The sequence below is a fragment of the Colias croceus genome, chromosome 30, assembly GCF_905220415.1.
Source record: "Colias croceus chromosome 30, ilColCroc2.1".
Classification (NCBI taxonomy): domain Eukaryota; kingdom Metazoa; phylum Arthropoda; class Insecta; order Lepidoptera; family Pieridae; genus Colias; species Colias croceus.
In genome coordinates, this window is record NC_059566.1 from 1,227,238 (window position 1) to 1,293,606 (window position 66,369).

At 34.9% G+C, this 66,369-nt stretch overlaps 3 protein-coding genes across 4 annotated transcripts in view; all 3 read right to left on the bottom strand.

Annotated features, from left to right (window-relative positions):
- Positions 1–24,175: 24,175 nt before the first annotated feature.
- On the bottom strand, positions 24,176–36,377 carry LOC123704513 (hornerin-like). Its single transcript, XM_045652894.1, has 3 exons — positions 36,348–36,377; positions 34,655–34,688; positions 24,176–34,068 (listed from the first exon to the last, which is right to left on the bottom strand). The coding sequence occupies exons 1-3, from the start codon at positions 36,375–36,377 to the stop codon at positions 24,176–24,178; spliced, it is 9,957 nt and encodes a 3,318-aa protein (XP_045508850.1).
- A 4,854-nt stretch (positions 36,378–41,231) lies between these two features.
- LOC123704784 (heart- and neural crest derivatives-expressed protein 2) lies at positions 41,232–60,298 on the bottom strand. Of its 2 annotated transcripts, XM_045653284.1 has the most exons (8): positions 60,063–60,298; positions 55,763–55,847; positions 55,298–55,405; positions 53,952–54,035; positions 51,482–51,666; positions 50,262–50,354; positions 48,932–49,069; positions 41,232–41,642 (listed from the first exon to the last, which is right to left on the bottom strand). In XM_045653284.1, the coding sequence occupies exons 2-8, from the start codon at positions 55,845–55,847 to the stop codon at positions 41,550–41,552; spliced, it is 786 nt and encodes a 261-aa protein (XP_045509240.1). In that variant the 5' UTR covers positions 60,063–60,298; the 3' UTR covers positions 41,232–41,549. The 2 variants fall into 2 exon arrangements, with proteins under 2 accessions (XP_045509240.1, XP_045509241.1); XM_045653285.1 differs by lacking the exon at positions 50,262–50,354.
- Positions 60,299–65,450: 5,152 nt separating this feature from the next.
- The window catches only part of LOC123704760, a 7,099-nt gene continuing 6,180 nt past the window's right edge, over positions 65,451–66,369 (bottom strand). Inside the window, exon 3 of the mRNA XM_045653249.1 lies at positions 65,451–65,574. The gene's annotated coding sequence lies outside the window, so the exon portion shown is untranslated. The remainder of the gene's footprint in view (positions 65,575–66,369) is intronic.

A 66,369-nucleotide genomic window follows, 5' to 3' on the forward strand; every position in this document is an offset into this window, starting at 1 on the left:
ATACCAATAGTGGGACACCCTGTATATTCTCGTGCCGCGGTGTTTGAAGTTGAACTCCGCCGAAGCGGCCTGACCTATTCTCATATAATTTTGTGTGCATATCGGACCATAGGTCTGAGAATCGGACAAGGGAGCGTCCATAAATTACGTTAGTGGTTTTAGGGGCGGAGGGTTCGAGTCAAATCTCACGTTGGGGAGTGGGTCTCGGCAAATATCACGCATTTTTTTCTAATTGAAATAAAAAAAAAATATACTTCTTTGGTCCATTCAATCCCAACTGTACATGCTTAGGATTTAATCTTGCGGTTACGATTTAAGTTGAAAAAAACTTCACGTAATTTATGGACGCCCCCAGCATATATTTTTCATACTCACAATTAGTGATAAGAGTAGGGCAGAACAACGTTTGCCGGGACAGCTAACTTATACACAGCTTATGTATGTTAAATATTCAAATACTTACATGGTTGGGCCTGAACGGCGACAAGGCACTAAAAAAAAAACAAAACCATAAATCTATACTTAATAATTAATATTATAAAGTTGAAAAGTATGTTTGAACGCGCTAATATCAGAAACTACTGGTCCGATCTCTTTTGGTGTTAGATAGCCCATTTATCGTATGGATATATCATCACACTAAGACCAACTGCTTTTTTTCTGTAAAGTTTCATCCAAATCCGCCCAGTACTTTTTGAGTCAATTCGTTACAAACATATAAATATTTACTCTATAAAATATTACTAAAGATAATCTCTATCCTAATAAAAAATAATATCACGAAGATTAATTTAAAAACACTTAATTATAGAAATCAAGTCAACCCGGCAAGGGGCTAATTACAAAAAATCATAGAAAAAAGAAAAATATAAAAAAAAAACTTTCTTACCGCGAATAAACCGACGAATACCTTCATGATTACTTCCTTCCGCTTGGCGAGTGTGGCCGTCACAAAAAATCTGCCTAATTTATATCGATTTCGCAATGACGTAAACGGGCAACACCTGAGCTAATATTAGAATTAGAATTTATTTGTTAAATCTGTTTCATAATTGCTTTTATTGTATAGCACAGATAGTATAATACCTATATTCATAATAATGTAGTGCTAGCTTTCCGCCCGCGGCTTCGCCCGTGTTTTCAAAAGAAAACCCGCATAGTTCCCGTTCCCGTGGGATTTCCGGGATAAAACTTATCCTATGTGTTAATCGAAGTTACCTTCTATATGTGTGCTAAATTTCATTGTAATCGGTTCAGTAGTATTTGCGTGAAAGAGTAACAAGCACACACACACACACGCATCGTCACAAACTTTCGCATTTATAATATTAGTAGGAGTAGGATCAAGGGCGGATCCAGCTTTAGTGCCAGGGGGGGGTCACATAGTCGTAGTCGAGTTACAAAAGCTATATTTTGATAAATTTAATTGATACGTAGATAGTAGTTAGATTTAAAAAAAAACAGCCAAGTGCGAGTCGGATTCGCGCACCATGAGTTCCGTACAAACATTTTTTTTTATGTTTTAACTTTAAATTTATGCTTTTTGCAAATTTTTCCTTTTGTAAGTGCTATAAGACGTAACCTTCTAAATTATTTATAAAATTTCAAGATTCTGTGTTCACGGGAAGTACCCTGTAGGTTTTGATTCCTGGCGACACTTGCAAATGTCGAAATTTGCGATAATTTGTAGCATAAACGGCTGTATCTTTCGATTGCGTTGGGTAATAAGTTTGATTTTGTCACAGCTTGAAGGGACCCTAGATTTAAGTATCTACCTTTTTGATATAAATTTCAGTGTGGAGGTATCCACGCGTTCAAGTTCCTGAGAAAAAGGATCTTGACAGACTGACAAACTTTAAAATTATTAAAGATTTTTGTCATATATATTATGTTATTATTATTTTTTTTTTGTTATTATTCCTCTATCTGTGCTATAAGATGTTGCTTCGTACCGAATTTCAAGATTGTGAATTCACAGGAAGTACCCTGTACCTGTAGGTTTTGAATTTACCTTGCGAATGTCGAAATTTGCGAAAATTGTCAACATTTAACGGCTGTATCTTCTGTTTGCGTTGACGACCTTGCGAGAAATTTGATTTTAATACAGCTTAGCTATTATAGACTTGAGTATTTCATGTGAATATCAATTAAATACATGTAAGCGTTCATGAGTAAAGAGGTTGTAAGTTTAAAATTATTAAAAATATTTTTGTTCATAATGTTATTAAAAATTTATGTTTTTCGTAATTACTCCTATATCTGTGTTATAAGATGTTACTTTGTATCAAATTTCAAGAGTCTGTGTTCATGGGAAGCACCCTGTAGGTTTTGATTTCCTTGCGAATGTCGAAATTTGCGAAAATTTTCAGCATTTATGGCTGTATCTTTTGATTGCGTTGGCTTATAAGTTTTATTTTTTTTTACAACATCAAGGGACTGAAGATTTAAGTATACGATATAAATTTCAGCTTGATACGCGTTCGTGAGAAAAAGGAAAAATTCCTATAATAACTTTAAGGCCTGAATCGGGTAGAATTCCCTTTTAATACCGAAAATTAATTCTAGTTATAACCGTTTTTCTTCGTAGATTCTTAATGTACATATCTAAAAAAAATGTATATTAATGTTTCGAATATGATAAAAGGCATGGTTGTTTTAATTTGTTTATTTTACAATCAGGTTTTTTTGCAAAAAAATCATGAACTGAGGTCGATTTTCGGACTTTAAACCAAAACGCTAAGTCAATATAACGTCAATTATTGTAGTGGTTTTACAGTGTGTTTATGAAATTGAAACACAGGGCATGGTTGTTTTAAATTTTGATTCCATAGCAATTAAAACCGCATAGGTATTCTGAAACTCGCAACTAATTGCAAGGGAATCAAAACCTACAAGGTAAGTACTTCTCGTGAAAACAGAATCTTGAAATTTGGTTAAAGGCAACGTCTAATAGCACAGATAAAGAAAAAATTGCTAAAAGCAAAATTAAACGATACGACATAATAAAAAAATAGGTAAGTTTGTTCGGAGCCCTCTGTGCGCGAGTCCGACTCACACTTGGCCGTATTTTTTTCCTAATTTTTTGTATTTTTTATTGTTATTTACCATATAAATTGACCTGATTTAGAAACTTTAGCCTTGTTTCGTTTAAAAAAAAATTTGCTATTTTATATCTTATCTACGAACTGGGATAGGTAGGTATATGTTGATATTTGAGGTTTTGTGAGAAAAGTGTGCCTAACAGCAAAAGTTGTAAAAAATATTTGAATTACCTACAACTTTACCTGCATTTAACTTTATTCCGCAGTTGTAGTTTTTTTTGAAAATCGAGAAACCCTGTTTTTTGTCCTTAAATCCCAACCCCAGATCGACCGTAAATAACTTTTCGTCAAATTTTTGTTACATTCTCTTCCGTTTGTAATTGATTTCATTGTTCTAGACTTTTATGTTTCAAAAGTTAATAAAAACAATATGTTGAACAATATTACTTTGTTAAATTAAAAAGTTAATATTTAATTAGTGGTCCACTTAGGTCGTGGACCTAGCCCAGGGGGGGGGTCATGACCCCATGACCCCCCCCCTGGATCCGCGCTTGAGTAGGATTTGTGTTTGGTGTACAGATGGGACAGCAATGTCTTGAGACACTGGATTAAAATCCATGTCTCAAGCAGGTTGTGAATGAGAATAAGATTGTTTTTAATAGTAGATATAAGTATAATACTAATATAGTTTTTAAGTCCATTTTACTAACAACTAAGTATGGATATTAAATTTATCTAAAATAAATGAAATAAATATAAATAAATAAAATATGCCGCGTGGTTTTACCCGCATTGCTCTGCTTCTATTGGTCATACTGTGGGTCATACCTCCATGATATACAGTGTGGAAATATTCGATGGGCCCTGGAGGGAGAGTACCTACTTGAAATACTGAAGATAGCAAATTTTGTTGAAAGGAAACATTCCTTTATTTTTAAGGAAATAGTCGAGCAATTCGGGAGTTTTACGCTTAGCAACACATTTGGAGATTCATTTTTATTATCTATAGTTCTAGATACTAATATTATAAAGCTAAAGAATTTGTTTGTTTGTTTGAACGCGCTAATGTCAGGAACTACTGGTTCGATTTGTTATTTGTTGTATTCTATCGGTGTTAGATAGCCCATTTATCGAGGAAGGCTAGATTATAATATCATCACGCTAAGACCAACAGGAGCGGAGCCACGCGGGTAAAACCGCAGGGCACAGCTAGTATTATATGTTTGCTACTACCTTCTCTGTATGGAATTTTGATACGTTTCCAGTAAATAAAATAGATTGACTAACTTTTTGATTGTGATTGCGTGAACTACATTCATTTGAAATAAAAGAAAAATCCTGAAATATATCAATTAATTATTTTTTAATTAAATATTCTTTTCGATTAAGTGAAATAAATATCTTTGGCAAGATTCAAAAATACCAAAATCGTCGCCTTACCACATGACGTGACGGTATTGCCATGACGCGACCTTGAAATTCTACTCTCAATCAATGATATTATATATAGAAACAAGAGGCTCTCAATGGGTCTAAAAGAAGTTTTATTTAAAAAAACACGTTTCAAAAGTAACACGACAAGAACCGCGTGAAATTATATTTCTTAGTTTTCTAAAATTATATTTTAGAATTAAATATTTCTCTTACGAGACCAAGGGGACACGGGACTTCACCCATGATGAAGAAAAGCTGTTAAAAATAGAAAAAGCAAAAAAAAAATGAATTGATAAAATATAACACGATTATTTTTATATTTATGTGGAAAAGTCCACTTCAAAGTTGAAATACGCATTTTTCAACTAATTAGTATTTTAAATAAAATACCTACTAGCTTTCCTACCGCGGCTTCGCTCGCTTTGTCTAAAACCACAGAATAGTACCTACTGATAGAAAACCTAATAAATTATAATAGGTATACTATTAAAACCTTCCTCTTGAATCAATCTATCTATCTATTAAAAAGCACATCAAAATCCATTGTGTAGTTTTAGAGATTTAAGCATACGTAGGGATATTGTGATAAAGAAAGTGACCTTGTTTTATACAGTTAATATGATCAGCCTGTAACATAACATCTATTAATAATATAGAATAACGCAAAAAATACGTTCCTACATTTCACACTAAAGCCGATAAACTAACAACACAATTTTTTCTAAAATTCCGTTCGAAAATCAATGGCACGTGTTTGAAATTTAAAACAAATATATTATCTACTAAAATACGCGTTAAATGTTTCTAAACGATGCAAAAAATAGTGACAGCGCGCGTGTCAAATTGCCTACAAAATAAACCGAATGCTTCCAATTAAAGGTTATTCCCGCCCTTTTGCCTTTTTTTAAAACAATAAAGTGACACTTGTTTTTTTTTAATTGCTACTTCCTGATTGAATTAGGGATTAGGGTCATATAAGGGCGGTAAACGGCTGTTGTTCGTGTGTAATTTGATTTTATAATATATTAGCTGTTTATTTTTGGTAATTTAATGCAAGAAGTGTCGATCTGCATTGTACCGCGCGTTTGAAAGAGATACTTTTTCACGCAAAAACGAGCTGTAATTTGGATGAAATTTGTTACAGCGATTGATTATAGTTTAAATTATAAAAAAATATTTTTATTTATTATTATAATAAATCATATACTAAAACCTTCCTCTTGAATCGCTTTATCTATTAATAAATAATCTTAATATGGGTTCAGAACGTGCCGTGTGTGAAAATTGTCCTGAATATTTATTTATTATTATTATTTATTATAATAATTTATTATTAAAAAACCGCATCAAAATCCGTTGCGTAGTTTTAAAGCTTTAAGCCTTAAATACATACCTATAAATTATACCTACTTAATAATAAAATATATTCACATATTAGTACCAAACACTTCTTAATTCTATTACAATAGCAGACCACATTTTTCAAATTATCGCCCACCCCAAACATTAATTTTATTGTTATTCATTCTATATCAACCCTTATCGTATAATTGTTTTATTATCTGCGCAACATGAGATTGCAATCCCAAAATTATTTCGCGCCCTTTTGTTTGTCAAATATTTTGACAGCCCGCCATTTTGATTGTGGGTTTATGTCATTAGTGTGATTCGATTATGTTATCTATTCCCATAATTTGATATTGTATTTATCCCTCTTCACAAAGGGCAGCGTTGGCCCAACAAATGATTGTCGATGTTTGTCGCCATTACGGCGATTATGAATAAAATAAACATCTAGAATGACGGCTGATCATAGACATTAATTTAATTTAAGCCCTCTACACTATCGTGATTGCCTCTACTCGACCAACGCTGCCCATTGTGAAAAGGGCCCATCATATTTAGTTGGGGATAATTATAGCATTATTATTTTAGTGATATTTTCATGGGGTTGTTTATAAGATAATATATACGATGTTTAAATTCATACTTGGCTTCAATTTTCGTAGATTGATATTATTATATTGGTCTAAGTTAAAATTATAAAGAAAATAGATTGACTGTTGCTCTCATAGAGACTACGAAACTTAAAATTACTGAACACGTTACACGACTGACCGGTTGGCTTGGTTGGTAGTGGGCAGTGGCCCTGCCTTTCAAGCTAGAGCTCGTGGGTTCGATACCCACCCGGGGCAAATATTTGTGTGATGAACTGTGAACATAGTTGCTCTGTGTCTGGAGATTTATTTAAAATTATGAATGTATGTTTATCAGCTATCTGGTTTCCATAACACAAGCGAAAGCTTAGTATGGGATCAAATCGTGCCGTGTGTGAAAATTGTCCTGAAATATTTATTAATTAATTTGATTTTATTATCTATGGCTAAGATCTATGGTTTCACGGTAAGTAGTGACGTTAGTAACCGATTTATCGAGGAAGGCTATAGAGTATAGACTAGGTATCATCACGCTAAGACCAACAGGAGCGGAGCAATGCGGGTGAAACCGCGTGGCACAGCTAGTATTACATATACCTATTGAAAATTACGTCATCGGTTAGTTCGTACGGACTATACATACATACAGGTAAAGCTAATAAAAGTGTTTAATAATTAGGTTTGGTTTGGTTGTACTAGTATAACCAATAAATTTTTAATCCATACTAATATTATAAATGCGAAAGTAACTCTGTCTGTCTGTCTGTCTGTTACTCAATCACGCCTTAACTACTGAACCAATTTGCATGAAATTTGGTATAGAGATATTTTGATACCCGAGAAAGGACATAGGATAGGTTTTATCCCGGAAATCCCACGGGAACGGGAACTATGCGGGTTTTTCTTTGACTGCGCGGGCGATGCCGCGGGTGGAAAGCTAGTAATATATATTTAAACCCGTATATATAAATAAAATGTCATGGAAAATTTTCGTCAAAGTTGAAATATACACGTGTCCCTTGTTTTGAATAGAATATAATACGTATATATATAATACATATTTTCAATGTAGTTTGTAATAATAATCGTCATTATTGGTGTTCGTTACAGTGTTCTCACATTTTATATGTTTTTGATATACATATATACCAAGGGTGTTTTTAACTCGCTCTCATATGTATCTGAAACACATAGAGCTGTTTTTTTTGCGAAAGAGCAACAAACATGTATCCTAGTAAAATTTAATTTTCTAAATAATTGATAATTATGAAAGAAAAAAAAATGATTACTGCTTATATTGATAATTATTTATTTTTAATTAAACAGGCTATATTCGAAGGCTATATTATTAGATTCAAGCTGAAGGAGGATCCGTCGTGTCTATGTCAGCCTGGAGTTGAGGAGACAGTTCCTCACCTGTTACTCGAGTGCCCAATTTTTGCAAGCAATAGATATGCTGTTGAGCAAAAATTGGGAATGGCGATGACGGGTGAAAATCTACCTTCCGCCCTGGGGGATAAGTGTAGGGATGCGTTCCTACAATATTGTAGACATATTGTAGTCGTAGTCAACAAAAGAAATAGTGTGTGATATTAGTTTTAGCTCTTTTATTGTGATATAGGATTAAGTTGAGTGTTTTGTGCCGTCTTTTATTGAATTGGTTATAATAATTTTAATTTAAATTTTATAGTATTTTTAAGCAATTATTTAGTCATTTTATTGTAATTTATACCAGTATTTTTTATTTTATTTGTATTTTACCAGTAAGTATTTTATATTGTATTTTAAAATTATTTGTGCAAAAAAATAAAAATAAAAGCAAAAAATGTCTCTGGACTATAATCCAGAGGTGGCGCGAACACCCTGTGATGACGGGTGCCATAAAAAAAAAAAAAAAAAAAAAAAAAAAAAAAAAGGCTATATTATTATAATATTATGATTGATTGACAAGGATTGACGATTGGGTTGGTGGGTGTCAAATAGAAAGATGGCGGCTTATTATCTGAAGATGTCTTCAAGAAAAACCTCCTACATAATCATAGATTATCTGCTTACTTTATAATAATATCATCCCAATTTATTGTAGCGTAATTTTGAAAGTTATTTTTCTTACATCTCAAACGCAAATTAATTTTATTCGTTCATAAATACGTCCTGTATATTACTTATAAGGTTACAAAAATAGCTATTTATTAAACAATTCAAATAGCAAAAGGTGTTTTTCGAGAAACATTTGTATAAACAAAATATTTTAGTTTTAGGCTCTATACACACGAAGTAGGGAAACGTCACGATTTAATCGTAAATGTAGGAGATCTTTTATTGAATCACAATTCTTGATTAAAGAGAAAGAAATGAAATAAGAAGAGAAGGAAAGAAAATGAAAGACGTGAAAAGAACATTAATTTTATACAATACTAGCTTTCCGCCTGCGGCTTCGCCCGCGTTTTCAAAGAAAAACCCGCATAGTTCCCGTTCCCGTGGGATTTCCGGGATAAAACCTAGCCTATATTACTCGTGGATAATGTAGCTTTCGAATGGTGAAAGAATTTTTAAAATCGGTCGAGTAGTTTATGAGCCTATTCATTACAAACAAACAAACAAAGTTTTCCTCTTTATAATATTAGTGTAGATTAATTTTATATAATTGTATAAAATTGAACAATAAAAAAATAATTATGTTTTGCTTAATTTCCTACTAGTGTTATAAATTCGAAACTTAACGTGACTGTCTGTCTAACGCTTTCACCCACTGAACCGATTTTGATGAAATTATAATTATGAATAATGGAAAAAAGTACAAGAAAACAAAACTTGATAGAAGTAAATAGGGAATGGACGAGCGAAGCTGCGGGCGGAAAGTAAGTACATATAATATGTATTATTATAAACATTAAAATATATTATCATGTTTGTTTCTCTATAACGTAGAATATCATACACTGGCTGTGCACCTCGGGTTTATAGCCTATAGCCTTCCTCGATAAATGGGCTATCTAACACCGAAATAATTTTTCAAATCGGACCATTCCTGAGATTAGCGCGTTCAAACAAACAAACAAACAAACCTTCAGCTTTATAATATGTACTTCTAGTATAGATTTTAATTCCTTTTATTGTTAACCATAGGCGCTATGTCGATTATTTCATTATTATTTTTATTATATTGTTTCTTTATTTGTACTGAACACCAGCACTGTGTAATAACTCACATAACTGCAATACTGTTTTAACCGAGTTGAATAACCTTTTTCAAGGGTAAAATAAATTAAATTAAAAGAAAAAATATACCGGCCGAATTGATAACCTCCTCCTTTTTTTGAAGTCAGTTAAAAAAAAGAAGACGTGTGGCACTCGGGGACTGCCGCGCCGCGGCAAAGCTATTACATAGCATGCCTTCAAGCCACACCTCCGAGCCCGTCGGAGTGGGGAGCGTGAGGTTTTTTCGTTACGGAATTTCTCGATTCGGTCCCCGCGCTCAAGGCCCGCGATAGAAGCTAACTAGGGATAAAGTGCTATATCACAGACTAGCTGCGCTCCGCGGTTTCACCCGCGTGGCTCCGCTCCTGTTGGTCTTAGCGTGATGATAATATAGCCTATAGCCTTCCTCGATGAATGAGCTATCTAACACCGAAATAAATTTTCAAATCGGACTAGTAGGTAGTTCCTGAGATTACCGCGTTCAAACAAACAAACAAACAAACTAATATATCTATCTAATCTAATATCTTATATTCTAATATTAATATATTTAATATATATATATTATAAAGGCGAAAGTTTGTAAGTATGGATGTATGGATGTTTGTTACTCTTTCACGTAAAAACTACTGAACCGATTACAATGAAATCTATATCTAATCGGGCGGAAATCTAGTACCTATTAGTATAGATAATAATTATAATACTACACTAGGCTATATTTTTATCTTTACCACATTTTTTAAAACTACATGGTATTAAATATAGTATTAAACTACGTGACGGATTTTGATGCGGTTTTTTATAATAGATAGAGTTATTCAAGAGAAAGTTTACACGTCAATGTCATAATTATAATAATTATTGAATTTACTTTTTATTATTGTAATCCATACTAATATTATAAATGCGAAAGTAACTCTGTCTGTCTGTCTGTTACTCAATCACGCCTAAACTACTGAACCAATTTTCATGAAATTTGGTATGGAGATATTTTGATACCCGAGAAAGGACATAGGCTACTTTTTATTCCGGGAAAATGACGCAATCCCGGAAATCCCACGGGAACGGGAACTATGCGGGTTTTTCTTTGACTACGCGGGCGAAGCCGCGGAAACCTAGTAGGCTATATTTTTATCCTTATCAATTTTTCTAAAATCACTGCATAGTATAAAACAAAGTCGCTTTCTTCCCTTTAAAACTACGTAACGGATTTTGATGTGGTTTTTTATAATAGATAGAATTATTCAAGAGAAAGTTTACACGTCAATGTCATAAATAATATATAATTTATTAATTTACTTTTTATTATTGTAATTACTTATAAACAATTTTAAGTTCATTTCAAGGATACATGTACAATAGAATTTTATCATTTACATAAGGTGCATTGTTAAAATTAGTATAAATAGTAAGTAATTGCTTGCAATGTCACTACACATTCGTGAAAACTGCATCATGAAGGCTACAGTAGTTTGTTTTTTGGCTGTGAGTATTTTTTTTTACTAGATTTTTTGTGTTTTTTTTCTATGTTGGTAAGAAATAATCACATGTATCCTTACTTATATGTATTATAAATGCGAAAGTAACTCTGTCTGTCTGTCTGTTACTCAATCACGACTAAACTACTGAACCAATTTGCATGAAATTTGGTATGGAGATATTTTGATACCCGAGAAAGGAAATAGGCTACCTTTTATTGCGAAATATGTACCACGGGCGAAGCCGGGGCGGACCACTAGTAGAGTATAAGTATGAGGACAATTATTTTTTTATTTTAATAAAGTGCCATTTTTATTTATGTGTGATGCTTTTGACATTTTCTGTATTGGTTTATTGCATTATAGGTCTACGAAAAAAATGAATCTTTTTGAGTGTGATTTTTTTGTGCTCAAGTTCTTCGATTTTTTCTCTGTTGTTAATTTTTGTAAATATTTATTTTGTGAAATTAAATCTATTTAATAAATTGTAATTTTTAGGTCTGTGTGGCTGCAATGGCGGCGCCTACATTGGGTAAGATACTTGCATAATCCAATTATTATTAACTAGCTTTCCGCTCGCGGCTTTGCCCGCGTTTTCAAAGAAATACCCGCATAGTTCCCGTTCCCGTGGGATTTCCGGGATAAAATATATGTTAATCCAAGTTGTTATGTGTGCTAAATTTCATTGTAATCGGTTCAGAAATATTTGCGTGAAAGAGTAACAAACATACATACACTAACATGCACACTCACAAACTTTCGCTTTGTAATATTAGTTGGTAGGATGTATTGTAATCTATACTAATATTATAAAGCTGAAGAGTTTGTTTGTTTGAACGCGCTAATCTCGGGAACTACTGGTCCGATTTGAAGAATTCTTTCGGTGTTAGATAGCTCATTTGTCGAGGAAGGCTATAGGCTATATATCATACCCTAAGACCAACAGGAACGGAGCCACGCGAGTGAAACCGCGCGGCACAGCTAGTGTTATATAATAATAAGGATTTAAAGAGTCTTATTTTTTACTACGACTAAAAAAATTATACTTTTACTAATTAAGTAGTTAACTGTCAGCACAGAATACTAAATAGTAGCAAACACTACTTACTACCTATTAGCTATTAGTTTTCACTTTTCAGCATAACAGTATGTACTACTTAAGGAGTTGCTATTAATTATTCAAAACAATAAATTCAATTGACGTCTAAAATAATAAATTAATTTAATATTAAAATTAACAACTAATTTGGTCTAGATCTTAAATAAAAACGGTTTACCATGGTTTACGTTTTAAATAAATAACATAGAAGAAAATATTGTAGGTACATGAATTTTATTTAAACTCATATACTCAAACTCAAACAATTATTTATTCGATTAGACTTTTTATAAAAGCACTTTTGAATTGTCATAACATTTTTTAACATTTACCACGGATTAGAAAAAGTAATATAAATAAAAAGTCATATACCATTCTTACGAAAATAAATTAGATTATGTATTATTGGTAGAATTTTAATTTATTATTTTATTTTTACAGATTTTTTGGGCCACAAAAATCAAGGTAAGTTGTTTTCTTGTATTATTCACATATATACATTATACATATACATGGTGTCCCACTGTTGGTATACTAAGCTCAAAGGAGGTTATAGTTTTGCATACGCTGAGTTTATAAAAAATACTTATAAAATTCCAGACGCATTTTTTTTTCAAATAGATGAATTCTTAAAACTCTATGTGTACACCCATAACAAGTAACCCGCACAACTTTGCCACCAGCACGTGAACTATCGTTTAAGATTATTTTTTCATAGACAAAATGCTCACATTACCGAAAGCTGCGCGAAGCTAGAGAAGAAAGCATGGATTTTCAGGAAAAATTTAGCAAACATTTTTTGACGTAATTTTGTTGTTTAAGTATTTTTTACGTGATCAGTGTATGCAAAACTACAAGTCCCTTCGCGCATAGTATACCATTAGTGGGACACCCTGTAGATACTGAATCTCGTATTACATCTAAACTCGATTTAACTCGCTTTAAAAGTACCTATAATAAATCTATTTTTTATACTTTCAATTTGTATACTTATTAAGGCCCAGTTACAATACAATAATTAATTTGTATACTTATTAAGGCCCAGTTACAATACAATAATTAATTTGTATACTTATTAATCCCCACTCCCCAGTGACAATACAATAATTAATTAGAGATTCAACGTGATTTTAGATTCTTTTAACAAGATACATTTAAAAGTATTATTACTTTACTACCGAAATAAATAGATAGATATAATATAAAAATTGTCAAAAATAAGTAGTTACCTATAGTAATTATAAAGATTAAAGAAATGATAAAGTATTATATAAAAAACTAGCGGTCCGCCCCGGCTTCACCCGTGGTACATATTCACGTTTTCTCTACATAAGAACCATCCTCGTACTTCAAGGAATATAATAAAAAAAGAATTATCGAAATCGGTTCAGCCGTTCTTGAGTTATGCGCTTACCAACACATTTTGCGATTCATTTTTATATATAAGAAGATAAATATATCAGTTTAGCACTACATAGTATAAAACAAAGTCGCTTTCTCTGTCCCTATGTCCCTTTGTATGCTTAAATCCTTACCTACGCAACGGATTTTGAAGCGGTTTTTTTTAATAATAGAGTGATTCAAGAGGAAGGTTTAAGTATATATTTTAAAAAACCTTACCAAAACCATTAGATTTTAGTCAAAGCTGGTGAAGCCGCGGATGGTAGGCTAGTTTTATAAATACATTTTATTTCTAACTAAATATTTTTTCTTGCAGATAATTGTTGCAATACTCCTCAACCCGCTACGCAGGGTAATTATTTTTAATAATTATATAGTTAAAAATTAATCATAACTAAAAATTACAGCGCCTTCAATAAGTATAGTAAGTAATTTCTTTTGTATTTTGACTTGTATATTTTGACTTGAATTGTGTTAATAATGATTAAATTGTACTGTATAGCATAGTGGTGCTTTGGCGTGACTGTAAGCCACTATGTTCCTGAAATAAATAAATAAATAAATAAGTAAAAAACAAGTGATAACTGCGTTAAAAACAACCGACTTCAAACTTGCACTTGCAACATTTACAAATACCTACAGACAAAAATGCTCATAAAATAAAAACTACTGGGCCTATCCGAATAAAATTTTTATGGGACCAATTCGACACCATCCCGCATCGAACAAAAAAAAATCACGTAAATCGGTTCAGAAACCTCGGAGTAATCGGTGTACATACATAAAAAAAAATATATACCGGCCGAATTGATAACCTCCTCCTTTTTTTTGAAGTCGGTTAAAAAGATGTTAAATATTTAGGTAATATTCTGTATTATGTGTTATAGTCAAATCCCGAAACACAATCTCTCTGCGGAAGGGCTGGTTTATCTTAGGTTTAGCAAAAGTCATCAGGAAATCCTCGAAATACATTTGAATTTCACCGTTTGACTGATGTCAACAGCAGTCTCGGGCGCAGGCGGACGCAGCATAGGCATAGCACGCGCATAAGACGCCTCAGCTAGACAACGACTGACGAAAATTGTTTAGTAAAAGGCCGAAATATTACATCTATTCCGGCTTTGACAAAGTCATTATGCTAGAAATGAGGTTTGACCAGTCAAACCTAAGAGTGCTCGAGCTTCTGGATTTTATTTTAAAATAATATGTATTAGACATACTTGTTTTTAGTTTCTAAGTTTTATGCCACTAGATGGCGTTTAATAAAATGTGATAGAAATATTTAAAAAGTGTTTTTAACAATTAGCTTCACCTGTATGTTTGTATCTACCGACTTCTTTATACTCGTTGTTGTCCCATTTTAAACGGACAGATTTAAGTTGGAAATACATTAATAACATGACCTTATTATAAAGTTATTTTTATTTATTTTTTAAACATACGTACTTTTATTTATTTTTCTTACAGATTGTAACGATCACGTAAATCAGCCGCCAGTCAAAGTCAGTCCAAATGGTAAATATTAAATAATAAGTTATACTTAATATCTATTCATTTAACAACTTATATTTTTAGAATTGTCGTACATATTAAAAACACAATAGCTGTGACCCGTGGTTTTAGCGTGATGATAATATAGCCTTCCTCAATTAATGTGCAATCTAACACTGAACGAATTTTTCAAATCGGACCACTAGTTCCTAAGATTAGTGCGATCAACCAAACTCTTAAGTTTCATAATCCGACCCTGTGTGCCGAGCATACGTATTCTGATACCTACGTATGCTCGGAAGTGAAACTTCTTTGGCAAGATTGATCATAGATTAAAGATTCAAAAATGTGTGGGTAATAAAAAATAATATTTTACAGATTCCTGTGAAGATGGCCACGGCTACGGGGGGCCAAGCCAAGCTGAAGCACGTAAGTTGTACAAATTAAGGGGCTGACAAGACTCATTTTGTTAAAATTGAAGTTATTTGAGCAGTTTTTTTTTAAGAAAAGATATTTATTCTAGCCCATCAAAAAAAATATGTGTTCATAATTAGACGAAATCAGCTCGATAGAAAATAATTGCAAAGATTGGTCTTAAAATCATCATTAAACGATTCTATGTCCTTATTTTTTTGACGTACGGGTTTGCAATTTAAAACACGAAGTCAACATTTTTATACCTAAACATGATTACAATGAAATTTAGCACACATATAGAGGGTAACTTGGATTAACACAAAGGATAGGTTTTATCGCGGAAATCCCACGGGAACGGGACCTTTTGCCACAAAAATATTTTTTTTTTTCATTTTTTATTGTGTTCTTTAGGTTAATTAGATTTAAATGTATGTATGTTGTTGTGGCAATAAACGTATTCATTCATTCAACTATTTATGATTATTATTTTCTTATTAATTTTATGTATGTCTGTTACAGTGAGTCTCGCAACTGCAAATTCTGATGGGCATGGCGGATCTTCCGCAACTGGCTTAGGTTTTGGTCAAGCTATTAATTGAAGTATTTTTTATTTAATTTATATTTCACGTTTTATGAAATAAATAAGTACATGTTTATTAACATATTTATTTGAGATATTCAACTTACGTTAGTAGAATCTAAAATGTAAATCAACTTTTTAATATGTTTATGTATCAATCAAGGGGACGTTCATAAATTACGTCAAATCTCATTACGTTAGGGAGACGTGTCGGCAAATATTACGCTTTTTTTTCTTCAAAAAATTGAATAAAACACCTCGCGTAGGTAATTTATGGACGCCCACTTTTTACTTTTTAAAACGAAAGTGTGTGTTTATTATAACTTTTAATTTTTTGTTTGTTTTATTAATAAATGACTTCTGAATCTTATTATTTTTTTTATTTTATCCTATTTTTCTGTGTAAACCTTAACAAATTATACAAGCGAACAGGCGTTTTCCTGCCTTTGCCTTAGTAACGAATATGAATGGCCAATCACCGTAAAGGGTTTTATTTAACTATTAAATAGCGCCATCTATTGAATACTTCAGTCAACAGATATCAAATTCAAAATTCAAATTCAAAGTTAAATTCAAATTCAAATTCAAATTTATTAATTGCTATACATATAGGTATGTTAGAATAAGTTAACAGTCAGTCATAATAATTATGTTCTAAATGTAGGTATGTTAGAACTTAGAACATAATTATTGTGACTGTCAAATAAAAATTTGCAATTAAATATGATATATTGCGACTTTTAATCCGAGATGTAACCTATCCTATCTTTTAAGTTAGATCAAACTGCACTCGGGGTATAGTATAGATCAAATTTAAAATCGGTTCAGTAGTTTTGGAGTCCATCGCGGACAAAGTGACACGTACTTTTTATATTATATAAAGATGTAATAAAACCTTTCCCTGGAACCACTCTATCTATTAAAAAAGTCTCTTCAAAATCTGTTGCGCAGTTTTTAAGATTTAAGTTTACATGGGGACGGACGGCACAGCGACTTTGTACCGACTTTGAGAAAAAAAACTTATACTATGTAGTGTTTATTTAAACAAAATAAGGAGAATAATAATTCAATAAGAAATATAAATTTATTATTTATTATCTATTATCTATAGGTACATATAATAAATCTGTAGAAGGGTCAATTCTGTACATTGAAAATATTGAAAAAATAAATAGCAGGGGGTGTTACTGGATCGATACCAAACCCAAATATGTGATTAAAAATTTTTTGTCTGTCTGTCTGTCTGTATGTGAAGTCATCACGTGAAAAGTAACGGTTCGATTTCGATGAAACTTGGTATAATTATACCTTATTATCCTGGGCGTAAAAAAGGATACTTTTTATCCTGGAAAAATACGTAGAAAAAAATTAATCTTAATTTTTCAGTTTTATCCATAGATGTTGTTCTGTAGAACCGCGAACACACGTTGCGTATTATTATAGGCCTAGCCGTATTGGGTCCAATAGATATTTATAAGATGTCATTGTCAGAGTTACTCAAAATGGAGAAATAAACCATCCACGCGAAGACCGACATCCGCGCGGACGGAGTCGCGGGCGGAAGCTAGTTACAAATAGATTTGTGTCACTAAAGTCCCGAAAAGATTCAAGGCAATTCCAAATTCTCAAAATCGACTTTTTAGTAGATAGATATAGGGTTGTACTTTGAAAACGCGGGTGAAGCTGCGGGCAGAAAGCTTGTATTATTATAAACCTCAGTGGTTTTTTATTTAACAATCTGTTTTCTGATCATTTATATATGTTATTTCTTTATTGTTTTTGATAATAAATAATAAAAAACACACACTATGAAACATTTTTTTCAGATAGGTACTTTTCATATATCTTATAATATTACTAGCGGTCCACCCCTGCTTCACCCGTGGTACATATTTCGCAATAAAAGGTAGCCTATGTTCTTTCTCAGGATCTAAAGATTGACTGTGCCAAAGGAGAATGCCCATTTTTGATACTGGTTTTTCTCATGCATCAAGACAACAATACTATTAAAAAAATCTCGGCAATTTAGAGGCCTTCTTACCATCGGAAAATATATTTTGAACAGGGAATGTTTTGTAAAATCTAATAAGACATGTAATTGTTTAGATCCGTTATTATAGATTTAGTGTCCATTACCTAAGCCATTACCGTTTACATTTTTGGTGAGGTTTTTCTCATGTATCAAGACAACAATACTATTAAAAAAAATCTCGGCAATTTAGAGGCCTTCTTATTATCGGAAAATATATTTTGAACAGGGAATGTTTTGTAAAATCTAATAAGACATGTAATTGTTTAGATCCGTTATTATAGATTTAGTGTCCATTACCGTTTACATTTTTGGTGAGGTTTTTCTCATGTATCAAGACAACAATACTATTAAAAAAAATCTCGGCAATTTAGAGGCCTTCTTATTATCGGAAAATATATTTTGATCAGGGAATGTTTTGTAAAATCTAATAAGACATGTAATTGTTTAGATCCGTTACCATAGATTTAGTATCCATTACCGGTTACCACGGTAACCAAGCGGTAACTATTATGACATTAACTATGGTAAATAGCTAAATGTATTAATATCGATTATTGATTTCATTGAATTACAAAAAAATCAATTAACATAAAATCACTCTGTAAGGTATTGTTTATACACTGTAGGTTGTTTTAACATAGATAGTGAAGTAAAATAATATAAATATAATATATAAAAAAATATTATTATGACATAGCTTGGTAGGTAACCAGTTATTTCTTATTTGTTTCTTTCTTCGAATATGTAGTGAAAAAATGATTCAAACAACAACAACAATTATGTAAACCGAATAAAAACTCTATTGGCATTTTTTAAATATATATTTAGGTTTTCTTGAAATCCGTTCCGGAAGATTTCTGGTGCCTACCTGCACTAGCCGATGAACAGATAGACTTTGTCTGAAACTAAGGTCTGAAAGCATAAGCTCTACGCATAGATTAAATATGTTAAACGAAAAATAACCTTCAGACGATAAAATACTACCTAAATCACACATAAACCTAACTAAATCGGGTTTATTCAAGTTTCGAGGTTAATTCACATTTTTCTCAATATCTTGAAAACCCCTGTTTTTATCACAAAAAAATCAATTGGTAAAAATCTTTTGAATATCGATGAATCCTCCAAAACCACTCTGGCATTGACGCAACACTATACTGTGGTCCATACTTTCATGGGCATTCTCCTTTCATCACAATCGGCCGAGTAGTTTATGCGTGAAAACCATACATACATACATACATAATTACAAACCTTTCCTCTTTATAATCTTCTTAATATATATAAATCTCGTGTCACAATGTTTGTCCTCAATGGACTCCTAAACCACTTAACCGATTATAATAAAATTCGCACACCATGTGCAGTTCGATCCAACTTGAGAGATAGGATAGTTTAAATCTCAAATCGTTTTAGAGAAAGCGGGCGAAGCCGCGGGTGGTAAGCTAGTATAAGTATAGATATAGACTAACCCGTTCCCGTTCCCGTGGGATAAAACCTATCCTATTTCCCGGGGTAAAAAGTAGCCTATGTCCTTTCTTGGGTATCAAAATATCTCTATACCAAATTTCATGCAAATTGGTTCAGTAAATAAGGCGTGATTGAGTAACAGACAGACAGACAGAGTTACTTTCGCATTTATAATATTAGTATGGATTAGTGTTTCATTTTCATTTTTCAACTTTTTCATACAATATTACCCCTTATCGAAAACACGGAATATCTAAACCCAGTTCTGAAACTTATGTTGTTATAACTGGTTACTGGACTAACCATGGACCGTGGTCTCAGTAATTAGTCAGTAGTCTTCTAACAAAACATATTATATAGAGTTAAACCATAGACACGGACAATAGATTAATGACAAGAGCCAACAAAACGAGTGTAAGACATCAAAATGAGGTTTTCCTATTATGTATCTATATTCTATTGCTGTCGCGTTATGCCTCAAGACTCCCCCCTTACAGCGCGACAGGGACAACTGCAGCTCGAGCCGAAAATCTTAGGAAAATTACACAAATTCGACGTTCCATAGTCCCCTGTTTCTCCTCCAATACTGGACCAATTTAATTACTTTTTTCCTAATTTACTAGAGAGAAGTATAGGCTATATTCCTACGTTTAGCTTTTTTATATAATGTTCAAATTAGTTTTATGAAAGACGGAACAGAACGGAAAATCTGTCCTATTCCTTACGTTGTCAAAGATTCATATCTTTTTTAATAATTAAGATATGACAAAAAAGAAAACGTAGGAACTTGGCTAAAGTTACCACAGATTGAAAGTGAAAAATATATTGCTCTAGTGGCACAATCCAGGGAGGAATCAGGGGACTACGTTTGTATGGAAACCTCTGTTAGCGTTAGATACTATTAAGTATTCTGTACCTCTGTACTAAAGTTAAAACGTGACTTTATTGTTTGGCCTTAAACCAGGTCTATTTAAGTTTTTGTAATAACCTTAGAATACATAATTATATGATATATGTATGTATAACCTGATACCTATAGAGGAAGCATACGCGTAAAAACACGTTCCGTTTGAAGTCACCTAATTAGCTTGGTTGCGTTTAGTCGGTTACGTTGTTTACTCTTTTCAGCTTATGGTTTAAATGTATATTCTATCTCTATCTAACGCAGAGTGGCTTTAACTGCTAGTTTGTTCGCATATACCGCTTCCACGTCAGTTTATGTATGTACTAGCTTTCCGCCCGCGGCTTCGCCCGCGTTTTCAACGAAAAACCCGCATAGTTTCTATTCCCGTGGGATTTTCGGGATAAAACCTATCCTATGTGTTAATCCAAGCTACCCTCTATATGTGTGCTTAATTTCATTGTAATCGGTTAAATAGTATTTGCGTGAGAGAGAAACAAACAAACACATACACATCCTCACAAACTTTCGCATTTATAATATAAGTAGGATTAGTAGGATATTATTAGGATTCTATATATAACAAATAAGACGGAATATGTTTTTGGAGTTAACACGAAAAACTATAGAGCAAGTTAAGGCCCTTTTTTAAAATGCACTATCGATCTCGTAGACAGCAGGGCCTTTTACTATTTTATTGTATTTTATATCATTTACATACACAAGAAAAGATATGGTTAGGGTAAACGCAGCTATCAACGACCCATCGAAAATCTGAAGGTATTACCGACCTATAAAAGTAATTCGAAATTTAAACGTTTCCAGAACTATTCTAGCTATAGGTAGGCAAAGTTATACACGAATGTATTACTTGAGCATCGTATACTTTAACGTTAGAGTGAGTAACTGAGCAAAAAAGAGTTAAAATGCGTAAGTTGCTGCGGGGTAGCGTGGAAGCAGGACGTGTCGTACTGTTCCGTTGTTCCTTCGGGTAAGTACTGTGAGTATCTTTTTAAGACATTTACAAACAAATGACATCTATACTTTAATTTATATTACTAAATGTCAATGCATTTAAGTGTCAACTTTTCATTTCTTACAACATTTTATTAATAAAAAGTAATTTGAAACGATAAAACTTAAAATTAAAATGGGACGGTGTTAGCTTCACCAGTTTAAGCCGCGGCAGGTATCAACGACCCGTAAGTCGGCAATGGCAGCAACGTAACTTTTTGTTTTATTTTCTTTTATGTTATTATATCACACTAACACAAGTGGTTTTATGGACCAGTTTAAATCTAAGCTATGAGTCTTCATAAAAATCTATTAGCGACTAAACTTTTTTGTCTAGTGTTGTGTCTTTTAGCGTTGTCAATTTATACAAAGTTATGATATTTTCGAGGATCCCTATCGAATAGTTACAGAAGTAAATCATTGTTTTTTTTTTTGTTTAAACAATATGCATTTGTTCATATTTTGTATGACATTAATCAATTATAATCTATTTTATAGTCTGATGATCAAATGAATTAAAATAACCATTTTTTTATGGGTCGGTAATACAATTTAGGTTTATACTTACATACTTTAATACCGACCCATGTGGGTCGGCAATAGCAACTATAGGAAGCTATTACCGATCGAATATAGATTGTTTAGTTTCTCATCTACAAATTCAAATTCAAATTGCTTTATTTGCAGAATGTAGAATAAAGATGTTTGTATATACAGATAATATTGATCCTTAAACATTCTGCTCGTAATTGAGCGTGCAAATATATTTTTATTACTTTTATGACATAATAGGTGCCTATTAAAAATTATATTTTTAGGTTAAATTTAAAAAATTAAAAAAAAATATATTTTTAGTTTTTTAGGTTAAATTAACATAAAACATATAATTAGGTATATTTTTTCCAGAAATATGGAGCCACGAAAGCGGCGAAAAGTATTCAGTAAAACACAACTCGCCGAAGCAATCAATCAAATAGCATAACGAAATATCCTAGAGTTTGAAATCCTTAATTTAATATATTATGTACATATATTAATAGTATTATGTTGATTAATTTAAAAGTTTATAATCATTTAGTTCATTACTAAAAAGTACTCATTTGTTTTATTAAAAATAACTACAATTAAAAAATACGAATATATTTGCATTTTTATTTCATTTTATTAAGATCGGTAATCATCATCATCACTAGCTTCTATACATTCCATTGCTGGAAAAAGGCTTCCTCTCACATACGATCGGGAATAGCTGCATAAAAATCGTTAATAGCTTCACAGCCGTTTTTATGGGTCGGTAATAGCAACAATCGACTAAGTCACATTGTAAATTATTTTTTACAAGATAATCCTTTATTAGAATGTATTTGCTTCAATAAATACATTTTTTATACATAACACTAGCATATAAAATGAAATTATAAATCTTTAGAAGAACCAGTATACTTAAAAAATATGGTTGATTTTGAAATTGCCTTAGAGGGGTCGTTAATACCTGCGTTTACCTTACTAGTTGAGCACCCTGTGGTATGCCAGTTCGTTTAAAAAGTGCAGGCATTATTGAAGCCGCGGGTGGTATATAGTACATAATCCCTACATAGTATAAAACAAAGTCGCTTTCTCTGTCCCTATGTCCCTATGTATGTATGTTAAATCTTTAAAACTACACAATGGATTGTGATTTTTTTTAATAAATAGAGTGATTCAAGAGGAAGATTTTAGTATATCATTTATTATGTTTTAGACAAAGCGGGCGAAGCCGCGGGTGGTAAGATTTAATAATATGTATTACTAATCTATACTCATATTATAAAGCTGAAGAGTTTGTTTGTTTGTTTGTTTGAACGCACTAATCTCGGGAACTACTGGTCCGATTTGAAAAATTCTTTCGGTGTTAGATAGCCCATTTATCGAGGAAGGTTATAGGCTATATTTCATCACGCTACGGGCAACAGGAGTGAAGCCACGGGGGTGAAACCGCGCGGAGCAGCTAGTACCTACATATAAGTAAATCGTAGGAAAGTCAAAACTCTACTTTATTTTTTTTTAAAGATTACTTGGGGCGTAAGCTATATGTAAACAAATTATAATTTGCAATAAAATAATATTGCTAAGTCTATAAACTGAAAGCCTAAAGCCTATAAAAAGTGGCCTATCCTATCCAGTAAGAACTGCACAAACTCAAAACTCAAACTCAAACATTTATATATTCATTTAGACTTCTTTTAGAAGCACTTTTGATACGTCATTACATATTTTAACATTTACCACCGATTCGGAAAGCAGTATCTACGGAGAAGAATCGGCAAGAAACTCCATAGTTGCTCTTTTTAATCATGTCAGTTTTACAATTTAATTTTACAAAATACATTATAATATAATGCACCTACAATTAAGTATTTTTGGTGCACACGGGGTGCGAATCAAAAATCAGTTCAGTAGTTTTGGAATCCATCACGGATAAACAAATTAATACGTACTTTTTATACATTAAGGTAAATATCGAAAAATAAAACGTCAATGTTTGAAACCCAAAATATTTTATTTCATCAAAACAAAATAAAAAATAACAACACAATACGAAATACAAATTCATTCTCATACCTATTTAAAAGAACATTTTGGAATTTTTAACAATTAAACAATTTTGAAGTCCAAAAGAGAAGTGTATTAGAATATTTAAGATTGTTGCCTATAAGTATAGTTCTCAACTTCACTTTCACTGTTACTAAGGTTGTTATTATGACTACTACTATATTGATAGCTGCCGCCATTATCAGTTCTTGCTGATTCGAAACTATTAGAATTATTTTCGTTTTGCGTTTTACTGTTCGAATTCGCTGAATAAAATTGAGTGATGCCATTCTGGTTATTCGATTCATAATTTTCAACACTTGCGTTACTGCTACTACTTTCTTGGGAACGTGAACTAGATGATTTATAGGATTCTCCGTTGAAATCGTTATAATTATAGATAGGAGCAGGCTGGGGCTGGAGTGGAGAAAAGTTATTTTGATAATTATCATTATCAGTCGCGAAACGGTCAGCGTCAAAACCTGAGGCCATATTGCCAGCATTACCGTTTGAGCTGCCACTACTCTGACTATTGGCAGATGCACCATTGTTGCCAACATTAGCGCTGCTTCCTGAAGAATTATTGCTGGAACTATTTGTATTGGATCCCGTAGGTCCTGATGAAGCATATCCGTTTGAGTTGCCACTACTATAACCATTGGCAGATGCTCCATTGTTACCAACATTAGCGTTGCTTCCTGAATAGTTGCCGCTGGATGTATTTGAATTGGATCCCGTGGGTCCTGATGAAGCATATCCGTTTGAGTTGCCACTACTATAACCGTTGGCAGATGCACTATTGTTGCCCACATTAGCGCTGCTTCCTGAAGCATTATTGCTGGAACTATTTGTAGTGGATCCCGTGGGTCCTGATGCAGCATAACCGTTTGAGTTGCCACTGCTGTAACCAGAGGCAGACGCTCCATTATTACCAACATAAGCATTGCTTCCTGAATCATTATTGCTGGAACTATTTGTAGTGGATCCCGTGGGTCCTGATGAAGCATAACCGTTTGAGTTGCCACTACCATATCCATTGGCAGATGCTCCATTTTTGCCAACATTAGCGCTGCTTCCTGAAGCATTATTGCTGGAACTATTTGTAGTGGATCCCGTGGGTCCTGATGCAGCATTACCGTTTGAGTTGCCACTACCATAACCATTGGCAGATGCACCATTATTGCCAACATTAGCGCTGCTTCCTGAAGCATTATTGCTGGAACTATTTGTAGTGGATCCCGTGGGTCCTGATGCAGCATTACCGTTTGAGTTGCCACTACCATATCCATTGGCAGATGCCCAATTTTTGCCAACATAAGCACTGCTTCCTGAAGCATTATTGCTGGAACTATTTGTAGTGGATCCCGTGGGTCCTGATGCAGCATTACCGTTTGAGTTGCCACTACCATAACCATTGGCAGATGCACCATTATTGCCAACATCAGCGCTGCTTCCTGAAGAATTATTGCTGAAACTATTTGTATTGGATCCCGTAGGTCCTGATGAAGCATATCCGTTTGAGTTGCCACTACTATAACCATTGGCAGATGCTTCATTGTTACCAACATTAGCGTTGCTACCTGAATAGTTGCCGCTGGATGTATTTGAATTGGATCCCGTGGGTCCTGATGCAGCATTACCGTTTGAGTTGCCACTACCATAACCATTGGCAGATGCACCATTATTGCCAACATTAGCGCTGCTTCCTGAATAGTTGCCGCTGGATGTATTTGAATTGGATCCCGTGGGTCTCGATGAAGCATATCCGTTTGAGTTGCCACTGCTATTACCGGAGGCAGATGCCCCATTTTTGCCAACATTAGCACTGCTTCCTGAAGCATTATTGCTGGAACTATTTGTAGTGGATCCCGTTGGTCCTGATGCAGCATTACCGTTTGAGTTGCCACTACCATAACCATTGGCAGATGCACCATTATTGCCAACATTAGCGCTGCTTCCTGAATAGTTGCCGCTGGATGTATTTGAATTGGATCCCGTGGGTCCTGATGAAGCATATCCGTTTGAGTTGCCACTGCTATTACCGGAGGCAGATGCCCCATTTTTGCCAACATTAGCACTGCTTCCTGAAGAATTATTGCTGGAAGTATTTGTAGTGGATCCCGTGGGTCCTGATGAAGCATATCCGTTTGAGTTGCCACTGCTATTACCGGAGGCAGATGCCCCATTTTTGCCAACATTAGCGTTGCTTCCTGAATAGTTGCCGCTGGATGTATTTGAATTGGATCCCGTGGGTCCTGATGAAGCATATCCGTTTGAGTTGCCACTGCTATTACCGGAGGCAAATGCCCCATTTTTGCCAACATTAGCACTGCTTCCTGAAGAATTATTGCTGGAAGTATTTGTAGTGGATCCCGTGGGTCCTGATGAAGCATATCCGTTTGAGTTGCCACTACTATAACCATTGGCAGATGCACCATTGTTGCCCACATTAGCACTGCTTCCTGAAGAATTATTGCTGGAAGTATTTGTAGTGGATCCCGTGGGTCCTGATGCAGCATTACCGTTTGAGTTGCCACTACCATAGCCATTGGCAGATGCACCATTATTGCCAACATTAGCGCTGCTTCCTGAAGCATTATTGCTGGAACTATTTGTAGTGGATCCCGTGGGTCCTGATGAAGCATAACCGTTTGAGTTGCCACTACCATAACCATTGGCAGATGCACTATTGTTGCCTATATTAGCGCTGCTTCCTGAAGAATTATTGCTGGAACTATTTGTAGTGGATCCCGTGGGTCCTGATGCAGCATTACCGTTTGAGTTGCCACTACCATAACCATTGGCAGATGCACCATTATTGCCAACATTAGCGCTGCTTCCTGAATAGTTGCCGCTGGATGTATTTGAATTGGATCCCGTGGGTCCTGATGAAGCATATCCGTTTGAGTTGCCACTGCTATTACCGGAGGCAGATGCCCCATTTTTGCCAACATTAGCGTTGCTTCCTGAATAGTTGCCGCTGGATGTATTTGAATTGGATCCCGTGGGTCCTGATGAAGCATATCCGTTTGAGTTGCCACCGCTATTACCGGAGGCAGATGCCCCATTTTTGCCAACATTAGCACTGCTTCCTGAAGAATTATTGCTGGAAGTATTTGTAGTGGATCCCGTGGGTCCTGATGCAGCATTACCGTTTGAGTTGCCACTACCATAACCATTGGCAGATGCACCATTATTGCCAACATTAGCGCTGCTTCCTGAATAGTTGCCGCTGGATGTATTTGAATTGGATCCCGTGGGTCCTGATGAAGCATATCCGTTTGAGTTGCCACTGCTATTACCGGAGGCAGATGCCCCATTTTTGCCAACATTAGCGTTGCTTCCTGAATAGTTGCCGCTGGATGTATTTGAATTGGATCCCGTGGGTCCTGATGAAGCATATCCGTTTGAGTTGCCACCGCTATTACCGGAGGCAGATGCCCCATTTTTGCCAACATTAGCACTGCTTCCTGAAGAATTATTGCTGGAAGTATTTGTAGTGGATCCCGTGGGTCCTGATGCAGCATTACCGTTTGAGTTGCCACTACCATAACCATTGGCAGATGCACCATTATTGCCAACATTAGCGCTGCTTCCTGAAGAATTATTGCTGGAAGTATTTGTAGTGGATCCCGTGGGTCCTGATGAAGCATATCCGTTTGAGTTGCCACTGCTATTACCGGAGGCAGATGCCCCATTTTTGCCAACATTAGCACTGCTTCCTGAGGAATTATGGCTGGAAGTATTTGTAGTGGATCCCGTGGGTCCTGATGAAGCATATCCGTTTGAGTTGCCACTGCTATTACCGGAGGCAGATGCCCCATTTTTGCCAACATTAGCGTTGCTTCCTGAATGGTTGCTGCTGGATGTATTTGAATTGGATCCCGTGGGTCCTGATGAAGCATATCCGTTTGAGTTGCCACTGCTATTACCGGAGGCAGATGCCCCATTTTTGCCAATATTAGCACTGCTTCCTGAAGAATTATTGCTCGAAGTATTTGTAGTGGATCCCATGGGTCCTGATGAAGCATATCCGTTTGAGTTGCCGCCGCTATTACCGGAGGCAGATGCCCCATTTTTGCCAACATTAGCACTGCTTCCTGAAGAATTATTGCTGGAAGTATTTGAAGTGGATCCCGTGGGTCCTGATGAAGCATATCCGTTTGAGTTGCCACTACTATAACCATTGGCAGATGCACCATTGTTGCCCACATTAGCACTGCTTCCTGAAGAATTATTGCTGAAAGTATTTGTAGTGGATCCCGTGGGTCCTGATGCAGCATTACCGTTTGAGTTGCCACTACCATAGCCATTGGCAGATGCACCATTATTGCCAACATTAGCACTGCTTCCTGAAGAATTATTGCTGGAACTATTTGTATTGGATCCCGTGGGTCCTGATGCAGCATTACCGTTGGAGTTGCCACTACCATAACCATTGGCAGATGCACCATTATTGCCAACATTAGCGCTGCTTCCTGAATAGTTGCCGCTGGATGTATTTGAATTTGATCCCGTGGGTCCTGATGAAGCATATCCGTTTGAGTTGCCACTGCTATTACCGGAGGCAGATGCCCCATTTTTGCCAATATTAGCACTGCTTCCTGAAGAATTATTGCTGGAAGTATTTGTGGTGGATCCCGTGGGTCCTGATGAAGCATATCCGTTTGAGTTGCCACTGCTATGACCGGAGGCAGATGCCCCATTTTTGCCAATATTAGCGTTGCTTCCTGAATAGTTGCCGCTGGATGTATTTGAATTGGATCCCGTGGGTCCTGATGAAGCATATCCGTTTGAGTTGCCACTGCTATTACCGGAGGCAGATGCCCCATTTTTGCCAACATTAGCACTGCTTCCTGAAGAATTATTGCTGGAAGTATTTGTAGTGGATCCCGTGGGTCCTGATGAAGCATATCCGTTTGAGTTGCCACTACTATAACCATTGGCAGATGCACCATTGTTGCCCACATTAGCACTGCTTCCTGAAGAATTATTGCTGGAAGTATTTGTAGTGGATCCCGTGGGTCCTGATGCAGCATTACCGTTTGAGTTGCCACTACCATAGCCATTGGCAGATGCACCATTATTGCCAACATTAGCACTGCTTCCTGAAGAATTATTGTTGGAACTATTTGTATTGGATCCCGTGGGTCCTGATACAGCATTACCGTTGGAGTTGCCACTACCATAACCATTGGCAGATGCACCATTATTGCCAACATTAGCGCTGCTTCCTGAATAGTTGCCGCTGGATGTATTTGAATTTGATCCCGTAGGTCCTGATGAAGCATATCCGTTTGAGTTGCCACTGCTATTACCGGAGGCAGATGCCCCATTTTTGCTAACATTAGCACTGCTTCCTGAAGAATTATTGCTGGAAGTATTTGTAGTGGATCCCGTGGGTCCTGATGAAGCATATCCGTTTGAGTTGCCACTACTATAACCATTGGCAGATGCACCATTGTTGCCCACATTAGCACTGCTTCCTGAAGAATTATTGCTGGAAGTATTTGTAGTGGATCCCGTGGGTCCTGATGCAGCATTACCGTTTGAGTTGCCACTACCATAACTATTGGCAGATGCACCATTATTGCCAACATAAGCGCTGCTTCCTGAATAGTTGCCGCTGGATGTATTTGAATTGGATCCCGTGGGTCCTGATGAAGCATATCCGTTTGAGTTGCCACTGCTATTACCGGAGGCAAATGCCCCATTTTTGCCAACATTAGCGTTGCTTCCTGAATAGTTGCCGCTGGATGTATTTGAATTGGATCCCGTGGGTCCTGATGAAGCATATCCGTTTGAGTTGCCACTGCTATTACCGGAGGCAGATGCCCCATTTTTGCCAACATTAGCACTGCTTCCTGAAGAATTATTGCTGGAAGTATTTGAAGTGGATCCCGTGGGTCCTGATGAAGCATATCCGTTTGAGTTGCCGCTACTATAACCATTGGCAGATGCACCATTGTTGCCCACATTAGCACTGCTTCCTGAAGAATTATTGCTGGAAGTATTTGTAGTGGATCCCGTGGGTCCTGATGCAGCATTACCGTTTGAGTTGCCACTACCATAGCCATTGGCAGATGCACCATTATTGCCAACATTAGCGCTGCTTCCTGAATAGTTGCCGCTGGATGTATTTGAATTTGATCCCGTGGGTCCTGATGAAGCATATCCGTTTGAGTTGCCACTGCTATTACCGGAGGCAGATGCCCCATTTTTGCCAACATTAGCACTGCTTCCTGAAGAATTATTGCTGGAAGTATTTGTAGTGGATCCCGTGGGTCCTGATGAAGCATAACCGTTTGAGTTGCCACTACTATAACCATTGGCAGATGCACCATTGTTGCCCACATTAGCACTGCTTCCTGAAGAATTATTGCTCGAAGTATTTGTAGTGGATCCCGTGGGTCCTGATGCAGCATTACCGTTTGAGTTGCCACTACCATAGCCATTGGCAGATGCACCATTATTGCCAACATTAGCACTGCTTCCTGAAGAATTATTGCTGGAACTATTTGTAGTGGATCCCGTGGGTCCTGATGCAGCATTACCGTTTGAGTTGCCACTACCATAACCATTGGCAGATGCACCATTATTGCCAACATTAGCGCTGCTTCCTGAAGCATTATTGCTGGAACTATTTGTAGTGGATCCCGTGGGTCCTGATGAAGCATAATCGTTTGAGTTGCCACTACCATAACCATTGGCAGATGCACTATTGTTGCCTACATTAGCACTGCTTCCTGAAGAATTATTGCTGGAAGTATTTGTAGTGGATCCCGTGGGTCCTGATGCAGCATTACCGTTTGAGTTGCCACTACCATAGCCATTGGCAGATGCACCATTATTGCCAACATTAGCACTGCTTCCTGAAGAATTATTGCTGGAACTATTTGTAGTGGATCCCGTGGGTCCTGATGCAGCATTACCGTTTGAGTTGCCACTACCATAACCATTGGCAGATGCTTCATTGTTACCAACATTAGCGTTGCTACCTGAATAGTTGCCGCTGGATGTATTTGAATTGGATCCCGTGGGTCCTGATGCAGCATTACCGTTTGAGTTGCCACTACCATAAACATTGGCAGATGCACCATTATTGCCAACATTAGCGCTGCTTCCTGAATAGTTGCCGCTGGATGTATTTGAATTGGATCCCGTGGGTCCCGATGAAGCATATCCGTTTGAGTTGCCACTGCTATTACCGGAGGCAGATGCTCCATTTTTGCCAACATTAGCACTGCTTCCTGAAGAATTATTGCTGGAAGTATATGAATTGGATCCCGTGGGTCCTGATGAAGCATATCCCTTTGAGTTGCCACTGCTATTACCGGAGGCAGATGCCCCATTTTTGCCAACATTAGCACTGCTTCCTGAAGAATTATTGCTGGAAGTATTTGTAGTGGATCCCGTGGGTCCTGATGAAGCATATCCGTTTGAGTTGCCACTGCTATAACCGGAGGCAGATGCCCCATTTTTGCCAACATTAGCGTTGCTTCCTGAATGGTTGCTGCTGGATGTATTTGAATTGGATCCCGTGAGTCCTGATGAAGCATATCCGTTTGAGTTGCCACTGCTATTACCGGAGGCGGATGCCCCATTTTTGCCAACATTAGCGTTGCTTCCTGAATAGTTGCCGCTGGATGTATTTGAATTGGATCCCGTGGGTCCTGATGAAGCATATCCGTTTGAGTTGCCACTGCTATTACCGGAGGCAGATGCCCCATTTTTGCCAACATTAGCACTGCTTCCTGAAGAATTATTGCTGGAAGTATTTGTAGTGTATCCCGTGGGTCCTGATGAAGCATATCCGTTTGAGTTGCCACTACTATAACCATTGGCAGATGCACCATTGTTGCCCACATTAGCACTGCTTCCTGAAGAATTATTGCTGGAAGTATTTGTAGTGGATCCCTTGGGTCCTGATGCAGCATTACCGTTTGAGTTGCCACTACCATAGCCATTGGCAGATGCACCATTATTGCCAACATTAGCACTGCTTCCTGAAGAATTATTGCTGGAACTATTTGCATTGGATCCCGTGGGTCCTGATGCAGCATTACCGTTGGAGTTGCCACTACCATAACCATTGGCAGATGCACCATTATTGCCAACATTAGCGCTGCTTCCTGAATAGTTGCCGCTGGATGTATTTGAATTTGATCCCGTGGGTCCTGATGAAGCATATCCGTTTGAGTTGCCACTGCTATTACCGGAGGCAGATGCCCCATTTTTGCCAACATTAGCACTGCTTCCTGAAGAATTATTGCTGGAAGTATTTGAAGTGGATCCCGTGGGTCCTGATGCAGCATTACCGTTGGAGTTGCCTTTACCATAACCATTGGCAGATGCACTATTGTTGCCAACATTAGCACTGCTTCCTGAAGCATTATTGCTGGAACTATTTGTAATGGATCCCGTGGGTCCTGATGAAGCATAACCGTTTGAGTTGCCACTACCATAACCATTGGCAGATGCACTATTGTTGCCTACATTAGCACTGCTTCCTGAAGAATTATTGCTGGAAGTATTTGTAGTGGATCCCGTGGGTCCTGATGCAGCATTACCGTTTGAGTTGCCACTACCATAACCATTGGCAGATGCACCATTATTGCCAACATTAGCGCTGCTTCCTGAATAGTTGCCGCTGGATGTATTTGAATTGGATCCCGTGGGTCCTGATGAAGCGTATCCGTTTGAGTTGCCACTGCTATTACCGGAGGCAAATGCCCCATTTTTGCCAACATTAGCACTGCTTCCTGAAGAATTATTGCTGGAAGTATTTGTAGTGGATCCCGTGGGTCCTGATGAAGCATAACCGTTTGAGTTGCCACTACTATAACCATTGGCAGATGCACCATTGTTGCCCACATTAGCACTGCTTCCTGAAGAATTATTGCTAGAACTATTTGTAGTGGATCCCGTGGGTCCTGATGCAGCATTACCGTTTGAGTTGCCACTACCATAGCCATTGGCAGATGCACTATTGTTGCCAACATTAGCACTGCTTCCTGAAGCATTATTGCTGGAACTATTTGTAGTGGATCCCGTGGGTCCTGATGAAGCATAACCGTTTGAGTTGCCACTACCATAACCATTGGCAGATGCACTATTGTTGCCTACATTAGCGCTGCTTCCGGAAGCATTATTGCTGGAACTATTTGTAGTGGATCCCGTGGGTCCTGATGCAGCATTACCGTTGGAGTTGCCACTACCATAACCATTGGCAGATGCACCATTATTGCCAACATTAGCGCTGCTTCCTGAATAGTTGCCGCTGGATGTATTTGAATTTGATCCCGTGGGTCCTGATGAAGCATATCCGTTTGAGTTGCCACTGCTATTACCGGAGGCAGATGCCCCATTTTTGCCAACATTAGCACTGCTTCCTGAAGAATTATTGCTGGAAGTATTTGTAGTGGATCCCGTGGGTCCTGATGAAGCATAACCGTTTGAGTTGCCACTACTATAACCATTGGCAGATGCACCATTGTTGCCCACATTAGCACTGCTTCCTGAAGAATTATTGCTAGAACTATTTGTAGTGGATCCCGTGGGTCCTGATGCAGCATTACCGTTTGAGTTGCCACTACCATAGCCCTTGGCAGATGCACTATTGTTGCCAACATTAGCACTGCTTCCTGAAGCATTATTGCTGGAACTATTTGAATTGGATCCCGTGGGTCCTGATGAAGCATATCCGTTTGAGTTGATACTACCATAACCATTGGCAGATCCTCCATCTACTTCATTATTCGCGTAATTGCCAGCGTCACCATATGAGTTATCATTATTGGGGCTGTCAGCATTGCCGGAACCATATACGTTGCTCTGGGAATTACTGTTGCTCCCACTTTTAGCAATATAACCCGAATTACCGAATAGTCTGTAGAACGGTGATGTCGACGATTTGGTGAAATCTTCTAAGCTGATGATGAAGTAGAAGTTTGGAGGCGCTCCATCATTCTGGCAGACTGGTTTTGTTCCAGTATTGTCTGAAACATTAGATTTTTTATCAGTTAGAACAAGAATAGGATGATTAAGAAAGGAAATTCATTTCAATTTTCAAACAAATATACAAGAGGGAAATGAAACAATTACCTATGTAAAATACAATTACATACACATACAATAAAATATGTTATACCTACAGTTTAGTATTAGGTACAACAAAAAGAATTGATAGTCCATGATATTTTTAAGTTTATTTAACATATTTTAGTAGTGATAATTCAATTAAAAAATGTATAATCGATGATAGCCATACTAATACTAGATAATAATATCTGTCTGTTACTCAATCACGCCTTAACTATTGAACCAATTTGCATGAAATTTGGTATAGAGATATTTTGATACCCGAGAAAGGACATAGGCTACTTTTTACCCCGGGACATAGGAAAGGTTATTCTGGAAATCCCACGGGAACGGGAACTATGCGGGTTTTTCTTTGACTGCGCAGGCGAAGCTGCGGGTGGAAAGCTAGTTATATGTATATACAAACAAGAGGTGTATAATAGTAAAAGATTTTAATAGCCACATGATACCACTCTAATCTGAATAGGCCTTATGAATACTTACATCTTGGCAAAGCCGAGGCTTGTGATGATATCACCTGAAAAAAAAAAAAACATTTAGGTAAATAAATTAAACATTAGCCAAAATCAAGACCATAGGAGCTTGTATTAAATTTCTACTTATATGAATAAATAAAAAAAAATATTCATACTTCTATATGAATAAAAGGGAAAGACTAATTTGTCGTTTGAAAGCGCTAAAAGTATTGAATCTATCAAATAAAAAATAAAAACACGGCCTTATGTAAGCTGCCAATGGGGAATATTCATGTTTTTCTTTTTTGTCTTAAATTAATAGTTTACTATTTTATAACGTAGAAAAAAATATTAATGGGCTTCAAAATACTCTAGATATTTTTAAAAATGAAATTTAAAACTTTTAAAAAATGTAAGCAGTTCAAACGCCGCCATTGTGCGCGCGCTTTGCGTGACGTCACATGACACGTCCAGTGGGTGTTTACTATGGCTGTTTTCCAATTACAGAGCATAATGCGACTCAGTGGCGCACAATGCCGAATTATGCTGATGCTTAATTGGAACGTGAAACGCACCAGCAGGTTGCGCTAAGTTCAGTGTTGAAAAAAAAAAAATATTCATAGAGTTAGCAATAACCTCATTAATGTGTAAATAAAGTGGTATACATAATAATTGGTTGAAAACTATTTACGGTTATTTTAAGTAATTTGGATTTACCTTCATCCATACTTATATTGATTTTTTTAACACAATTTGAATTAACTTTGATTATTTCGAAAGAAACGAAAGCTTTAAATATTTTCCAACAATTAATAATTACTTACGATAAATCGATTGCACGCATCAATTCACGCGCATTACTTTTAAGAGTGCTCAATTGTGCGAAGCATTGCTGCAATTGGAACATTCAACGCTAAGCATTATGCCGCATAATGCGCTCTAGTGCTGTAATTGGAAAACACGGCTTGTGTTTACTATGGAGTATGGAGTGATGATTCATACAATGTCGTGTCAAATGACGTCACATTTCGTTCGACCAGTGGTGGCGCGTTCTGGCAGTTTGAATTTCGCTCACTTATTTTGCACTTTTTGAATATTATTTTAGGGGTTTAAATAAAAATTAAATAAAAAAAAAATCCTTTTCATTATAATATTACGATAATAAGTATTCGAGAAAAAAATATTTTAGGCCATTTAAAATTTTATGCATATTCCCTATTGCCATACATGCTAAAGTCAGTCAGTACAGGGTACATGAGCAAATCATAGGTAGGCTCAAAAAACCTCCCCACAGGTAGACCTGGGGACACAGGGAATCTATTCCCACCTTACGGTCTACCTGCGCAGGTATACCTGTACAGGTATATTTGTCAGCCCCCCTAGACAAGTGGCTTTCTATTAGCGTAACGTTTGATAGAATAGATTATGAATGTATGAGATTGACTGCTGTCGATACATTTATCTACAGCTTACGTCAATCTCATACATTCGTAGTCTATTCTATTGAACGCTACGCTAACAGAAAGCCACTTGGCTAGGGGGGCTGGAAGAATTTTTTCAAATCGGCCCAGTAGTTCTTGAGATTAGCGCGTTCAAACAAACAAACAAACTCTTCAGCTTTATAATATTAGTATAGATTTAATATAAATAAAAACATTTGTAGAAAATAAATGAAAAAGTGTTTTTTTTGTCTAAACTTAAAAATAAACTGGATAACTTACCAAAAGCAAAAATGCTAATGTGGAAGACATCTTGGTGACTATGGTAACCCTAGCGCATCCCGCCCTTATATATGAAAAAAAAGAATGCACTTCAAAATTCTATAATGCATCTGTGCAAATAATTTTGACAAGCGCTTAATGTTTTTATTCAATAATTATTAATTTATGTAATGTTGTGTAAACGATACATTATTTATGTGATATTTGACTTTGCAGTCATTATTCTGATCGGTCGCAGTGTGAACTTTTGTGGATGCATTTTTGAGTTCGAATTTTTACATTGAAAATAAGTTGAAAAGTCAATTTTATTCAACAAGACAGTAATAGCTGTAATTTTATTCAACAGTTAATTTTTATACATTGAAACATTTACAAATTACATTTGTCAAAATATTTTTTTTTTCGAAAAGTTTGAAAAGTAAATGGATTTTTTTATTATTTTTGTAACTCTTTAACGTAAAAACCATTAAACGAATTTGGATAATACCTTTCGGAAACATAGATTACTAGAAATTTAGACCGTGGCTTCGCCTGTATTGTCTAAACCCTTATTAATAAAATTTTCAATATCTTGTGGCTAATAGAAACTTTCGTTTGTTACTCTTTCACGCAAATACTACGGAACCGATTACAATGAAATTTAGCACACATATATAGGGTAACTTGGATTAACACATAGAATAGGTTTTATCCCGGAAATTCCACGGGTATGACGAACTATGCGGCGTTTTCTTTGAAAACAATATTATTGATAAAAATACAAATTATAAACCTACTCTGTCACATTTGTCTTATTATTTGTATTCCTTTCTATTGGCGTAGGTATTGTTTTGTTAAAGTAGATTATTAATAATGTGATAGGTACCTGTATTTTATTTTTACACTAGCCGCCCCACTTCCGCCCGCGGCTTCGCCAGCGCAGTCAAAGAAAAACTCGCATAGTTTCCGTTCCCTCGGGATATCCGGGAATGCGTCATTTTCCCGCGATAAAAAGTAGCCTCGGGTATCAAAATATCTCCATACCAAATTTCATGAAAATTGGTTCAGTAGTTTAGGCGTGATTGAGTAACAGACAGACAGACAGACAGACAGAGTTACTTTCGCATTTATAATATTAGTAGGTATGGATAAGTACATAGATTCTTCTATGTATGTAAAAATAAAATGAATAAACAATGTTTAATTCATTATTTCTCTTACCTCCTTACTAATCAGAAAATCGGATCCATAGTTTTTTTTTATTATCTCTATAAGCATAAAAAATAAAAAATAAATTCTCTGATTGTTGCCCTCCAAGTTTTCTCAATTAGCCACAAGATGGCGTCGTATGAAGCGTCCGTAAATTCATAGCATTGAAAATTTTAATTATTGGGTTTAGACAATATAGGCGAAGCCGCGGACTATGTTTCGGAAAAGTATTACCCAAATTCGTTTAATGGTTTTTACGTGAAAGAGTAACAAATATATAAAAAAAATCCATTTAGGTACTATTTAAACTTATCGACAAAAAAAATATTTTGACTAATTTGTAAATGTTTACTGGATGTATGTACATATTATGTATAAAAATTATTAATTTATAATAATATATTATGTATCTAGTTACTGCAATACAAGTACAATTATTCATAAAAATTAGGGATACCTATCTAATATAAAGGCTAATTTACAATTCATTGTGAAACCAATTTAAAAAAAAAAATTCTCTACAAGATTTCCGCCCGCGGCTTCGCCCGCGTTTGCAAAGGAAAACCCGCATAGTTCCCTTTCCCGTGGGATTTCCGGGATAAAAACTATCCTATGTGTTAATCCAAGCTACCCTCTATATGTGTACTAAATTTCATTGTAATCGGTTCAGTAGTTTTTACGTGAAAGAATAACAAACATCCAGAAAAACATTTAAATATTTTATAGCACATTGTACCTACACTCAATATCTATAATATTCTGGTTATGACTTCGATGTATATTTTTATCACACGTATTTATATATTTATTAACACAATATGTATATTTATTTAAAAATAGATATTACTATTTATTATTTATTATATTATTTCCTCTTTTTATATTTATTTATTATATTGAATACATTAGATTAGATCGTTTTTTATTATTAGGTGTCGCTGAAAATCAGCTCTGCAATGAAAGCCTATGCTTTTCATTGTAAAATGCTGAGCGGCAATCCTTTTAGCATGTAGGTTGTTAGATTAAGTGATTGTAAGTACATAAATTGTTAATTTTAATATTGCCTACCTGCTAATAAAGAGTTTATTATTATTATTTATCCATACATCCATACAAACTTTCGCATTTATAATATTAAGTAGGATGTGTGCTAAATTTCATTGTAATCGGTTCAGTAGTATTTGCGTGAAAGAGTAACAAACAAACACACATCCTCACAAACTTTCGCATTTATAATATTAGTAGGATAGGATAGAAATGTATTAGGTTTTATCATGAACCAATATAGTTTTATACCCGCGGTCAGATAGCTAGCTATTAATAAAATAATACCTGACTAATAACACAAACACCTACCATAAAGTTTTACGTGATTTTTTACGTGTTAAAAGTTATTTTAGTCTCAGGTTGTATATAAAATTATTTATTATGTTTCCGCTAGGGGCCATGTGGTGTTGAAGCGTGCGTTGTTTGTTAACCACACTTTCTGCTTTTTGTAGGATATAATATTATAAAAAGACAAAGAAATTAAAAAAAAAATGTTTTAACTTTTGTGTGATTGCTTTATATGTATTTTGAATCTAACATAGTTTTTTTGATGCTTTATATAGGATGCTTTCCACTCACAGCTTCGCCCGCTTTGCCTAAAACCTAATAAAGTAAGTAAGTATACACTTAAACTTTCCTCTTGAAACACTCTATTTATAAAAAAAAACGCTTCAAAAACCGTAGTGTAGTTTTAACGATTTATCATTTAAGCATAGGGGCATAGGGACAGAAAAAACAACTTTGTTTTATACTATGTAGTGATAAGACAAATAGAAATGAATAAGTATAGGACTATTCTCTTAATCTAAATATGACGTCTGAATATATGTCTAAAATCTAATTCTAAGCTTGATAATGCGTATAACATATAACTAAAAGGTAGATAATATTATGAAAATAAGTAGGTAAACACATGAGTTCTGAGAGATGAGTTCAATATTTCGGTTGTAAGTTTTACTTTAACTACTAAAATGATTATGAAAAAAAAAAGTTGATGAATAATCACAATTCACAGTGGCGGTTTTTTTTTATTTTTTATGAAAAACATATTATCACAAAGAGGAAATATTTTATTTACTTGTTAGTTTGATATAAAACACACCTTCACCGAGTTTTTTTATTCCGGGTCAATTCTAGTTTTATTAATAATACAGTTACTATTTACTACCACTATTCGTTAAAAAACGCAAAATTAGTTTTATACTAACTTTAAATATTTAATGGGACATATCCCACTAAACCCAAAAGCATGGTCACCCGAACACCAGACTCAGTATCTTCGTATAATTTGTTTTATAGCCTAAATTCAAGATACTTTGATGTCTGGTAAATCGATTGATAATTAGATTTGGCCCAGAGTGATGCTTGGGACATAGTTTGTTGTTCGAATCAAGTTTAATTTACTTTATTTGCCTGATCTTTTTCAGATTATTATGATTAACTAGAACTAGGGCTGATTTTTCAATCCTTGGTTAAAACTTATTCATCGAATAACGTTTTAAACTACCATTTCAAAAATGTATTCTAATTGTCCGTATTTGACAGTTTACAGGCGACATATTAAAATGTTCGTGTACTTAATACTTTATTGGACGGATAAATTTTAACCAAGTATTGAAAAATTGGCACTAAGAGGCACATAATAATATGTACTGTAGATTTTAATAATACTTTAATTATTAACATTAAATGCGGGATTCGAATCTCACTGCTTTCAAAATTTATATTTAAATATTACGTACTTATATTTATAAAACGATTCGCCTCAACTTCACCCGTGGTACCTACATGTTTTCATTTTCATGATGGTTATTATGGCGAGAACCATCCTCGTTCTTCAAGGAATATCTATACTAATATTATAAAGCTGAAGAGTTTGTTTGTTTAAACGCACTAATCTCAGGAACTACTGGTCCGATTTGAAAAATTATTTCGGTATAAAGAATAGAAAAAATTCGATCATGAGGCGGGACTCGAACCCGCATCCTTTCACGCCAATCCGGGGCGGATGCTTGACCAATTTAGCCGTTCGGGACTGATCTAACTATGTTGGCCACATCATGAAATGCGACCATTTCATAAAATGATGAAATCTATGATATGGCCACAACATAATATAGTATTAAGTATAAAATAACTTAAAAACTTGTTCTTACTTCATGAATTTATTTTTCTTATTTGTGAAATGATTTAAACTAATGCTAAAATAAATGTTCTGCTTATCTTAATATAAATAAAACACAAAATTCATTTAATTAATATATTTGGCATAAGTCTTTGGTACAAATTACATAAATTATTTACAATATAAATAAAATTTAAAAATAATAATCCACTAACAAAATATGACGAAAAAAATTAATGTCGCCACAGATCAAATGCTCAACTTGTATTTACCTAGACATTGCGGCAAGTCTTGCTCATTGCTATTATATACTTAAGTATAAAAAAAAGTATAAAAAAAATTAAACATCGGTCAGAATTTTTTTTTCATTTATTTTTATCCTATAGGTACTTCATTTACACAAAGAGAGCAGTAATTATCTATATTTTTTTAACTAGGAATAATATGATTTTACTAAAAAATAATAGGTTTTGAAATAAAACTAGTGAAAATTAATGTTTGGCAAAAAAAAATTTGTATTTTTAGAAAAAATGTTCGCTCTATTTTGATGGAACTCTCACTGATAGATAGCTGTTATAAGTAACTTAGGTAATAAAGTAAATAAGTTGTATTCTTAGTTATTAATATAAATTTACATTTATTTACAAATATAGCTAGACTAGAATTAAAATATAACAAAGACTGGAAAAATTATTCCTAATTTGTGAAGTGAAACTTCTTTGCGCGAGAGTAAAATTTCAAGGTCACGTCATGGCAATACCGTCACGTCATGGAGTCGACGATTTTGGTATCTTTGAAGCTTGACAAAGAAGTTTCACTTCGGACACACGCTTTTTTAATTTTTAACTTTGTAAGTTTTGTTCGCTCTTCAGTTCCAACGCCCATACATGTTGCGGCCACCCGGTTCGCCCTTTGCCTTTTTTGTCTGTTGCATTCTGTAACAAAAAAATATATTAAAAACTAGAGATGCGCCGAATAGTGGTTTCACCGAATAACCGAATACCGAATACTATTCGGTTAGAACCTTACCGAACCGAATATTCGGCCGAATTATTCGGTTCAATGTTTTGACGTGTTTTGATGCGTAAACCGGTTCTAACGGGTCGCAAGTAGCTGCCGGCTCGGTGGCGAGCCTTACCTCACCGCCCGCCATCCGCGTATATCACCCGCGCACTCCGTGCCGTCTCAGTTGTGTTGAAACTTCGCACAAAATATTAAAATTTTTAAATTGTTTAAAATTTTTATATTTTTACTTTAAGTTAGTGTTTGCAATATGAGCGGACGTAATGTCATTTTCTATTGGGACTAAAAGCATTGTCTTCAGACTTCAGGATTTAAAGTATTATAAATATTAAATACTGACTAAGTTCTAATAATAAACATGATTAAATTATGTTGATGTAAATTTACAAAATAAACGTTGGTTTGAAATGTAATGATCGTTTTATTTTATACAGGGTGTAATCGTTAAGTGTGCACAGGCGATTATTCCACAACTATTACAGATATCATAAAACTTTTAACTCATATTGAAAGTACTATACCTAATGAGTAAAATGACAATAATAACTTTTTAAAAATAAAACGAAAAATATCCAAAAATGTTACATGAAACGCTCCCATACATTTAGTATGAAATATGACTATTTCAAACATTTAATATGAAAGGTTTTGCTTTGTTATTTGATTTTGTGCTATAATTATTTCGCAAATTTTAGTGAAAGTTCATTTAGAGACTGTAAATAGAGCTCGATGTGGAATACAATGGTATTCCAAATCGAGGATGTCGTCTCGAACATTGTATGGGACAATGTATGGGAGCGTTTCATGTAACATTTTTGGATATTTCTCGTTTTATTTTTAAAAAATTATTATAGTCATTTTACTCATTAGGTATAGTACTTTCAATATCAGTTTAAGGTTTTTTGATATCTGTTATAATTACGGAATAATCGCCTGTGCACACTTAACGATTACACCCGGTTACCTTAGGTTCAAACATTCTTCATAGGATTTCTTTGACTTGTGTATAGTATGACATAAATCATTCATAATATGAAGTTATTTATTTAGTTCTATAGCCAAGAAACTAGAAATACTCATACCGAATATATTCGGTACCTAAACCGAATAATTCGGCCGAATACGAATAGTGAAAAAGATGCCGAATATGCCGAATACCGAATATGTATTCGGTATTCGGCGCATCCCTATTAAAAACACATAAAAAAATATTTTAATTTTTTATAAGTTTGTGGGGATGGATGTATGTGTATGTATGTTTATTACTCTTTCACGCAAATACTACTGAACCGTTTACAATGAAATTTAGCATACATGCTCATACCTATCAATAAATCAATTAAAGAAACTGTATCGAAATCAGCGTAGGATTAGTGTTAGTTTTATCCCTACATAAATAAATAAATATTTCAGGACAATTTTCACACACGGCACGATCTGATCCCATACTAAGCTTTCGCTTGTGTTATGGAAACCAGATGGCTGATAAACATACATATATAATTTTAAATAAATACTTATATAAAATTAACACTTAAGTAAGTATATAGTATTAATAAAATGCAATATAGTGCATTCGGGGAATTCCGGATGACGGGTAATAAATACCTTACGGCAAATTGTGAATAGGTACCACTTCAAACTCAAACTCAAACATTTATTTATTCAATTAGACTTCATAAATAAGCACTTTTGAAACGTCATTACATATTTTAACATTTACCTTCAGAGCATATTGTGAGTATCGTGAAGGTATCGCAATATTTGTTAAATCAATCACTAATTACATTCAAAAATACTTTATTGTGCACCAAAATTGTTTAACTTAGAAGTAATGAAAAAATAAATAAAAATAAAACAAAAGTTGAGCATAACAGGCGTTCTTATCGCTAAGACAGCGATCTCTTCCAGACAACCAACCAAACAAACAACAACCAACACAAGTCAATAACTGCGTTAAAAACAACCGACTTCAAACTTGCACTTGCAACATTTACAAACACAGACAAAAATGCTCATAAAATAAAAACTACTGGGCCTATCCGAATAAAAATTTTATGGGACCAATTCGACACCATCCCGCATCGAACAAAAAAAATAATCACGTAAATCGGTTCAGAAACCTCGGAGTGATCGGTGTACATACATAAAAAAAAAAAAAAAACATAACGGCCGAATTGATAACCTCCTCCTTTTTTAAAGTCGGTTAAAAACAAAACAAGGTCAAGGATAAAACAGTGAAAGTACAATATTACGCATTAATTTAACATTAATGCATTTACCACGTCATTCGGAATTATCCTAATGCACCTTTTAAACAAATATTCGAAAAAAAAATTATTGAAAAAAAAATTCAATTCTTTCACTATTTTCGTGTCAAAGTCATTACAATTGCATTCAAGTCATTACAAGTGCATTTAAACAAAAATATGTATTTTATTGCCTTATTTATTAATTATTACATTAATTAACTATGTTTGTTCAAGTGTTGCTATTATATTATTTATTTAAAATTAAAATAATTATTATTTAATAAAGGTTCAAAAGAAGGTTATGTTAAGAAAAAGTTATGTAAATAATTATTCTAGAAAATACAAGTTAAGATGACTAACATTCAATATTTAATGAATATAGTAACAGCTATCTATTTATTAGCTTACCACCTGCGGCTTCGCCCGCTTTGTCTAAAACTTAATAAATTATATACTAAAACCTTCCTCTTGAATCACTCTATCTATTAAAAAAAACCGCATCAAAATCCGTTGCGTAGTTTTAAAGATTTAAGCATACATAACAGGGACATAGTGACAGAGAAAGCGACTTTGTTTTATACTATGTAGTGGTGTATAATAACTAAGATAAACAAATAAAATTTTAACCAAACTTAACATTTATTTCTATGACAAAATTACTTATGAAATACTATACAGGCTGTCCCATTGTTGGTATACTAAGCTCAAAGGAGGTTATAGTTTTGCATACGATGAGTACGTAAAAATACTTAGATATAAAATTCCAGACGCGTTTTTTTTTCAAATATGTAGATGAATTCTTAAAAATACACGTATAACAAGCAACCTGTCCAAGTTTGCCACCAGAACGTGAGCGACGGGATATATGCCTGTTGCGCGAAGCTAGAGATGAAAACATGGAATTTAAGGAAAAAATTAGCAAAAAATTTAGAATTTTTTACGTGATCAGTGCATGCAAAACTACAAGTACCTTCGCGCTTAGTATACCGATAGTGGGACACCTGTATATCCGAATAGGCTCCGAAAGCTACTGGACCGACTTAAAATATTGTTTTACTATAAGAATCCTACATTGAGCAGCTAGTTTAAAATAAAATTTAAAGTTATTATACGTTTACAAACATACATATAAAAATAGTAAACGGGTGTAAAAAAACAGTAGGTATACTGTTATTATTTTAGATCTATATTCGTATTATTATTCCGCTATCGGTTTTTGGATTTAAGTAGGCAGGTTGTACAATGTACATATCCACAAGGCTACAGAGAAAAAATGCTAAACATTTTCTATGGCGATTTCAAATTTAAATGTTACATACATAGATATATTATGAAATTCAATATAAAACACTAAATATCAGTCAATTATTAACACATGTTAAATACAAACGAACTGATTGTATCCACTTGAAATTCATGTTTTTGTTACAACACCATTGAGCGTGTAATAGATATTATTTTTAATCTGTACCGCGTTAGATAATTGGTATATTATCTGCATGTGGCGGGGCGGCTGTCAAAATTTCCCGCGTGTATTTTTTCCTTTGTGGCTGTGAATTTTTATGTCAATGAAAATTTCAATTTTAATTTTTTATATAGGTACTAGATGAGATGATGTTTTATCATTTATGTATGATGTGAACTCTAGCGTTCCTCGATAAATGGGCTATTTAACACAGAAACAATTTTTCAAATCGGACCATTAGTTCTTGAGATTAGCGCGTTCAAACAAACGAACAAATTCTTCAGCTTTATAATATTAGTATAGATTATGTAGGCATACAAAGCGTGGTAAGTACTTCTTTCTACTATTAACTTCAACAAAAACTACTAGAGAAAAAAAAAACCAAATCAATGCGAGCAAAGCCACACAACACATGTAGGTAGTTATGTTTTATTTCCGTTTCTCTCTGCACTAGCTGAACCGTATTTGATGAAAACCAGACGCAAACGATAAACATGCGCACGCGTACAGGTAGATGTGACCTACTTGAGAATTAGGGTTCCGTTAATATTAAATAGTAAATAGTTAACGAAGTAGAAAAAAAAAGTACTCGACCGTGAAATGATTTCAAAATAAGAATTTTTAGTCTTTCATATTTTAATAACCACTAGCTTTCCGCCTGCGGCTTCGCCCGCTTTGTCTAAAACCTAATAAATAATATACTAACCTACCTCTTCAATCACTCTATCTATTAAAAAAACCGCATCAAAATCCGTTGCGTAGTTTTAAAGATTTAAGCATACAAAGGGATATAGGGACAGAGAGAGCGACTTTTTTATACTATGTACTCATGTAGTGGTAATAGATTATATAAAAATGAATCGCAAAATGTGTTGGTAAGCGCATAACTCGAGAACGGCTGAACCGATTTCGATAATTCTTTTTTTATTATATTCCTTGAAGTACGAGGATGGATCTTATGTAGAGAAAACGTAAACATGTACCACGGGCGAAGCCGGAGCGGACCGCTAGTAGATAATATTTGTGAGGATGGACTTATGGATGTTTGTTTTCACAAATACTACTAAACCGATTATAACGAAATTTAGCACACATATAGAGGGTAACTTGGATTAACACACAGGATAGGTTTTATCCCGGAAATCCTACGGGAACTATGCGGGTTTTACTTCGAAAACGAGGGCGAAGCCGCGGGCGTAAAGCTATATATAATTTGTATGTATATAAAACTACGAAACACGGCAATAACTAATTACACATTTATAACAAAATGAAGGAAACATTTCCCGTAATAAAATCAAGCCAAAAATAAACAACACAAAACAGACAAACACATGGCCCTATCTAATAAACTGCGGTGTCGGATTCAATGCGAATTTTATTATTGGAAAGGCCACGTGCTGTAGATAAGGAATGTGGATTTGGCTAAATTCAGAAAAGTAAATAAATATAAATATGTAGGTAATTATTTTTATTAATTAAATAAATAAATTTTATTATGGATAGAAATATCCATCTAAGTAGTACCTATATACAAAGGTCAAAAAGTGTTTTAAAGGTATCATTTGTGATTTCTTTCTATGGTATCAAATACTAGTTGTCTGCCCCGGCTTCGCCCATGGTACATGTTTAGTGTTTACGTTTTCTCTCCATGAGAACCATTTCATTCGTATTATAAGGAATATTATAAAAAAAGAAATAACGAAATCCGTCCAGCTGTTCTTCATTATGTAAATATACATAGTACCTACATAATGAAACAAAAATAATATTAGATTTTTTAAATATACTGAATCTTAAAAGGCTATAAAACACGTTTTTAGCTCATGCAGTCCATTTAAAGATGAATCAAATTACGACATATAACTTTATCCATATCATATTTACTTGCAAAATAACAAAATTTTCATTTCATACAATATTTTACGATTGACTAGCTTTCCGTCAGCGGCTTCGCTCGCTGTGTATAAAACTTAACAAATTATACATACTTATATAAACCTTCCTCTTCAATCACTCCATCTATTAAAAAAAACCGCATCAAAATCTAAAGATAACTAGCGGTCCGCCCCGGCTTCGCCCGTGGTACATATTAACGTTTTCTCTACATAAGAACCATCCTCGTACTTCAAGGAATATAATAAAAAAAGAATTATCGAAATCGGTTCAGCCGTTCTCGAGTTATGGAATTACAACGAAAAGTGGCATTGATTTTTATATATTAGAGATATGACATAGGGACAGAGAAAGCGACTTTGATAACACAATATATTATATAGACTTAAAAAATCGAGCTCACAATATCTCCCATAATAATTCTTAGATATTTTAAACTCAGACTAATAAAAAAGTATCTATATATAGGTAGTAGGTATAGAGTATAGACTTTCCCAAGTCATAATGGAATCTTTTAAAACACAAATCAGATTACAAAATTCAATTGCCAATAACGAAAGATAAAAACGCATTAGCCCACTTGAATGCACTCGAAACATTCTCAAGGGAACGAGTGCATGTGCGCGGTCTGACGCCAGTGTATAATCTGTGCTGCTATTGAAAATGGCGCCAATTTGTTATGTCAAAACTTTATTTTTTTAAATAACTGTCATAATAATGCTCGATATTATCTAGCAGCAAGCTATGCAGCGATTGAAAATGGCGCCAATTTGTTAAGTCAAAACGTAAGTATTTTTTTTAAGACAGTCATATAAAAAATTTGTGTTACTTTTTTTTGAAGATTTAATGGCCAAAATTTGCGTTAGTTAAAATTGTCTATGCCGCAATAAACTTGTTTTCTCAAAGGGTATTTTTCTCATATAATAGAAAGGCTTTTATTGCAATATTGGCCAGTTTTTGAATTTATCTATAAAAATAATATACTTAATCATTCGCTAATACAAGAACAACAAATAAGTACACTATGGCCATTTCTATGCATCATTCTAATCGGAATGCTTAGGATAAAGCTCGAAGCTTGATTTTGTGATATAAATGTGTGAACCAACTTAATAATATAATATATACTAATCCTACTAATATTATAAATGCGAAAGTTTGTGAGGATGGATGTGTATGTGTAGGTATGTTTGTTACTCTTTCACGCAAATACTACAGAACCGATTAGAATGAATCACACATATAGAGGTTAACTTGTATTAAATCATAGGATAGGTTTTATCCCGAAAATACCAAAGGAACGGGACCTATGCGAGTTTTTCTTTAAAACGCGGGCGGACAGCTAGTAGGTACAATATGGGGGTCTTCAAGAGGATAGTGAACAGGTACATTCTAGGGAAGCGCGCTCCATCTTAGGCCACATCTCAGCTTACCATCAGGCGAGATCGTGGCCAAGCGCTCCCCTATTGCAGCGTAAAAATAAAAAAATAAAAAAAACATATTCTCACAGAGTGCATGTATGTGTGTACGTGTGTATGTGTGTGTGTCTGCATGTGCATGTATGTTCTTTTCATTTATGTGTTTTTACCTGACTATGATCAACAGCACGTCGTCTAGGCGGTGTATGATGTAATTCAGCTCTGAACCCTCCAGCTGGCTCCCCATCGCTCTCCAGTACTTTCAATAAGTAGGAAATGTATGATGTCGCGAGTCGGAGCGTTTTTATCTGGGGACAAACATTGCCTAATACTATCGGCACATAATACATATAATAACTAAAGTAGTATTGGGGCTGGAGAACTGACAAATAGGACCTTAGCCTTTGGTTATGAAAAAAAGTTCTTTTGAAGTGAAACTTCTTTATCGGGGTTGGAAAAAATTTTAGTATAACATTTTTTCGTTACGCGTGACATTTTTCCGTTACGCGCCATCTTTTTCTTATCCCTACCACGCGTGATTCGACGTATTTCTGTAAAGTTGCATATATATAGTAAATTATTTTTTGAAAAATAAGGTCATAAAGAAGTTTCACTTCTTACGTGTGTACACTAGTACACGCACACATTTTTTTTTCTTTATAACATTTTTTGTGCCAGTGTCTTAATATACAAACCGTACGAATTAACTTGAGACGAGCCGATGACATTTTTTTAAATATAATATTATATCCTTACCATATTATAAAAAAAATAATGGAATGTAATTCAAACTAAGTGAGTACCAGTTTTACTAACTATGGGTAAGTAATATTTTTTACGAAAAACTAACATATCGCATATGTCGCTTTTCAGACGCGTCTCAAGTAAACAGTGCGTCCCGGGTTATTATTCTGAGATATAATTGAGATATAATTAGTTAAAAAAAATGTGTGCGTGTACTAGTGTTCATACGTACAAAGTGAAACTTCTTTATTAAACCTTAATTTTCAAAAAATAATTTACTATATGATACTTTACAAAAATACGTCGAATCACCCGTGGTAGGGTTAAGAAAAAGATGGCGCGTAACGAAAAAATGTTACACTAAATTTTTTTCCAACCTTGATAAAGAAGTTTAACTTCAAAATGGCAATCTAGTGTGCCAGTGTCATGATGTATTAAAAAAAATGTTAAAAATAAACCTGGAATAATGCGTCTACAGGTGTTGTGTACTATGCTCAATAGATGTTATAAATTTACATCTTAACGCGCGTATATTTAAAATTCGAAATTGTTTTTGTAACTCCCATTCTCCCTCTATAGTCTATGGCCTGTAGTTTCAAACTCAAACATTCATTTATTCAATTAGACTACTATTTAGTAGCACTTTCGAATCGTCATTACATAAGTATTTTTAACATTTACCATATTTTAAAAAGTTTTATATTATTATTTCTTAAAAGGTTATATTCACTAGAACAATCACAAATATTTAATTACCTTGGACAATTTGGTATCAGGTGGTACGTTAGGAATACGATCTCTGAGGTCTGTAAATGCTGTATTTATGCTTTCAGTCCGCCGTCTTTCCTTCTATAGACAATAGATAGACTACTATGTATTGGACATAGACAGAGAAAATTATAGACGGGAAAACAGCTTTTTTAGGGACCTAAAGTTCAACTTTTAAATATGGAATAACAAAACAGAGGATTTTATGATGACCGAAAAGAATATATGAAGAGCTTTTACATATGGTGACCTTAACATGTACATGAAATAATTTTATTAGGTATATCATCTTGATTTCATCCAACTATGCATACTTTCTTACAATTTCCGTAATCTATCTTTTTCTCTGCCATAATTATTAATGAAACATCACAGTTTAATATATAAATAAAAACTCTATTGATTAAAACACTATAACGAATTTTGAAGCATTTAACATGCGAATGAAAATTGAAAGTTCTTTACTTATGACTTAACTACAGACTGTTCTAGATAATTGAATTGGACATTATTGTCTTTATTAATAATTTGTCCAATTTGCAATACAAAGGACCGGTTTCACATCTTCCTGATATTTCGTTTAGTTTATATAAGAGCCAAACCAGTAAAAATATGGATATTTAAATGTTCATGCTCTTATTACACCTTTCTAAATTTAATCAAGGGCATTAGGGTGCTTATCCACAAAAAATATGCAAGGATTTCATTTAGTTTGAAGATTGCAGCGTTTAGCGTTTGAAGCGATACTATTGGTTATTTACAAACACATTCCTCGCTACACATTCTCGCACATTATTGGTGGAAAAGCACCCTTATTATGTACTATCTATCAATTACAGTCATAGACAATTTTGTCAAATTCTTGTTCTTCTTCTTTTTTGTTTATGGCCTTTCCGATCCCAATAGGGACGGATATATATATAAGCTTCTTGGGACGGATTCTGTTGCTAAATTGAAAATGTATGAAAAATGTCAAACACTATCGTCTACCAAGGACTTTATCAGAGAGTCATAAAACCGGCCTTCTGAAGTGAAACTTCTAGGCGCATTGAGAGTACCAGGTCACGTCATGGCAATACTGTCACGTTATCGAGCCGTCGATTTTGATCTTTGAATCTTGCCAAAGAATTTTCACTTCTGACACGTGTGCTCACACACGTTCTTCATTATTTATATATTTACCTTATTATATTTACTTATTTATTTACCTTGGACAATTTCGTATCTGGAGGTACATTAGGAATACATTCCCTCAAATCCGTGAACGCTGTGTTAATGCTCTGCGTTCGCCTTCTCTCTTTCTTGTTGGCTGTTGTTCGTCGTTTGACAACGCGGACAAAAGATGGCGGCGCTCTATCGTATCGGGGGAGGGATTGCATGTCGCATTCGATACCTTGAAAAGATACGTTTTTAGTGAAGGAAAGAAAGTATACTTATTTGTACCGTTAGTATATAAATACAGTTATCACTACATAGTATAAAACAAAGTCGCTTTCTCTGTCTCTATGTCCCTTTGTATGCTTAAATCTTTAAAACTACGCAACCGATTTTGATGCGGTTTTTTTAATAGATAGAGTGATTCAAGAGGAAGGTTTTAGTATATAATTGATTAAGTTTCAGACAAAGCGGGCGAAGCCGCGGACGGTAAGCTAGTTATAACAATAAAATAATTAAAATTATCAATATACATAATATGTACCTATATCCACTCAGTGTTTTGAGAATTTAAGGACATTTACGAAACTTAGATTCTCAACTGATTATAAAGCTGAAGAGTTTGTTTGTTTGAACGCGCTAATCTCAGGAACTACTGGTCCGATTTGGAAAATTCTTTCGGTGTTAGCCTATTCATCGAGGAAGGCTATAGGCTATATATCATCACGCTTAGACCAACGGGAGCGCAGCTAGTAATTAATATAATAGTCCTTCTTTATTGCACACACATAATGGGCTCTCTACACAATGGGCAGCGTTGGCCCAACATGATAGTCGACGTTGGCCAATACGGCGATTATCTACACTATAGATATAGATAATATTATAAGATAATATTATAAGACATAAGAAATAAAACTAAACTAACAGATGCTCTCCGCCAAGCTCTACATCTCAAATGGCAATGGGCGGGTCACATATCGAGATATACAGATAACAGATGGACATTACTGACAACTAAATGGGCAGGACCAACAGGAAAAAGGAAAAAAGGTAAACCAAGAAAGCGATGGGCTGATGATTTAATAGAAACGGTGGGCAAAAACTGGATGAAAATTTCACAGGATAGGATTACATGGAAGAGGAGAGAGGAGGCTTTTACCCAATAAGGGGTCCGTGGAAATAAGAAAAAATTAAACTAACATTAGATACTAAAATAAATTAAGTTAAACTAACAACTAACAAAACATTTGAAATGTAAATTTTGATTTATTACACGGAATAAATGAGCTTTATTATTATTATGTTTCTCTTCTCCATAATACTCGGGTACCACCAGAAGGACGGTACCCGGATCTTTGGAAGGCTTACGTGGGGACACGGATCCAACACGCAGAGGCCCTTTCGAGACTTTTAATGTGTTGTGGGACACCAGCCGCAGCCTGCCCATGACTGCACTATAGAGATACAGCCCTAGGCAGTCCGCGGCCGATGTAGGACTATTGCAGGGTATGGAAATTTAATAATTGGGCTATGGATTGGGATGCTAAATGGACTGGTACTGGGGACTATGGGAAACTATGGCACCTGCCTTTCTACTAAAAGAAAGTAAAAATATGGTGGCAGGTGGTGACTCGCCCTCTCACTGTATGGGCCCCCGAAACAAGTCGCTGCAATAGTGCGACAAGGGGGCAACATATTGTGAGCAGCTAAGGGTGGAGAGGCGTCCCTGGACTTTAAACTCCGATCACGCGCTCCCTGAGGGTCCAGCATCACGTGCCCACTCGCCACTTACGCTTCGCATCCACCCTTCGAGCTAAAAGCTCTCGCGACTCCACTCTGGCCGGCCGGTTAAGGCAAGCCAGAGGTGGGGGTCCTGTCCTCGTCAGGCTTCACTCCGACCGGCCGGTGAAGGCAAGCCGGAGATGAAGACAGGGGCCTCCCCCGGGAGCACTCGGTTCCCGCGGGGTCGCTACTCCCCGACACCCCGCCACAAGGTGTCCTGCGGGTTGACTGATTGCACGGGTGGAATATCTATTATCACGTAAACAATAGATATCCCAACCGTGGGCGATGGGGTCGTCACATCCCTACGCCCTTATTATTATTATTATTATTATAAGAGGAAAACTTTGTTTGTTTGATTGTAATGAATAGGCTCATAAACTACTGGACCGATTTTAAAAATTCTTTCACCATTCGAAAGCTACATTATCCACGAGTAATATAGGATAGGTTTTATCCCGGAAATTCCACGGGAACGGGAACTATGCGAGTTTTTCTTTGAAACCGCGGGTGGAGCCGCCGGCGGAAAGCTAGTTATGAATAAACATGTACAAAGACGGCCGACATTTAGGCCCTATAACACTATTGTGATTTCTACAACGCTACCCATTACAAAATATTATAATTAAATGGTTTTCTTGTTTCCTTAGATGCTTATTGTGGACATTACATCGAAATTTAAAAAAAATCACTAAGCGTTTGCGCCAAAACACTTTTTTTTAAATAAAAAGTTCTTACCTGCACTGTTTTGTGAATAGTTATGATGAATTATATTGTGATGGAAGTCGTAGGGCTCGTTTGCCATTTGCATTTCTTCATAACCTAAAATAAAATAAATATGGTTAAAAAAAAGCTATAAGTAATAAGTTTATTATGAAATTATTGTATTGTTACCGATCCTCGCACACAAACAAACAAACGGGAGAAGCTAATATAATATTATAACAGCTCAAACTCAAAACTCAAACTCAAACATTTATTTATTCAATTAGACTTCTTCGAGAAGCACTTTTGAAACGTCAATACATATTTTTATCATTTACCACCGATTCGGAAAGCAGTATCTATGGAGAAGATTCGGCAAGAAACTCCATAGTTGCTCTTTTAAATCATTTCAGTATTACAATTTAATTTTACAAAATATGTAAGTAACCGTACGTATATATTATCATAATCACAGCGATGCGATGTAACGATGCGATGATGATAAAACGTGTTTAATAAGATGTACAGTCGAGTCTCTGTTAAATGTAGGTAACTTTTATGCATATTAAGTGCGTAATTAATTATCTATTTATCTACCAAGCCGTCCATATTGGTATCAGTATCGTTTCTCAAAATATCGGTATCGCTATCGTATCGGCAAAATCGTATCGTTACATCACTAAATTATTATAAACGTGTTAAAAAGATTGTGTTAAGGTGCCTGTAAACGGGCTACAAAAGATGCATCTTGCTGCCAGTTTTTATTGACCAATACCTATGTCTCTGTATATTTGCAATGGTACCCTTGCTGCAATTTCATTTTGCAATACATTGCCGAGAGTAGCCCAGCAACATTCGGCAACTGGATTGCTGAGAGATTTTATTCGCACGCGGCATAATATAATGCAATATCTCGGCAATATCTCCGGGCTACACAGCAATATTGCAGCAATTGTTGCACTGTGTTGAGAGATATAATCGGCAACTTGGCACTACTTGGCAGCTATACTATTGCAGCAAGAAATTGTCAAAAAAAATTGGTTGCCTGTAAAGTCGGTATACGAGCGAAAGTTTTACGTGACAACGACTTTTTATGTCTGTCTCTCTCGCTCTTAGGCGGGCTAACCATGCCCGAGTGGAAGGGACGCGTGCCTCTCACTCGCTCTCATTGTGAGCGCATAACGTGAGCGGAGCGTAACGCAGTTTCTTGAAGTGTCACCCGGCAAACCAATTTATAAGACGTTGTCACGTCAAAACTAGCCCTTTTACGAGCACCTTTACTTATTTTATTTTCAGGGGTAATTAGTAACCTATCTAGCTATACATATCGATATTAACTAATAATATTCGAAGAAAGAAAATAAGGAATAAATTCTTACCATAATTCCTGCCAATATAATTATTTGTATCATGATACATATCCTGGGAATCGAACTCATGAACTTCATTTGATCCAGGCCAATACACGCCACCATCCATCGGGCTACCTATAAAATAAAAATAATTAAAAAAAAAAATTAAGTTTTGTTTTAGGAGTTTGTATGTTCGAATGCGCCAATGTCGGGAACTACTGGTCCGATTTGAAAAATTTTGTCAGTGTTAGATTATAGATAGCCCATTTATCGAGGAAGGCTAGATCATCACGCTAAGACCAACAGAAGCGGAGCAATGCGGGTGAATCCGTGGGGCATAGTTCGAAAATTATGCTTGCTCGATAAATGGGCCATCTAACACCGAAAGATCTTTTCAAATCGGACCTAGTTCCTGAGATTAGCGCGTTCAAACAAACAAACTCTTCTGCTTCAGCTACTGCTATTTATATAGATATTTTATAATCTTCTTACCTTGATGTGTTTGTTGACAATAATATGGGGTTTCGTATCTATCAAACCCATCGTCTGGTGGTGTGGTGCTGCCGTAACTTGACATCTGGAAAGAGGTATGTTTTAAGGCCGGTTGCAGAGCTTCACCGACCATCAGTGCGTACATCAGTCGAGCTTGTCATATGTATGGAAATACGCGTGCGTATGGTCGGTCTAGCTATGAACGGTTTTATGAATTCCCATACATATGACAAGCGCGACTGACGTACGCACTGATGGTCGGTGAAGCTCTGCAACCGGCCTTAAGGGCCCTTAGTAGGTGAAAACGGCAAAATGGACTGTTTTCTATGAGCTATAATTGACAATTTTGAAGTTTTTTCGCACTGAAATTTCTAATATGTAAGTATTACAGAACGTGATGATGATGATTTATTGCGAAAGTAAATATATAGAAAAATATGTTTAACGAAGCTGTGTTATTTACACAACTTAATAAATATTTAGGTACCTACGTAATCCCTATGATATATAAAAGAGCTAGATACGTTACCCGCTCTCTATTTTGGCAAGAAAAAACTCAGGTAAGTGCCCGAGTTTCACTTAGTCACGCACCATTCAGCGTCGTGGCTGGACGTTCTTTATGTATTTTAATCGGCAGTTGTTATTACGAAGTACATGAGTGAGACATATTGTATTATGTCTCGTGCGTGAGAGTGAAAGAGAGAACAACTGTATTGGTGATAATGCGTTAGTAAGTAGGTATGTATTAATTACGCTATTTTTTAGTGCAATGATGTTGGCGTATGCCGCGTCTACTAGTATAATAGGTCATTGCGTAATCCCATGGACGAATATGTAATCCTACTAATATTATAAATGCGAAAGTGTGTGAGGATGTGTGTGTGTTTGTTACTCTTTCACGCAAATATTACAGAACCGATTACAATGAAATTTAGCACAAATATAGAGGGTAACTTGGATTAACACATAGGATAGGTTTTATCCCGGAAATCACCCGGGAACGGGAACTATGCGGGTTTTCCTTTGAAAACGGGGGCGAAGCCGCGGGCGGAAAGCTAGTAAATTATATACTAAAACCTTCCTCTTAAATCACTCTATCTATTTAAAAAAAACAGCATCAAAATCCGTTGCGTAGTTTTAAAGATTTTAGCATACAAAGAGACATAGGGACAGAGAAAGCGACTTTGTTTTATACTAAGTAGGTATGTAGTGATGATCATGTAGCCTGTAGGGAGTAGGGGAACTGAAGGTATAACCACGTATATCGAACCCTGTGTAAAACGGACAGGGCTAATGACTTTAATACTGTTAATGCAATCTATATTCAGATTATCTAGACTCAGTTTTGCAGAGCGGCCATTAGGTAATTGGCACACAATTTATTTATTTATTTATTTATTTATTTGGTTAACCAACATTTGTTTACAATGATTCTTTGATATAATTATTATTACATAACATATAGTTATTGCGATAAAGTAACAAACAATTAGAGGTTAACACAGCATGCGCCAATTATACAGAGCTATTTCTTAAGAGTACAATACAAAATTATTTTTACAAAGGTATTTTTATTATTAAAAGAATAATAATTTTTAATTAATAGATGATAGATGATGATGACAACAATTTAAGGTATCAATTTTTGTATATCCTTCACTATAGAACGGAGCTTGTTGGGTGTATGGAAGAAGATGTCGATTTTATCACTGTATTTATTTTATCCAGATAAGTAAATTTTCGCCTATTTTGATGTAAAAACAGCAAATTTTGATCCGCTTTCAGTTTGATTACGTGGATTGTGAGACATCCATACTATCCGTACTAATCTATAATATAAAAATGAATCGCAAAATGTGTTGGTAAGCGCATAACTCGAGAACAACTGAACCGATTTCGTTAATTCTTTTTTTATTACATTTCTTGAAGTACGAGGATGGTTCTTATGGAGAGAAAACGTAAAAATGTACCACGGGCGAAGCCGGGGCGGGCCGCTAGTATTATTATAAATGCGAAAGTAACTCTGTCTGTCTGTCTGTTACTCAATCACGTCTTAACTACTGAACCAATTTGAATGAAATTTGGTATAGAGATATTTTGATACCCGAGAAAGGACATAGGCTACTTTTTATCCAGGGAAAATGACGCAATCCCGGAAATACCACGGGAACGGGAACTATGCGGGTTTTTATTTGACTGCGCGGGCGAAGCCGCGGGCAGAAACCTAGTTGATAGATATATTGTTAAATTAACTTACTTCATGAAAAATATGAAAAATATATGTACCTATGTAAGTATGTAGGTATGTATCGAAATATCAAACTCCTCAGTCCTCATTCTTAAGTTTTGACACGAAGTCACACGATCGGCATCGCATAATATAAACACTACAATGTGATACACACGTGTTCGCTTGAATTTTATGTGTTGTTAGTTTGTCCCGGTTTCGTCCGGATTTACCGGAAAATAAATATTACTATCTAGTAATTATTTAGATATTATTCTATATTTAAGTCTTTTATTAGGTACTAGGAAAAGTAATAACTTTCAAATTGACTAGCTGTGCTCCGCGGTTTTACCCGCATTGCTCCGCTCCTGTTGATCTTAGCGAGATGATATACCTATAGCCTATAGCCTTCCTCGATAAATGGGCTATCTAACACTGAAAGAATTTTTCAAATTGGACTAGTAGTTCTTGAGATTAGCGCGTTCAAACAAACAAAATCTTCAGCTTTATTATTTAAGTATAAATATAAATTAGAGTACATATAAAAGATATAGTTAAAAAAAACTAAATAACACGCGTAATCTCATGAAATTATTGTACCTATTCTCACCGATTGTTCATAAGTGTGCAATAAGAATTACCTAAATCTGTAGCTTAAAGTGGGTCAAAATCGAGTCTAAGGATCAAACATGCCGGTTACATACAAACACACAGGTGAAGCTAATAAAAGCGTGTTATAAAGAGTAAAAACAAACAAACATAAAAAAAAATATTTTTTGTTTAACCTAGTTACGGCCCTGCCTTCATACAAAACTGCTGAATACGCCGTTCGCACGGGAATAGAATGTGGGTGCGATTTCCCTTAGTTAGCATCCAAGCTTACGTCTTTATAATTATTATAATGTACTAGCTTTCCGCCCGCGGCTTCGCCCGCGTTTTCATAGAAAACCCCACATATCTATTTCAATTTCCCGTGGGATTTCCGGGATAAAACCTATCCTATCTCTCAAGTTGGATCAAACTGCACATGGTGTGTGAATTTTATTATAATCGGTTAAGTGGTTTAGGAGTCCATTGAGGACAAACATTGTGACACGAGATTTATATATATTAAGAAAACATTGTGACACGAGATTTATATACCTACTTATATTAAGATAAATTCATTCTTTGACTCCGGTCTGCATCGTGCAGACATGGGTGTAAAGTTTCACTTTAGCCATTAAATGTAGTTTCTAAGTATATTATCTGAGTTTCTTTTGGGGCCTCCGGCTGCGGGACATGTAATTACCTTCAAAACATCGCGACTTCATTTACCTACATGGCTAGATGTTTATTTTTTTTTATTTGATTGAAATAAAATAATCAAAATTTTAATTTTTAATTCTCGTACACCAGTTAGGTATAGGTACTCGAATAAATAACTAACCTTAGTAGGTATGTATTGTTTTTTTATGTCGCATCTATTTTTTATGTTTATAATTATTACATCGGTAAACGATGACTCTATAGGTACCTACTTCCATAGATAATTTTAGTAACTACCTACAATCTACATAATATGCCTAGTTACCTATTTTATTATTATCTGTAAGTATTAAGTAACTATTTATTTAAAATTATATATGTATGTTTATCAGCCATCTGGTTTCCATAACACATTACACAAGCGAAAGCTGAGTATGGGATCAGATCGTGCCGTGTGTGAAAATTGTCCTGAAATAAGTATTTATTATTATTATTTATTTAAAACAGGAATAGATTTAGTTTTATTTTTCTTATAAGAACTTTTTTGTAGGTAGGTAAAGTATCTACCTACTTTATTTTAATAAATAAGTACCTACAACCCCCCCTTTTTTTTTTTTTTTTTTTTTTTATAGTGGGGAAATCTTCCAAAGATACCCACGGCCCCCGGGGAAGGAGCCGTGGGTTATGTCGGATTCTTACCGACTAAAACCCCACTGTGTTCCGTCGAGCCGCTTTAATGAGGGGGCCGCGGGTATTTGTTAGAATTCTTCCGCAACCCCCTCGGCACCTACAACCCCCCCATGAAAATTAAAAAAAAAAACTTACCTTTAATACGTTTGTCGGTGGGTATTATTATTAAAATCTTTAAACCAATAAATACAACACTTTTTCACATCACAATTGAATTTTATTAAGTATTTCACAATACACGAATCACATGTCTTTTAAACATTTATTAAAAAAAAAAACACTGGCACTAAACACCTTTATTTTTTTAAACAGCTGTCAAAAAACGTCAAAATCTTGACAGCGTTTCGCGCGGGAAAACGTCAGAAATCGGCGAATACTAAACAGTTACTGGAGATGAATCTGTATCCCAGCTTCCTGATTCCCGCCCATAGAGGCGTGGCTTATTATCTCCGTGTTATCTCTAATTTTATTTTGAACACCGCTACTACTGATTTTTTTTCATGCACTCGACTTTGCCGCCAATTTTTTGACGTTTCCAGACAAATGACAGATAAGATAAAAAAAGCGATAATTCAAGGTAGCAGACTTTTTAAAGTAGGTGAGCACTCGAAAAAGCTGCAACCGTTTTAGAAGTTTTTATAGAAATTGTTTAGATAAAAATGCATTTAATGATTTTGCTTTGCTTTGTAGGATGTTAGTTTAGCTAGTACAATATAAAAATATAGATACTTACCTAAAAAGTTCTACTAATCGAGTAACTTTCTTTCGAAAACACTTAGTAGGCCCCTTTTAGAAAGAGACAACTGTTAATAAAAGAAAGAGATGCAACGTGTACTTATCTTGATTATCTATAATCCACATAAGTGAATGCAATATTGAATTAAATTTTGCTTCGTTGAAGATGAAGGTAATATAAATACCTATTTGGTAGGTATCTCAAAGAATTGTACAGTAGGTACCTACCTATAAGTATAATGAAGTGGTATTTATTAAATGTACCTAGGTATATTTAACAAATTTACTTTATCGAGTAGGTAGGTGACATTTTCATAGATAATAGATATCTAAGTAATTAGAAAAATAAATTATTTGAAAGACATCTAGGTACCTAACTACTTACCTATTAGGTACTTAATATCACGAATAGAACTTATGAATTTATTTTTCAACATTTAATCTTGCTTCGACCAATAAAAGAAAATAATATCATAATCATTACCTATATTGGAAGGTATTTACACGAGTAGGTATCGTAGTAAAAAAAGATCGACATAGGTAGGTAATGCATATTAGGTACCTATATTATTATGACCGATGATGTTTGTCCACACTTAGCTAGCGTGGTGGATTGTTGCCTCATAGGACTTAGGAGACCCGTGTACTAGCATTGGGAACAATAATTATTATATATGGACTGATGATGATGATGTCGATGATCAAGAGAATAACCTGATGATAAAAAAACTTATTTATTTTCCCCTGCACGCTAGACCGTAATAAAACAATGTTCTGTAGGTATATCTCAACATAATGCAATAACCAATAACAATAAAAGGTAAATTATTTTTCAATAAAATACCATCTCTATGAAATTTCAAATCCAGTCTGTCATTTCAATCTTATTTGTGATTGGTCAGAACGCCAACCAATAGCTTTGTGGCGGGAGAATGGGCGGGAACGGAATCTCTAATATGTTTTTATAAAGATTTCTATAGATACATTTTAATTTTTAATCCACAGTTTTAATCGATCACTGTTTTGTGACTCACTTTGATTAATATAATTGCATTATCAATGAAGGGTTTTCCATTGATTCGTGTGCATGACTAAATTTATGTACCTAGGTACTACCTTGTACTTACTTATTTTTCGATACAACAGCCACATAATATTATAATCCACAGATTATTCTATTTTGTATTAATTCATGTATCTACCTATGACGATTTTTTTTCAAACAAAAATTGACTTGTTCGATTTATTTGGCTAGTCATTTTTGCAGTGCTGCTGTGTTACTTTCTATCGAGTAGATATCATTCAACTAAGTACTTATTTAGAATAGTACAATTAAATAATCAGCATAAATTTTGTAACTATGTACTTATACTATAAAATTTAAGTCATTTTTAGGAACTTAAATGTAAATAAAAATTGGTTGTCTGTAAAGTCGGTTTACTGACGATAGTTGAACGTGACAACGTCCGATTGTGCTTCTTTGTCACTCGTTCCGCGCTCTCGCTTGCACTTCAACTTTCAAGCCTTACAAAGTTACATGGAACGCCTCAGAGCGAGGTAACGCCGCATGAGTCATGTTTTTTCGTGCGTGCAGCTGGCTCTATCGAATTATAAGACGTTGTCACGTCAAAAATGTAAAAGTAAAATATTGTTAAGTTATGTGTGCTCTCTGCAAATTCCACCAATCTATTCTATTTTTCAGGCCATGTTATTGGACCCTCTTCACAATGGACAGCGTTGGGCGTGTAATGGCAATCACGGCAATCTCGATGTCTGTGATCGACCGTCATTTTACAACTCGACCAAGCTAATTTTGCACATAGAGGAAGGATGTATAACTGAGAATTTTGCACCTCGCGTCGATTACGTCACACTGACGCTTACGTAGGTACGGTCTGCAACAAAGGATTCGCTATGACTTAAAAAAGTAAACAAATGTTTGTTAGATTTTCGGAAGGTGAGCGGGCGGGGCGCCGCATTCCAACGAAGTGCAAACTTAGCTTGGTCGAGTTGTAGATGTTTATTCATAATCACAATCATGGCGGCAAACTTGGACGAGTATTTGTTGGGCCAACGCTGCCCACTGTGAAAAGGACTCAATAAGACAGTACATATTGAGGTTTCCAATAAAAAAATCTTTTGAGTACAGCGCCATCTGGTTTAATCATCAAATTGTTAAAAAAAATACCGTTTTCTGTACTATTATATATATATATCTTGCCTATGTTTGAAAAAGCGCCATCTAGTAGAAATTTATATAAGCTTGCCGTTGAATCTGGAATTATCTCAAAATACACTCACCGGCACGGAATCTTGGCCACTTACAAATTTGCCGATAAAAAAAGTTTGAAGTGTTTTTCACGATTTTTTTGTATGCAGATATGTTTACATATTATTTGTTTAATTTTATGGTAAGAAATCATTGAGTTTGAGAATAATCTTTTACCACTTTTTAAGAGTTAATCGAAATTTGTGATTTGTGCGTTTAAGCCGAAGTTACGAATTGTTCGTTTTAAACTTTTTTCGATATCTTTTATGCCGTTTTAAGATATTGTTATTGTTGTACTGTAGTCAATGATTATAACAAACAATAAAAAATGCCATTAACATCTGAACAACCTACTCAGGCCATCACAATGTTAGACCAATGACTGCCGCAACGTAAAGTACCTAATGTACAGTACGTACTTCGTTCAGCGATGCACTATGCATGGAGAAGATACCAGGAGACTGGCAGCCACATGTGCAGACCAGGAAATGAAGGTGTGAGGTGCACATCAGCTCGAGAAGACCCGTTTATTGTTCGAGAGATACTCAGAAATGGCTTTCTGACAGTTTTTAGGATACGCCACCGGCTCTAAAACACCAGGATAATAAATTTGAGTGAGCAATCGGTGAGAAGACTAATGAAAGAAGTTAATTTGAAGGTTTTCAGACCAGCACGCCGTCCAGAACTCCTCAGACATCACAGAGAAGCACGTCTTCGTTTTGCACGAGAACATGAAAACTGGACCCACAGCCAGTGCGCTCGTGAGGTGTTCACAGATGGCTGCTAAGGCACTTTACGAGCTTCTGATAGCCAACAGTCAGTATACAGGAGACGAGAAGAGAGGTTTTCACACATCACCACACTCAAAATGCGATTTTTCATGGAGGGTCAATAATGGTATGGGGAGGTATAAGCTCGATGCTCGCACGGAGTTATTTATCGTAGATAATGGCTTAAATTTGATCAGGTACATCGAGGAAATTCTCCAGGAACATTTTCAGCCCTATTACAGGTTTATCAGTGAAGAAAATTTGCTACTTATACACTATAACGCACGTCCGCGTGTCGTACGATACGTATAAGAGTACCTTCAAGAGGTTATTATTGAAAAATTGGAGTGGCCAGCTCGTAGCCCGGATCTTAATCCAATAGAACACATCTGGGACATGCTTAAAAGAAACATAAAGTTCGATTTCAACCCAGCACTAATGTTAGATGAGCTTAGAAATACAGCTGGGGCCGTTTGGTACACTATAGCTCAAGTGGTCTCCAAAAATGTCTTCTAGAGTATGCCAGACTGGATGCAAACAGTGTTTAAGGCAAGAGAAGGAAACACCTTTAATTAAAAGGTTCAATTTTTTTTTATGGAAACGTTCTTTCTAATTTTTTAGCATTTTTTAAGAAATCATTTAAATTTCACAGGAAAAGCGTAAATTCTTGTTTAATTCATATCTACTCGGTAGTACTTCTTATTAACTTCCAATTATTACTAAAAGTTAGTAAAAACATTAAAGTAACTAGTTTTGATTAAATTTTTATTGAATTTTGTAGTAGAAAAGAAATAGTGTTATTTTACGCAAAAATTTGCAGTGGCCAAGATTCCGTGCCGGTGAGTGTATCTCAATTCCAACAATTTCATCGTGTTGAGATAATTCCAGATTCAACGGCAAGCTTATATAAATTTCTAATAGATGGCGCTTTTTCAAACATAGTCAAGATATAATAGTACAGAAAAAGGTATTTTTTTAACAATTTCAAAAGATAAAAAAATATTTAGAAGTCCTTAAATTTAAATCCTTATCCGTAATATAATGGTATGGTTAACTATCTATTATCTATATGTACTACTCAAAATTAAATACCGTTGCCCATTGAGTATCTCAATTGTCTTTATTTTCTACTAGCTTTCCACCCGCGCAGTCAAAGAAAAACCCGCATAGTTCCCTTGGGATTTCCGGGATAAAACCTATTCTATTTCCCGGGGTAAAAAGTAGCCTTTCTCGGGTATCAAAATATCGCTATACCAAATTTTATGCAAATTGGTTCAGCTAGGGCCTTAGACAAAGTAACAATTACAAAACGATAACGAAGTTAGAAATCGCAAAAATGTATGGGATTGACATTAGATAGACCACGTGATCTAACGCGGCGTATGTCAATCCCATACATTTTTGCCTTTTCTAACTTCGTTATCGTTTTTTAATTGTTACTTTGTCTACAGGCTCAGGCGTGATTGAGTAACAGACAGACAGAGTTACTTTCGCATTTATAATATTAGTATGGATTTTAGATTTTGTATTATTTATCAGTTAATAGCTGCGCTCCGCGGTTTCACCCGCGTGACTTCGCTTCTGTTAGCCTTAGCGTGATAATATATTATAGCCTTCGTCGATAAATGGGCTATCCAACACCGAAAGAATTTTTCAAATCGGACCAGTAGTTCTTATGCACAGTTCTTAGGAAAAGCGCGCGTTAAACAGTCTTAAATATAAAAGTTTAGGTACAAATAAAACAGCATATAAATTATAAAATTATTTCATTTATTAAAATTTTCACTGTGTAAAACGTAATATCACCTCAGAAACATGTTGTATAACAAGGTGCTCAGTTGTTCTCAAGGTACATTGTATCATACATACATAACTGTAACAAACAAACATATAATACATTAATTTTAACTTATATTGCAAGATACATAAAAAGAGATAATGTAAGAAATTTTTAACAGATTTTAAACCATCATAATATATGTAATGTAAGGGATATTATGAATAAATCACATTTAAAGTCAGTTAAAAATATAATGCATTACATGAATAGCACTACATAGTAAAAAACAAAGTCGCTTTCTCTGTCCCTAGGTCTTTTTGTATGCTTAAATCTTTAAAACTACGCAACGGATTTTGATGCGGTTTTTTTTAATAAATAGAGTGAATCAAGAGGAAGGATTATATACTTACATAATTATTTTTTTTAGGTTTTAGACAAAGCAAGCGAAGCCGCGGGCGGTAAGCTAGTTATGAATAAATCGCGTTTAAAGTCAGTTAAAAAATATTAATTTATTTTAAGGAAATAATATTTTTTAAACAATTTATATAATTACTAGCTGCTCCGCGTGGTTTCACCCCCGTGGCTCCACTCCTGTTGGCCGTAGCGTGATGATATTATATAGCCTATAGCCTTCCTCGATAAAAGAGCTATCTAACATCGAAATAATTTTTCAAATCGGACCAGTAGTTCCCGAGATTAGCGCGTTCAACAAACTCTTCAGCTTTATAATATTAGTATATAGATATGTAAAAAGTACTTGTCAGTAGTCATTTAAATCATAATACTAAATGATAATATTTCGACTTTCGAGTGATTTTAAAAAGGCTGAATAAATAACATGAATACATGCTTAAAATTATAAATGCGAAAGTCCAATTTTCTTAAAGC

Coding starts and splice junctions, on each gene's coding strand:
- LOC123704513 (XM_045652894.1), bottom strand. CDS start 36,377: ATGTCTTCCACATTAGCATTTTTGCTTTTG. Junction 34,689..36,347: donor CATTAGCATTTTTGCTTTTG/GTAAGTTATCCA, acceptor TTTTTTTTTCAG/GTGATATCATCACAAGCCTC. Junction 34,069..34,654: donor AGCCTCGGCTTTGCCAAGAT/GTAAGTATTCAT, acceptor CTAATGTTTCAG/ACAATACTGGAACAAAACCA.
- LOC123704784 (XM_045653284.1), bottom strand. CDS start 55,847: ATGTCAAGTTACGGCAGCACCACACCACCAGACGATGGGTTTGATAGA. Junction 55,406..55,762: donor TTGTCAACAAACACATCAAG/GTAAGAAGATTA, acceptor TTTATTTTATAG/GTAGCCCGATGGATGGTGGC. Junction 51,667..53,951: donor CTATTCACAAAACAGTGCAG/GTAAGAACTTTT, acceptor TATCTTTTCAAG/GTATCGAATGCGACATGCAA.